Source organism: Populus alba, chromosome 2 (genome assembly GCF_005239225.2).
Source record: "Populus alba chromosome 2, ASM523922v2, whole genome shotgun sequence".
Lineage (NCBI taxonomy): Eukaryota > Viridiplantae > Streptophyta > Magnoliopsida > Malpighiales > Salicaceae > Populus > Populus alba.
Genome location: NC_133285.1, coordinates 15,218,182 through 15,285,453, shown reverse-complemented (window position 1 = coordinate 15,285,453; position 67,272 = coordinate 15,218,182). Strand labels below are relative to the sequence as shown.

Below are 67,272 nucleotides of genomic sequence, written 5' to 3'. Positions count from 1 at the left end.
AAATATAATAAAGTGGTCTTAGGTTAAGTATTTTAAAGGCGTATCAAGGCAAAACAATTTTTTTTCGCAAGAGTTAAATTGGTTTTAAAAAAGATTTGGTTCCCAATAATAAATGAACCTATAATACACAATCGCAGGAATATAATAATTTATAATTTCAATCATCATAACATAGAGCAACGAGTAACTTTAGACTATCAAAAGGTAAGATAGTCCCCAAAGTCAAAGATTTAAAGTGTGTTTGACGTTGCATAGCTTTTGCGAGTCGTGATTTAAAATAAATAGGTTAAACAAATATTTTTTTTATTATGATTTAAAAAATATACATAGGGTTAGAACTATTATTTGATGAGTTTATACATATAAATTAAAAAGATTAGGTTTTTGTGAATTGAAAAATATATTATTTTAGTTTCAATCAAATCAAGTTTGAAATCAATTATATGCTCGGTCTAATACTAAAAAGTAAAGACTATTTAACTAATAAATAATATTTTTTTTGTGATTGGTCACTTTAATCATTTTTAATAAATAAAACTAGAGACTATTTGATGAGTTTTTAAACTCAATTATATGCTCAATTTTTTTCAGCATAAATAAAAATATTTTTATTATTTTTAATAAATCTCGAATTTAATCATATTTTTAATTATTTCTCTTTTTATAGCGGGTCTAGAAAATAACTATCGACTCCGTGAATGCCATAAATTTTTTTATAATCCAAGAGGCAAGCTATGGGTTTTTGCAGCCTAGCAAATTCAATTGAAATGCATATATAACCCTAGCAAAAGAGAGAATAGTAATGTTGTTTTCTTTATAAAAGCTAGGAGTCCTTTCCGGTTAAATTATGCTAATTAAATAGGATGGGCTTGGTTAATAATTATTGCACATTTCCAACATCAAATTTACATTCTCATCATGCTTTGTGCCCTAAAACCTGATTTTCAGGCTTTCTGTAAGATCTTCAGGTGGTCGGCAATTCCTTAGTTAAGCTAGGTGGTCTTGCTATTTTTAAAACCATGGCTACGTTTGGAAGTGGAGACTCGAGGGTATTTAAAGAGTAATATCGATTGTTTTTTTAAAATGTTTTTTATTTGAAATACATTAAATTAATATTTTTTATTTTTTAAAAATTATTTTTGAATATTAAAATATTAAAATAAAAACAATATTAATTTTTTTAAAAAATATTTTTTAAATACAAAAATAAATAAGCACTCACCGATATCCCAAGAAATGTTAATTTAGAACAATGTTGGTTTAGATTTTTATTTTGAAAAAATAATTATAAGTTAAGTTGATTCGAATCATTCCCAGCCGTGACTCATATCTTAAACCGAGTCGATTCGAATCAATTCTTATAACTATAATGCTGTGGGATTTTATTTTTTTTTTATTTCTAAGCAATTCCAAATCCGAGCTTTAAAAAGTAGAACGAAAATCGCTAATTGTATTACTTTTCTTATGAAAAAGAAAGAATAACCATCTCAACTACTGATTCTCTTGTTGATTGATTCCACGAAAACACTTGCGATAGCTGCATGATCCTGCCACCAGACTTGACAGAACTGCTACCAAAGTATATGATATAAATTCTTACAACATCAGATCAAATCAGCCTCATAGCAACAGTTAAACTAGGAGAATTTACATGTGCTCAAAGTGGGATCCTAAATGTCATCCATGAAAAGCATAGTTATAAAACTCGAATTATAACTCGGATCGACTCGATTGATTAACCGGGTCTTATAATTATAGATTCGAGTGTCCTTTTTCTCTGTTTTGAATCGACCCGGCTGGTTAGGCCTTTCACCCTTTTTCACCTTTCCTTTGCTTGCCTTTTTCAAGAGCAAAAGAGATGAGATGCAGAGGCAGTCCATTTGAGCCATGTCCAGCAGCAGCAGCATCACTTTACCTCAAAATATATCCATTTTTATAGCTGACAGTAACTTCTTCAAGTATTAATCAATCGCTAATTATAAAAAAAGAGAGTTTTTTTTTTTTTTAGTTTAACGTGGGTGTCCGGGCCAGCTTACATGCACCTCAACTAATCCAAACGGGCTCTGAAGTTAACGACCATGTAACCCTTCAGTGGCCATCATATGAGCAACCTATGGCTTGAACCTGAGATCACAGAGAGGAGCAAATCTCTTGGTCCCAAGTTTTTTTTACACTGGCCACCATCTAGATGGTCAAAAAGAAAGTTAATCACCCTTAATGGAGCCTTGAGCAGACATGGAAATGATTTTTCATTTTCATTGCTTTCTGTTGCAAAATCTCATCAGAATTTAAGATCATGGTCGCCATTCAATACCAAGATCGACGGCGACGGCTCAACCGCCTGAAAGCTACTCCTCCTCCTATTCCAGTAGCTTGCATCTTCACTCGTGTGAGGAAGATTCTGCAATCAATACAGGCAGGTTACCAGTAACTTGCGCCTTCCTGGTCAAATCGAATCAATGCCAGCAAGATTTTTCTTTTCGTTGCTAGCTTTAATGGAAGATTCTTGTTGTTTAGGCCTGGGGCTACGTTTTTTGTCTACGTTCCTTGAATGATTAGGGACCAAGATCTTGATGGCCAGATATTGGATGATGAAAAGATACCACAAAATTTATTAGAGTAATATTTGTTGAGTCGTTGCATGGATCGATTGCATCTACTTTTGTTTACTGATGCTACAAATGGTTTGTTGACTCTGTTTTTTGCTTTTTTAATTTTTTTTATTTAAAAGTTATTGGAAATCTTTAGTAGTGATTGTTTTTTAAAATATTTTTTATTAAAAAATATATTAAAATAATTTTTTTTAATTTTAAAAAATTATTTTTGATATCAATGTATTAAAACAATTCAAAAATATATAAATAATAATTTTAAACAAATTAATTTTCAAAATTTTCTCCAATCCAATTTAAAGCATATTTGGAATTGTGATAGCAAGTTGCGGTTTAAAGTGTTTTTCACCTTAAAAATGCATTTTAAAATAAAATTTTTTATTTTAAAAAATTATTTTTAATACCAGTGTATTAAAATGATTGAAAAATATATATAAAAATTAATATTAAATAAAAATAAAATTTTAAATTTTAAAAAACATGATTTGGTTGGGAGGTGCTCTTTCTTGTTATTGAGGATTGAACAATGCTGCGTTTATGATTTTTATACATTATTTCTTATATGAGACTCATAACAGGGCTTGCAAATTCAAAAATCATTCATGACTAATAATTGTATATACATAGCTATTAAATTATTTGCATCAAAATGATATATTGACCCGTGATCCGGTAACTTAAAGACCAATTAAAGTTGTGTTTTATTTTCAATTATTTTGGATATTGATTAATGACTGGTGAATTAATTTTTAATCTCATTAATATAATCAAATCTGGATGAGATTATATCAAGTTAACTTTGAATAGTTTTTTTTTAAATAAAATAATTAATTTAAGTTATCTCGTGATCTAGTAATGCAGATCTCAAGCTGAGTTAAATTTAAATTGAATCCCATGACTAAAAATAAAAATAATTTATTTTTTTAATGTGAGGTATATTTTATTTTTCAGTGTTACATTCGTATATTAAATAGCCTGGAAAACTTACTCTTTTTTTTTTTCATATTTTTCTTTCATTTTATCTTCTTAAATTCCAATTCATGTGAAAATATCTCATAGAAATACTTCAAATCCTAAGAATACCTTTGACCTAAAACGAGTCAAAATCAAATCCATTCACGGATGCGATATTGATACAACTTTTGACCCCTTATTTGAGGATAATATATTGATTCCAATCAGCCAAAGCACGACAAATTCCAACAATTTGAGGGTGAATATGTGAAATAAGTAAAAATAGGAGTGGAAAATCATAGTTATTAATATTATAAAGGTTATATTACAAAGAAAAAGGAAAGATTTAAGGTAACGTTTGGATATTGTTTTAGAAAATAAAACATCAGATAAAACAATATAAATATAATAATAATAATAATAATAATAATAATAATAATAATAATAATAAATTGTGTTTGTTAATGTGTGTAGAAATGCTGGAACAACCTAGGCTGCCTCCTCTTTTTTAAATTAGCGACACAGCAAATAGACACTTAATGAATATAAAAAGTGAATATGAATTTTCAAACAAAAAAAAAATGCTACAAATTGTGTATTAAAAAGTTATAAAGAGCAGTAATAATAATAATAAAAGAGTGTTTGATACTGTGTTAATTTTTTATTTTTACCCAATAATAGAGAAAAAACCGTATGGTTTAGTAAATAGTTTTTTGCAGTGCGCTTCATGTATAATTGTGTTTTCAAATCTTGTTTTGTAAAAAATAAAATAATCTATTTTTTGTAGATGAAAATTTATTTTTTATTTATTTTACATGTAAAAAAAAATTTCACAATAATTTTAACCAAAAACAAGTTTTCTTAAATACATATTTTTTAAATAATTAATATAAAAACTACCATAGTACCAAATTCACACTGAATAGATTCCAATTAGTAAAATAAATTCATTTGGCTGAGAAGCTTGAAACAATAGACTATATTTTGTCATATATTCAATTTATAGAATTTTGTGTTTAAGAATTATACTTTTAACATTAATTTAATTTTTAATAAAATATGATTTATTATTAACCTTGAAATTCTATTTTTTTAATGACACTTGCATAATTAAAAAAATGAAAATCTCTAAAAACTCTAAAAAAAATGAGTCTTCAAAGTTTATCGAATTAAACAAAATGAATATATACAAAAGAACAAAAATATGTTTAGTTAGAATAATGAAAACAAAAACATAATATAAATATATCTCTAGAATTAAAGTAAATTACTGTGTTTTTAAATAGAAAATACTCCTTTTTGTTTTTATTGTTTCTGTTAATTTTGTCTCGGAACAAGTGAAAAAAAAAAGAGGAAATTGCATGATGATGAAAGTTTACTTACAAATCCATTAATAAAAGAAAAAAAATGAAGTTAAAAAGGGGACAAAAAGACTGTTAAACATCAAAGAAGAGTGAGGACAGAAAGAAAAGAGTTAAAAGAAAAAGGGAGAATCTAAATTGTACACAGATGACAGCCCTTTTGTTCCCGCCTTTTATTCTCTCTTTATCACGCAAGAAAGTAACAAAGCTCCTTTTCTTAGCTAATTAGGTACAGAAAATCAGCATTAACCCTAGCTAATTTAACTTCAAAAGAGCTTGTTAGTAATTGTTGTCAAAGCAAAGGAAAAGGCAGAGAGTAAAAATGAAAAGGAAAGAGATGATGATGACCCACAAGTTGTGGGAGTGAAGGGAGGTCCCAGTGGGTTTGGACAGTAGCCATGTTTTGACAAAAATGGCCAAAGAAGAGGTTCGGCAACAGCAATATTTCCAACTGTTTTGTCTCTGTCTCTTCCTCTTTCCTTGCTCCTTTCCTTTAACCCCACCGTCAATATTTTCATTTCTTTTCTTTCCTGACACTTGATTTTCTCTCTTTACTTTGGTTTCTCTTCCTTTCTGTCTCGTTCCATGGACAAACATCAGCAGCAACAACTGTCTTTGGCCAAGTGTTCCAGGCAGAAATACAGTGAATGGTTTGTTCTCGACAAGAGCTTATTCTCCCATGTTCGGATTCACTTCAACTTATTTAGTTTTTTGTTTGTGTGCACTGTCTATGGTGTCCTTCTCTTGTTGTTCTGATCATTTTTTTTACCAGCACAATGAATGTTGAGCTTGTATGTGCTCTGTTATTTTATCTCAATCGATCCTTGTTCGTGTGACTCTTTACTACTACTTGTTTGAACAGTAAAGGTTCATCCTTTATGTTTTGTGTCATCTGCTTGCTGGGTGGTGTCTGCACTCTGCATATAAAATAAGGATTCAATTTGGAACCTCTCTTGTTATATTTCAGAATAGTTGTTGTTGTTGTTCCTTTTGTAAGCAATTGGCTGTTATCTTTTCTTTGGTAGGATTTTTCGGGATGTTCCTAGCGATATCACCATAGAAGTGAGCGGAGGGACATTCGCATTACACAAGGTAAGTTCTTGTAGATTTATACTAGAGTTGTTACCCTTTCATCTTGAAGAGGAATTGAATCGTACGTGTATGCACGTCTTTTCTCTGCACATTTATGAGATTAGCATTATGGTTTTGACAGATTCTTTATGATCTTTTTTGAAAAATGCAGTTCCCTTTAGTTTCTCGAAGTGGACGAATCAGAAAGTTGGTTGCAGAACATAGAGATGCTGATATCTCAAGGGTGGAGCTGCTTAATCTACCAGGAGGAGCAGAGGCGTTTGAGTTGGCTGCAAAATTCTGTTATGGCATTAACTTTGAAATTACATCTTCAAATGTTGCTCAGTTGTGCTGTGTCTCTGAATACCTTGAAATGACTGAAGACTTCTCCAAAGACAATCTTGGTTCTCGGGCAGAGGAGTATCTTGAGAGCATTGTTTATAAGAATCTTGAAATGTGTGTTGAAGTTTTGCAACAATGCGAGAACCTAATCCCTCTTGCTGATGAGCTTAGAATAGTTAGCCGATGCATAGATGCCATTGCCTCAAAGGCCTGTGCTGAACAAATTGCCTCAAGTTTCTCACGCTTGGAGTATAGCAGCTCAGGGAGGCTTCACATGAACAAGCAAGCAAAAAGAGAAGGGGACTGGTGGATAGAAGATCTGTCTGTTCTTCGCATAGACTTATATCAAAGGGTCATGACGGCCATGAAGTGCCGTGGTGTCCGTCCTGAGAGTATTGGTGCATCACTGGTGAACTATGCTCAGAAGGAGTTGACAAAGAAATCCAGTTTATGGAATCCATCTAGCCAGACAAAAGTTGATCTGATATCAACTGGGCATGAAAGACTTGTGGTTGAGACAATTGTTAACCTTCTGCCTGTTGAGAAACTTGCTGTTCCTATAACTTTTCTTTTTGGTCTCTTGCGAAGTGCTGTGATGCTTGATTGCACAATTGCTTGTAGGCTCGACCTAGAGAGGCGGATTGGTTCCCAGTTGGATGTTGCCACTCTTGATGATCTTTTGATCCCGTCGTTCAGGCATGCAGGTGATACCTTATTTGATGTCGACACGGTCCAGAGAATCTTGGTTAATTTCTCACAGCAAGATGACAGTGAAGATGATATGGAAGATGCTTCGGTTTTTGAATCTGATAGTCCTCACTCACCATCTCAAACTGCTTTATTTAAAGTGGCAAAACTGGTTGACAATTATCTTGCTGAGATCGCTCCTGATGCAAATCTCAAGCTTTCCAAGTTCATGGTCATTGCAGAGACTTTACCAACACATGCACGAACAGTTCATGATGGACTATACCGGGCAATTGATATTTACCTAAAAGTATGTTCTACTAATATTTTCCCTTTGCATTTTTCGATATCCAGGAGAAAAGCTTTGTTTTCTAAAGTTTCTTTGATTATTTTGCAATGACATCCAGGCTCATCAGGGTTTATCAGACTCAGACAGGAAGAAGCTCTGCAAACTGATTGATTTCCAAAAGCTCTCGCAAGAAGCTGGAGCACACGCTGCACAAAATGAACGGCTGCCCCTTCAAGCTATAGTTCAAGTGCTCTATTTTGAGCAAATAAGGCTCAGAAATACACTGTGCTGCTCTTATGCTGATGATGACCACAAGCCAATGCACAATTCATGGCGAATTAGCAGTGGTGCACTCAGTGCAGCAATGTCTCCGCGAGACAACTATGCATCACTGAGGAGAGAAAACCGAGAGCTAAAACTTGAGCTAGCTCGGTTGCGGATGAGATTAAATGATCTAGAGAAAGAACATGTTTGTATGAAGAGAGATATGCAAAAGTCTCATTCTCGTAAATTCATGAGTTCTTTCTCAAAGAAAATTGGTAAGCTTAGTATCTTTGGGCATAGTTCTTCAAGGGGATCAAGTTCTCCATCAAAAAATTCCCACAGAACAGATTCTAGAGTGATTGAGAGAACATGTGCCAGCACTGATTAGGTAATTCAAGCTATTCTTTCTTCTGTACTTGTTAAGTAACCACAAGGCATGATCTTGTTGACCTTTTTACTTATTTTTTATAAATTTTCCCTTTTCGGGCTACCTTGTATAGGGTTTCTGATGCTTTGAGATAGAAAGAATAGTTGTTCTTGTTTGCGAGTTATGGTTTTGGAGAGTACAACTTTGATGTTATTCGATATGTTTTGTATGATGTTATTTGAAATCTCATATATGTATAAAAGTTTTATAAATTTATATGGGATATGAGACATTACTATGAAACTCGGGTTGGCGGATCACCGGGTTGACCGGCCGGGCCAGGTTGGGTTTAACAATACTGCATTGTACTCGGTTGACATGGTAGAATGGCACAAATTTTGCATAGAAACTTCATGCATGTGGATTGACTTGACTTTCAGTGGATATGAAGAACCAACAGGTGGGTAGAAAAACATCTTAAGCATAGATGTCACGTGTTCAGGAAAGGAAAAGGAAAAATCTGGTTATGTTGAAACGAGGTTTGTAAAATGCACAAAAATTTCTGGAGCTGCAGAAACGATTGCTTGAAACTTCTGCTCTGGTTGCATGGACTGCTCTACGCTGCTCCTCATCTTTGACTGGCAAGTTGAAAGAAACCTTGAGTTGAAGCAACTTACGAACACTGTCCTGTTTCCTCAAGCAAGATTTCAGAGTGATTACCTCTTCCATGCAATTATAATCTAACTCACTATCATTCTTTCTAGGAAATCCCGCCGTGGTGTTCGTGTTGATAGAACGACACTCTTTATAATTTGAAGGTCTATTCTCACTTGTTGAATCCTCCTGTGGTTTCTCTTCGAAGTCTAGGTAGGTACTGTTTCTGTACTTGGAGATAAACTTGGGCATTCGAAGTCTAGGCTGGTTTTGTGTTTCTCTTATCACAGTCCTGCTCTTGGAAACTTGTCACAATACACAATGTGATAGGAAGGGATCGGTGCTGGTTGGGTGACATCCCAGCTGATTTTCCTGGTGGGTTTCTGATTCTCTTATCAAAGTCTTGCTCTTGGAAAGCTGCTCCCGTACAGGATGTTATAGGAAGTGATTGCTTAAACCATCGGTGCTTGGTTCGATGCTTGGCTGACATTGTAGCTGGCTTTCTAGTCGAGTTCCGTTTTTGAACCTGTCCACAAGCATAATTCTTTGAAAACTGGCTTTGGCGTGAGAATTCTGGTGGCACTGCTTGTGAGCTTTTAGCAGGTTGTAGATTGTGCTGTTGAGAACAATGAAGAAAACTTTCCCTAAACGCAATACAGAGTTGGGCTTAACTACAATCCATGGATACTCAAACACATCAGGTCGTGTAATGGAATGCCTGGGTTGCTCTCCAGCACTTGAGCTGCAGCTATAGGCTGTCTGTGAATCTCCACATACCTACCTGGATGAACCAATTTGAGCACACCATCCTCCTTTGCTACAATTCCCATTTGCTAGCTTTTCTTAATAGGTATAGATACTGAAAAACATCGAGGAAAAGGGGGTAGGCTTCTTCACCTTGCTGATTCATATACTGTTCCTCGCACCCTGTGACAAAAAAAGGGCATGGATTCTTACGAAAGGATCCATTGGATACATAAATATTCTCGTTTGAAGTTATTGCAATGTTCTTTGGCTTCATCTGGAACGCATGCTGACACAAGGCTGTGGCCTTGTTTAAAACTATACGATTGTCCACAGAAAACACATTGCTGGTTTACAAGGTTTTTGTCTACTTTCAAATATTCTGGCTCTATCCATCTCTTTGTCAAGGGATGGTTCTGGATATGAATGAATTAGGAAAAGAACAAAAGGGTAATGTGACGGTGTCCAAGGTCTTTACTATTGACACAGTGAAACCCTGATAAGCTCCATATACCATTATTGCTGTCACTGATGCACGTAATATGCTCATGAAATGATATCATTCAATCGGGATCTGATTCGAAAAAAAAAACTCGGATTATTGGAATGGAATTGATTTTACTTTAGTAATGACTCCTACAAACAGGAGGGAAGAAATTCACATTTCCATTTAAGTTTTTCTTTTGATGATTGAAGAAATCAAATTTGACCTGAATATACCCACCACTTAACTGGATCTGGCCTTGTTCATCACGATGACAAAGAAATAACCACTTAAAATAACGGTGGCATGCAGTGCACTGTGATCGCCATTTCAGATGCTGACTTTAGCTAGTATTGGAGAAGGTTTCCTAGGCAACTACTGTCTCTAGGCGACGTCGACATCCAGAACAAAGTGATTCCTTGACAAAATCACAAAAAATATCTTTGATACTTTGGTACGATGTTAGATTATTCCTACAGCTTTCCGACATGATTGATTTCTTAGGTAATAAAAAATTAGAATTCCATTGAAATAAACCCAATTCTTCATATCATGGATTCTTTTCTTACTTTTTCTCTCTCGATTCATGATTTGAGTATTCATGTTGGAATTTTTTTCAAAATCGTGGCTAATGACATTTGATGCTTAATTAAAAGTGGGGTTTCCTCACTTTTGAGGTTAAAATTTTATTAAAATTTAAATTATAACATAAGTTTTTTTAACATGAAATATTAATATGATTTAAAAAAATTTTAAGTGAATAAAAAATTAATCTTAAATAATTCTTGATTGACATGTTTTGAGGAAAATCTAAAACCTTCTAAAAGCTCTATTACAAAAAAAAAAAAAAATTCATGATAATTTATTTAGTGAGAATGCATAAAGTTAAAATTGAAACCCAAATGATATCAAGTTCTTATAAAAAAAAATGGTGTAAGCAAAGTTTGTTTTAGCTCATTATAGTTCATGAAAAATTATTTCTTTAAACCTGGATAGAATTTGATCAATTTTATTCTAAAAAAGTTTTTTCTATCATCAATTTTGTTTCATAAAATTCTCTATAAAAAAAGGCGATGAAAAAGAGTGTTTTGTTCTCTATTTTTTTTTTTGCATAGTTTCTTAGTACTCTTTTTCACTTATTTTCCAGCTTTGTTTTCTTTTATTTTAGAGCTTAGATTAAAAGTTTTTTGGTTCATTAGATTTTATTTAAGAGTGTATCTAAACAAAATAGTGGTGTTCAAATCCTATAGAATTTTATTACATAAAGTCATTTTGCATCTAATAATAAACAATAAAACTTTAATACTTGGGATTTCAACAACAACAAATTTCAAATTAGTTATATAAAAGCTTCAAAAATTACTTCAACAAATAAATATTTTTTATTCTCTTTTGCATAATTCTAAATACATTTAGATTACATTTAATATTTCATGTAAGTTTATATATTTACTTGGTAAAATGCTAGTCTTTTTATCAAGATTATAAATTTACCATGATTTTGAGTGTGTTTCCTTCCGTGGTTGCTTCTGCGTTTGAAGCGAACCATAGAAACAAATCGTTTGGTAAAATGACAAACGTTATTTACTGTGCGTAGGACCCACCACAATTAACGTTTCAAACGCCGGTTTGTCGAAAGCAACATTTATCTGTTTTTTTCTTAGCGTTTGTGCAGAGTGAATTAATTCACCTCGCCTGTTCACTTCAAGAAAAGTGATGCAGTAGCTACATTAGTTGCCTTGAAAGTTCAAGCAAATGTGCTAGTGAAGTTAGATGAATTTGGCAGAGATATCAACTTAAGAAATGGATTATGGAGAAAAGGGTAAGGCTCGCCAACACTTGTTTTTGATTTGAAGAGATTGTCATGTATGGAGGTGGGATGGTTTTGACTAGAAAGTTGAGGGAGATTTGGAGCACGGAATGAGAAGTGAGAGTGACAGTGAAAAAAAATGTTGCTTCCCAGTCAATCCATGATTGGTTGCTCTGGACTGCTGAAGAGATCTTTAGTGATGCTTCTTCTAAAGAATATTCCCAATTTTCAATGGTGAAAGAAAGATTTGAAACATAAAAGAAAAAATATTGAAGTTAATAGTGCTGGTGAATTAATTTTTTTTGGGCTGTTTACGTGAAGAATGTATTTATTGTGTATTAGAGCGTCCGACCAGGTAAAAAAAAATTATTTTTTTATATTGTGTTTTACTTAGAAAAAAATATTATTTAATATTATTCAATAACACTACATAAATTTAAAATAGATCACATAATAACATAGCATTTACAGAATTTGATCGCAATTCCAATATTATTTTTAATAATATTTTACCTGATTTTGTTAGACGCTCAAAAAAGTCATGAAAATTGGTAGTTCTTATTGGATGAATTTCATACGTGATGAAATCATACATAAGTTAATGGAATGATAAAAAATATTTAATATAAAATATTATTTATTTAATAATATAATAGTTATACTTAAATCTACAATATTTAAATTAAAAATCATCAATATTAATATATATATATATTTTTAAATTATTTTATAATTTTAATTTTAAAAGCATTCTTAACCAAGCACATTAAACTATTTTTTCTTCAACCTCAATTTCAACCATAGTTTTAACTAAACATCTATTTTTTCAAACCAACTTCAACTGAAAATATTTTTTATAAAATAACTTTTTTAAAATCACTACCATAGCAGTTACCATAATACCTAAGACACTCTTTATAATCGATTTCAGCAATCTCTCTATTAAATCTCTCTATTAAATAGGGGGTTGCAGTGTAGGCCGCAGGCTCATCCTCTCCAAGTGATATTTCAAAAATCACCAAATAACTACTCTGATAAGAATTGAGAAAATGTTTTTACCAGTGGCGTATGGAAGGTAAAAGGATGAAAACATGAATAATAAAATTTTATAAAAAGACACTGGCAAGGAGAAAACAAACATTGATCTCTCAATGCTTGGATGTCAAAGTTCTCGTCCATGACAGTCCCAACTCCAACAAGGGTACAAAGACAACTAAGACAAACTTATTTTGGTCACATTTCCAGTTCTTAACTGTGGCTATGCTGAAGGTGATTTGGTATAGAAGCGGACCCCAACAGCCACAGCCAAGATTATCAGGGGAACAAGGAACTGCAGGACCTTGATGATGAACTCTGGTGTCTTGTCCTGGTTGTAGTGAGGTTGTCTGGGAGGAGTGTACTTGACGGTGGTAGGGATGGTTGCTGTATCAATATCACCGACGTAAAACTCATCCATCATTGCTCTTGCAGTGCTACTGTGACCAACATCCTCAAAATCATCAGTTGCGTCCTTTCCTGTAGACCATGCATCAAACTCGAAGAATTAATGGATATATATGAACACATCATTGCAATTTTGTTTGGTATGTGTCTTCATACCTGTGGCTGACAGCAAAACCTCATCACCACCGGGATGGTCTTCCAAGAATTTTGTCACGTCATACACCTGTTCCAACACATTATAGTTTCAAATTCAGCTTATGTCAAAATCGGAAGACATATTTAGATGCCATTCAAAATTGTGTAGCGTTTCCATAATGAAGAACCTCAAGTTTCTCCAGAAATGATAAATCGATCATTTCTGATCCATGCTTTGCTCTCTGCTCCCGCATTAGGATAATAACTGTGTCTCAAACACCAAGCACATGGATATGGAGGCTGGCCATCTTCCCTAAATTTTTTAAGGTAATGACTAGATTTCAGTGTCATTGGTGGCTGAAGCCACATTTTTCCAACTCTTCCCAGACCAAAAAAGAAGACAGAAAACAAATCATCCAACCAGAATAACAGGGGATCTAAAGAATCCTATTAATACATTCCTTTTGTCTAATTCAACAGTGTACATAAAATGTCGAGAGCAGCTCGGGGCACGCATGAGAGATGAGATTTCAAGTTTCAACACCAAAACTTGCAACCTCACCTCCCCCTCCTTTTCAGGGCAACAATTATTGAACTCTATAAATCTCGAGAACATGTTGGTCTGCTGGCGTTTATGACATAATGATAACAATACAAGTTAATCACCACTTGTGATGCTATGCAATTTAATTCCCTCCTATCATAGATTAAAGCTTACATATTTTCAAGAGTCTAAAATATTGACCAATGAGTTCAGAAAAAAAACTTAAGATCCAAAACAGCCTCTCAATTATCCAAATGCAGCCCATCAGTGTCATCACTGAACATTCACCCTTAAATATCCGTGATTTCCACGGATCTGATGAAATTGTTCATCTGGTCATTTAACATATAATTTAACTCCTACAACAACAAACAACAACCTCAACCCCAAACTAGATGGGATCGGCTGCATGGATCCTTTGATCGATAATTTAACTCCTGATGTAATAAAAAAAATGTCACATGTAATCTTCTAAATTCAATGTAGGGACCGAGGTTGTAATAAGAGATCTATACATTCACAATCACGGTTTTTCCCTAAGAAATCAGAATTCCAAAGCTAGACAAGAAAACAAAAAAAAAAAAAGATGAACTGATTACCACCAATCATTTAATAAAAAAACACTCGGCTGCCGCCGCCGCCGCATCAACAACAATAAAAGTGTAATTAGCAACGCAATAAGACGAGGAAAGAACAAGCAACCAGAGAGAAATCTATGTTCACCTTCATCAAGATCAAATGTAATGCTATAAACCCGTCATTGCAAGAAAAGGGAATGCAAAACAAATTGGAAAGGAAAAGAAAAAGGGTACCCTGCCCTCAACGACGAGCCAACAATCCTTAGGGCTGTTGTGCGCGGAGACCTCTGCCAAAGTGAATACCTTGCCGTTGCCGCCCATTGTGTGTTTTCTTACCCTTTCGTTTGGTTTTAGAAGGAAAATGAAGGATTCTGTGCTTTGTTACTCAATCACAAAAGCATTGAGTGGCTTCGATTCTTGAATGGAACTTACATAGACCAGGAGACAAGTGGAGAGAAGGAAAGGGAGGGAGTGAGTTGGTTCGGTGGTTGGTGAGAGTCAATTGTGGAGGGTTCGGTAAGAGGTGGTAGGCTTTTGTCACCAACCAACTGGCTTGTATAATTATTTTGATCCACCTGTATTTATTTTTTTATTATATATTTTCTTTTATGGCATTTGCATTACTTTAATGGTAACATTTTTTAATTTTTTTTTAACAAATCATTTCTATTTTAGCTAATGCCCCTTCGATACGAGAACAAATGTTGCATGCATTAAATATTTGTACGTCTAAGACATAGTACCAATCATGGTGTATCGTGTTTAATAAGAATTCGCAATGAATGAGATCAACGTGACGGATCAGAGAGTGTTCGGAACCGTTTATTTTATATTTTGATTATTTTTTATAAATTTTAAAAATTAATAATTATATAAATTTTTAGTAGTCATTAATATTAACAATTACAAAAAATTTAAATTTTTTAGTTACAAACTTTTACCATTTGACCATATACTAAATAATTAAATTGAAAAAATATTTATATTCTTTGGTAAATAACTATAAATTATTATTTTAAAAAGTTATTTTAAAAGATAAAAATAGATAGATAGTTAAAAAAAAATCAAATTTAAAACTTATTAAAAATAATAATGATATTCAATTTAATCTTGTGACCCAACTCGAATTGAGTTTTGAATAAAACTAAAAAGAATATTAATCTAACTAATTCGACTAGATTTTTAAGGTTAATTTTAAGGAGTTTTTTTTTAAGATAAAACGGCATCGTGTTATATACTAAAATTAACTAGAAAGTTATGAGATTTGGATTAGAAAAAATATGTTTACTTCATTAGAGCAAGTTGGACGGGGTAAGCTCTTTCCAACGAGTGTCAATAAAAATAAAATAAAAAAGCTGATTACATTTTAAATAAATAATTCAAGCAGAGGGAATGAGTTATTAATTTAACAAATTAATTGTCTAATTATTTGTTATGAGCTTGATGATCAACGTTACAAGACCATTTCTTTCTACCAACATGTTTGGTTTAACTTTGAAGACTTTGCATTAGATATTTTTGAAATTTTTTTTTTAACTTTACAGGCTCATCAAGCTTAGTTTAATAATTTTTATATTTATTTTTTAAAGTTAGAATCATAACATTAATTTTGTCAAAAAAAAACTATATCATACTAATTTTTAACATCACTAAATACTAAATTAAATAAAAAATTAATATTTCTACCTTCACCACTATCATTATTATTATTTTTTTTCTCATTATGAGTAAAGTATAGCGTTAGTTAAAGATAAAATATAACAATTAAAGCATTATTACATCTCTATAAAAGATAAAAATACAAGTTTGATCTTCAAGAAATATAATTGTTGGGAAGGATAGCCACAAATTCTGAATGAGACTAGTCTCGCTTCTTAAAAGGTGTACTTGTTGAGAAAGGTAGCTACGAACCCCAAATAAGACTAATATATATATATATATATATATATATTACAGAACTCTAAAACGCGTGGGGAAAGTACTGTAGCTTTCCCCACGGTTTTCCCTGCTAAAACATATCGTCTCTGTCACGAAATTAAAAAAAAATAAAGACGTCATGATGTGGTGTTTGTTTTCTTCCCCTGTAATTAGGTCTTCTTTTTTTCTTCTGTCAACGACATCATGATGGTGTCTGAAAAATTAGGCTGCCGAATTCTAAATTGTCTGACATCTTATCTTATCACCTTTAAAATAATAGAAATGCCAGTCTTTTCAATCTTTGGCATCATTTCCGTTTTCATTGTGCATTTCTGATATTTGAAAACATTGTCAGCTCTCCTTTTTCCTGGCCAGAACCCACACTAGCAATCAACATCTACTACACTAGCAATCAACATCCACCGTTGTTTTTCTGCCTTCACCAGTGGCTGAAGTGGATCACCAGCACCTCCACCGTCGACCACCAGCAGCTCCACTGTGGACCACCATCCTCACGACAGACCAGCAAACAGCAGCAAGTACCTCCCGCAGGCCAGGTTGCTTCTTCTCTTCTTGCTTTTCCACGCAAACCATGCATAAATACTGTAAAAAAAAACAACAAACCCTGTAGAATACATGAGTAATTAATTATCTGTTGCTTGCAATCTGCTTTACCAAAGGAAATAGCCATTTGGTTAATTATTAATTTGTAATAATGATTAACAATTGGTTACATATATTTGGTGCTCCATTTCTCTCTTTTGCAATCCGGCTCAATCTAAGATCATGTTCTCCAAAAGAGGGGCTTTCTCTGTTTTCTCTTTTCTTTCTGGTTCCGGCAGATGGTGTCAACTCCAGAGGAAGCAGACTGCAAAGTCTTCTACAGCAATCAACTTTTAAAAATCCGTTCTCAAACTCGGTTCCTTCTCCTCCGCAGATCGTCGCCTTCGTCAGAACGCAGCCCACTGGATCGAAGCCGCACGGTCCCTTCTTTGCTTCTGCGTCGGCGGTGCTGCCTTAAAGTTCGGCCTTCACTTTCCTGCAAATCTTCTCCACCGGTGGAGATCTATCTTCACCTGAAACAAAAGAAAAAGGCAAACCCAAACAGCAGTTGGTTTTAATTAATTTGTTTACAAGTCTGTTCTTGGTTCTTTCTTAGAGCTGGCGTCGGTGAGAAATGAAGAACGGGCGGCTACGGTTGAAGAAGGAAGCCGTGGGTCTGTCGCCGGCTAAGAGCTGTTGCTGGAGGCGGCTGTGCAGGGGAGCCGGTCTGTTTGGTTGAGAGTGAGAGGGGTAATGGAAGCTGGTAGTCGTGAGGCAGATCAGAGGAAGAGAGGTAGTTGTGGTCTGATTTTGGAAGCGAGGGAACTGGCTGCACCAACTTCGCCGCCGGTTACCCTCACGTAAACGTCGACCACCTGAGATGGGTCAAACTTCGGCGGCATCTTTGCTTCTCTGTTGCTGCTTGCTGCCTGATGGAAAGAGAGGGTGATAAAAGCGAAAATAAAAAAGGGGGGCCTGCAGAGAAGATGGAAAATGTTTTTAATTAAAAAGTAATAAAACAATAATTATAGGAAAAAAAAGAGAATGAAGATAAAAAGCTAACATATTTTTATTAGATGGGAATAAAAATAAGAAATGAGAATGAAATTTTTTTTTAAATGAAAAATAATATATTATTAAAATAAATATATGAAACTATTTCGATTGTATCAACTCTACTATCATTATCAATGTTTTTTTTTGTCGAAAATTTATTTAATTAACATATGTAGACATATTGTAATCAGTTGAAGTATTTATTTTTTTATGTGCATGAGTTGTTCATTCAGTTATTTGTTGATCGAAATTGCCTGCTTATTTCATTTTTCTTTGATTTTCTTTTCATTTGGTGTTTTTAAAGTTAGTATTTTTTCTTCTTCTTCCTGGTTTTATTGGATTCTTCATATATTTTGTAAGGTTGTCTTTTTTTTCATCGCGTCTTAAATTATTTTAATATAGTAATATTAAAAAATATTATTTGTAATACATTTTCCATCAAAATATATTTTATACAGAATCTCAACCATGCTATACATTTTCCATCAATTATTTTATTAACGAACTAATTTTTGATTAAATTAATAAGATTTCAGAATGTTTTGTTACATTGACTTGATCAATTATTATATACAACATAGTTTTCAATCATATAAATCAGATTATGAGTTGTTTTATTAGATTGACTTGATCAATTATTGTATAATTTAAATTAAGATTTAACCCAAATTAAATTCTGAATTGAAATTGGCGGACTGGATACAATTAGAGGAAGAGACTGGCAGAGCCAATCACTTCAAAATGATCCACTGTGAGTGGTAAGATGAAATGGGACCCATTGCCACAGGTAGGTTAGGAGTCATTAATTACAACTATAGAATTAAATAATGAGCCTTGAGATATGCAACCATGGGGAAAAAATTAATGTTACCATTTCACCAGTAGCTTACCCGCCAAACTTGCTCGGGGCGTGCTTAAGTTTCTTAGTGGAAGCAACTTTATCAAATAAGAAATTAGGAAATCAATTGTATACTGAGATCTCTCTCTTAGTCTTAGTAGAAGCAACTTTATCAAATAAGAAATTAGAAAATCAATGGTATACTAAGACCTCTCTCTCTTAGTGGAAGCAACTTTATTAAAGTGCAATGTGCAAGCAACTGTTTTGAAATTAAAGCCATGTTCTTTTCTTTGGAGAAGTCAAAAGAATTTAGAAAGGGAAGCGAGTTGTCTTCCATCTTTTTCCTTTGTTTTGTTTTTTTTTGTTTTAAACTAAAAGAAGGGTAGGGTGGTAGCCTAATTACAGCCGTTATGAAAAATGCAATCGGCTGCCTACAAGCAATGTTTATATATTTTAGAATTGTTTTGATGTTATAATATTTTCATGTTAAAATTAAAAAATATTAGTTTAATATATTTTCATGTAAAAAAACATGAAAAAAATATCTTTTATTATCTTAGACATTGTAACAATACCATAATCGTAATAAATAATAGAGATCGAAATAATACAATGAAGATAGCAAATATAGAAAATATAAAATTTTTGTTTAAAATCATCTCATAACAATACCATAATCGTAATAAAATCATCTCATGAAAAAGTATTATTTTTTTTTAATATCTTAAAAGAGTATTATTTTTTCATAATTTTTTATCAAGTGATTAACACATGAGAGGTTGATCTCAAACCAATTTCAATCATTTTAATTTTTTAGACATGTTTGGTATTATGGTTATTATTTTTCAAAATACTTTTTATATTGAAATACATTAAAAGAATATATTTTTTATTTTTGAAAAAAATATTTTGAAGATTAGCGCATCAAAATAATTTAAAATATAAAATAATTTTTTTCATAAAAAATAAAATTAATATTTTAAAAAACACAGGTTGATTCAAATCGACTCTAAATCAAAAATTCATATAATTGTGGATTCGTTCAACTCATTTTTGTTCTGGAACCAAACTAATTCTAGATTTAGTTTATCAATTCACGAGTTAATCAGGTTTACGAAACATCTTTTTATTATATTAGTTGTCAGGATTGCCAAGATCAAAGTTATTATCGATTCCGGCTCATAACCCGGTTAATAAATTTATTTTAAAACATATTTTAAAAAATCAAGTCAAATCTAAATATTATGAGTTTAGAACGAAATCAAGTTAACCTGACAATTATATTAGTTTAGTTTGTTAAAGTTAATTTTCTTTATATTTAATTATCAGACTTTCATACTTTCATGATACGTATCCTGAGCTTTGACAGGTTAACTTGGTTTGATGGGTTAACCCAATTAATTCTGGGTAAACCCGTCATTGTTTTTCTATTTAGTTATCAAACTTTCATTACGCGAATCTCAGGTTTTACGGGATAACCTGGTTTAAAAGGTTAACCCACTTAATTTATTTTTTTTTCTTTTTCTTCATTAGTTTTTTTCCTTTCTGTTGTTTTTTTTTTCTTTCTTTCTTTTAAATTAGTTTATTTAATTATCACACTTTTATAACACGATCTTATAGCCAGACCCACATCCAAAATTCTTGAGTCCGGTGTTGCAATTAGGCTCACTTAAACTTGGGTCATGTAAGTTTAATTTTATTATTAATATTATAAAATATTATTTTTAGGTCAGGCGTTGCAGCCAAACCCAAGATTCTTGGGTATGGCCTTGCAAAAAAACCCAAGATTTTTTAAATTTTTGTTGTTTTTTTTTATATTTTTATACAAAAAAATGACCCGCGGCATAGCGCGGGTACCAAAGCATTGTAGCTTCCCCACGCCTCCTATACATCATTTTTTTTTTCACGCCTCACTATACTTATTATTAATATATTATTATTATATTATATTATATTATATTATTCCTAAGCATGAGAGTGTTTTTTTTCCACGCCTCACTTTACTCATTATTAATATATTATTATTATATTATATTATATATTATTTAACTGTCTTATTTTTTTTCGTTTTAATTTTTTTTGTTTTTTTTAATGAATTTTTTTTTGTTTGATTTAGTTTGTTGGTATTAAATTTTTTCTATTTAATTATCAGATTTTCATAACATGTATCCTGGCTTGACGGGTTAACTTGGTTTGATGGGTTGACCCAGTTAACTTTAGGTAAATCCGTTAATTTTTTCATTTATTTAGTTATCAAACTTTCATGATGCAAATTCCAGATTTGACGGGTTAATCCAGTTAATTCATTTTTTTTCTTTTTCTTCATTAGTTTTTTTTTTCTGTTAGTTTTTTTTTTGTTTTTTTCTTTTTAATCAATCTATTTAATTATCACACTTTTATGACACGACCTTGCAGCCAGACCCACATCCAAGACTATTGGATCTGGTATTGCAGCCACCCCCACTTAAACTTGGGTCATGCAAGTTTAATTTTATTATTAATATTATTAATATTATAAATCTGATAACTAAAAAAAATATATAACATTAACAAACTAAATCAAACAAAAAAATTCATTAAAAAAAATTAAATTCTATTTAGTTATCAAACTTTCATGAAAGGGTTAACCCAATTAATTTAATTTCTTTTTCTTTTTTTTCATTAGTTTTTCTCTTTCTGTTCATTTTTTTTCTTTGTTTTTTTTAATTAGTTTATTTAATTATCACACTTTTATAACACGACCTTATAGCCAGACCCACATCCAAAATTCTTGAGTCCGGTGTTGCAATTAGGCTCACTTAAACTTGGGTCATGCAAGTTTAATTTTATTATTAATATTATAAATATTACTTTTAGGTCAGGCGTTGCAGCCAAACCCAAGATTCTTGAGATGACCTTGAAAAAAAACCCAAGATTTTTAAATTTTTGTTCTTTTTAAATATTTTTATACAAAAAAATGACCCGCGGCATAGCGCGGGTACCAAGGATTAGTTAAAGTTAATTTTCTTTCTATTTAGTTATCAGACTTCCATACTTTCATGGTACGTATCCTGAGCTTGACAGATTAACTTGGTTTGATGGGTTAACCCAATTAATTCTAGGTAAACCCGTCATTTTTTTTCTATTTAGTTATCAAAATTTCATTACGTAAATCTCAGGTTTTACGGGATAACCTGGTTTAAAGGGTTAACCCAATTAATTTATTTTTTTTCTTTTTCTTCATTAGTTTTTTCCTTTCTGTTGATTTTTTTTCTTTGTTTTTTTTTATTAGTTTATTTAATTATTACATTTTTTATAACACGACCTTATAGCCAGACCCACATCCAAAATTCTTGAGTCCGGTGTTGCAATTAGGCTCACTTAAACTTCGGTCATGCAAGTTTAATTTTATTATTAATATTATAAATATTATTTTTAGATCAGGTGTTGCAGCCAAACCCAAGATTTTGAAATTTTTGTTTTTTTATATATTTTTATACAAAAAAAAGACCCGCGGCATAGCGCGGGTACCAAGGCTAGTATATATATATAGAGTGTTTGGTCTATAATGTAATTGTCTAAGAAAAAAAGAGGTGGGAAATGTCAAGGTCAGGCCTTCATCATACCTGTGAGGAAAATGCATCACGCTTGCCTTGAATTCTGGTCTGCCCATCAACTCATCGGCCTCTGAGGTGCTAATTTGTCAGCTCTCAACTAACCATTACCATTGTTCTAAAGCGCGCACAGAGCACTTCCTTGTTATTTTTGTTTTATTTTTTTAGCATAATCTTCTTATCATTAGATTAATAAATAATGATAAATACTTAGATATTTTACTCGTGTTTTGTTATTGATTAGATATTTTTTAAAAATAAAAGGTTTTTATATATATTTAAAAATATATTTTTAAAAATTATATGTTAGTAAATAAATAAAAACATAAATAATAACTAAAATTAAAAGATAGATACGGATTAAAATATTTAATCTTACAATCTATAATATTTACTCAATTATGTTTACTAAATTTATTAATTAAAGTATTTTTTTTTATTCAAGCAAATGATAATAGAAATAAGCACAAGGTTGCACCTATTATAAATATTTTTTAAAAATATTTTTATTTATTTTCAAAAATAAATTTTATCTATACAAAAGATAAAAATATTTATAGATAAATTATAGAAACTCTTCAAAATTTAAACGCATAACAAAAAATTATTGTCATTTAAAAGAGAGACTCTTTAAACAAAAAAAAAAAGAAGGTATTAATCTAGATATAAATAAAAACAAGTTAGAGAAAAACCATATATATATATATATATATAAGCATTAATTTAAAATAACAATTTAGATAAAAAAAATAATAAAAAAAGAAAAAAGCAAATGCCTAAGTGTCAAGCCAGCCCACTTGGCCCGTTTTATTAGGGTCTGCACGACTGAGCTTTTGTTTTTTGCAATTGGAACGGACATGTTGTACATTCCAATTTTTATTTTTTTTAAATAGATTGTACGTCATCTGATTTGTCTAGATTTCAGGCACCACAGTGATTGAAAACCAAGGCTTAAGTCTTTTTGACCCAAAACCCCTTTTTTCTACCTAAAACACCTCAGGTGTTGTGATAACTATATTCATGACCTAAAAAAATCAAAAACATTGTCTCAAACCGAAATCAACTCGAAACAAACAATCAAACCGAGCTCAAATCTATTTTTCATAAACTTTAAAGATAAAAAAAAAACATTTAATATGAACTTCTCTTATCAAACAAAACTGTTTTGTATAAGCATCGACTATTTTAGTGGTTTAAATCGATGTCGACGATATTTTTTCTCTCTCTATCACCATAATCCAACAACCCCTCTCTCTCTCTCTCATTTCTCGATCAGGGACTAAAAAATAATAAAAATAAACTTTTTATATCATAATTGAATTTGAAAAAAAATTAAGGCATCGAAATCGTATATTTTTTTGTTATTTTTAAAGTTAGATGACTAGAATGTATCTTTTCCAAAACTTATGGCACGCTATCAATGTTTGAAACTTTTTTTCATTTTATTTCCTGTTCTTTCAATTTCACCATAGGCTAAGAAATCAGAAATAATTGGCTTTAAATTATAACCAAATCAGCTAAAATAAAACTTTCAAGACCAAAAGAAATTGTCAAGAAATGAACAAGTCCGTCCGCAATGATTTGTTTGTGCATAGGCACTGCTGATGTCTACTGTTAATATCCCATGCGTTTTAATATTTACTATAATTCATTAATTTGTGAGATTTTATGATGTTAAAACTATAATTATCATTATTTATTATATTAAGAGAGATAAATATAAGAAGGAAATAAATATAAAAGATAACATTTTATTATTTTTTTATAAGATTGGATGTGATTTTTTTTTGGTTTCTCTCTTTTCTTTGTTTCTCTTATTTTTAAATAGCGTTTTAGTTATTGTCCGTAATAAAGATAAATAGTAGGAATAAGAATATATATATATATTCTAATTTTATATTTTGAAAATATAAAAGTTGACTTCAAAACCGTTCAGAAAATTGTATATTTTTGTGTTCATTTTTATTTTTTAGAACGAACACATTTCTATCCTCTTTTTTTTTTATTATTCTTTATATTTATTTTAAAAAATCAGTTGCGTCGAAGATTGATAATCACAGATGCAGCATCATGAAAATTTTCAAGATTGGTTGCGTCGTGGAGTTCAACTTCCTCATCTCTCCAAAAAAAAAAAAAAAAGGAGAGAGAGAGAGAGAAATCGTATTGATTCAAAGTCTCCAGAACGCAATTTGAGATATTCATGTTTAGCGACATGTTTGGCGTGATATATACAATACAAGCACGCCATTGTTGAACACTTGGTCTGCTAACACAACAACCACATATTCCATTGCACAATTTTAGGTTTTCTAGGTATAAGTTCAAGACAAGATTAATTAAAATTAAATTGTAACTATCTAGTAGGTAGTTTAGTGGTAAAAAAATTTAAAGCTTAAAGGGTTTGTTCTCCTGTAATCTCAAGCTCAAGTCTTGTGGTTGTTAATATGATAACCACTGGATTTTTAATATTTTTTTTAAATTATTTTTTATATAAGCACATCAAAATGATCTGAAATAAAAAAAATTGAAGCAAAGAAAAAAAACAATTTTTTTTTTAAAATAGTGCTTTTGAAACGCAAAAACAAATAAAGTTTTATGAAATTAAGTTAAGAAAACATGTAAAAACTGTGTTTCAAACTCAATTTTTTTTGTTGGACTTCATAATATAAAACATAGTTTTATGCATTACCAAATACCTAACTATGTTTTTTACATCACAAACACAAAAACTAAACCTAAATAAACGGACCTTTGCCAATTTTATCAATAAGCAAATACTATAATAATTAAGGACCGTTTGGTACTGCGTTTCAACCTGCGTTTCGTCAAATTTTGAATTTTTTTTTTTTTACTAAAATTGAGTTTGGTTTGTACCTTTTGGATCGTTTTGATGTGCTGATGTCAAAAATAATTTTTAAAAAATAAAAAAAATCATTGGCATGTATTTTGGCACGAAAAGTTATTTGAAAAGCAACCGTTACCACACTACCAAACATGCTCTAAATAAGGATAACGAGGATGGTGCAATGTAACATCGTCAATAATTTAAAGGCTCTATTTTGAAAATAAATAAATAGAGATACGTACATTGAGATAAAAGGAAGAAGAAGAAGAAGAAGAAGAAGAAGAAGAAACATTTGGCTATAAAATTAATAGTAAGTACACATGGTTGTTAAGTCCCTTTTCAAAAACGTAAAATCTAAAGAGTTCATAATCCTAATCTCCTTAAAAATCGTTTTAGACTTAAAATCGTTGCAAAATTAGGCTTTTGCAGAGTCAAGGTGTGTTTGGATTTAACTTTTTTTTTTTTAGAGTGTTTTTAATTTAAAAATATTAATTTAATTTTTTATGTGTTTTTTTAATGATTTTAATATACTAATACATAAAATAAAAAAATAAATATACAAAAAATATTATTATAATATATATTTAGATTAAAACATACTTTTAAAAAATAACTTTTAAAATATTACCTAATAAACACTGAGCTAATAGCGGAATAACTTTGTTCATTCAAGCAAACAAGTGGATTGTCCTTTCTCTCCACCAAATAGATATTTTTGAAATTATAACAAGATGATGATTTAAAATATTTTTTATTTAAAAATATATTAAAATATTTTTTTTTATTTTTAAAAATATTAATTTTAATATCAGCATATTAAAACAATCTGAAAACAATAAATATTTTTTTTTCATTTTAAATAATTATTTTTTTCAAAAATTTTTAGGAAATATGATTTGTATTGCGTTCTCAAACAAGGCCAAAGAATAAAATCGAATCATCTCTAAAGCCTAGGGCGTAATAATTTGACCGACTTGAGGATCCACTTGAAAAAATAATTGGGTTGCTAGGTTGACCCGCGAGTTATTAAATCAATCCAAGTTTATAATTTTCATATGAAATAATATTAATTTAGTTATTTTTAAAATTAATTTTTATTGAATCAATTCAAATTTATATTTTTTTATTTGAAATAACATTATTTTTAGTTATTTTTAAAACTAAATTTTATCAAAACCGGTTTAACTTATAATCTAATTCAAGTTTGACTTTGAGTTATAATTTTTTTCTGGGTTAATTCAAGCTATCATAATGTGTTTACTAATTATATTCTAAGCTCAAATCATTTGAGCATGACAGCAACAAAGTATTTTTAAATTGGATCCATGTTCTTCTGTTTTTTTTTTAATTATTCTCTTGACTTCACATACGGGAAACGATAGAATCCCTTGATAATTAAAACCCTCTAGTTCAGAGGTGATGATTCAGCCTGAAGCAACCAATTGACCAAATTGATACTTGTAAAATAAATCATAAAGCATTTTATATTAAAATACGAAAGCAAAGGGGTTTCTAGCCAATGTATTCTAGCCGAGCCCCGAAAAAAAAAAAAATCTATCATATCATCTATATATATATATATTATTTATTCATTTATTTGTAGTTTGTATCATTTTAGGATTTTTCAATCCAATTTTAGATATAGTTATTAAACATAGTTAAACAAGTTAACAAAAACTTAACATGAACCAAGTTTTTATTGATTTGAATGACTTAATTAAATTGATTAAAACCTTAATGAGTTAATATCTTGTAAAAAAATAAAATATTAATGTTTTAATAAAAATGATTAACTAGATAAATACACGAGTTGGTCAAATAACCAATAATACATATTTTTTTTAAGGGCATATTTGAAAGTGTAATAATAATTATATTTCAAAATATTTTTAGCTTAGAAATATATTAAAATAATATATATATATATATATATATAAATTAATTTTAACATTAACATATTAAAAAAATATAAAAAAATTAAATTTAAACAATTTTTTAATTTGTTTTTAAAAACACAGTTTGAATAACGTTACTAAACATTGCCCAGTTCAGTTCTCACAGCTATGCCTCTAGGATTCTGTTTTTTACCATCCAATAATCTAGTTTTTTTTTTTTTTTTTTTTTAAAAAAAAAAAAAATAAAAAAAAACCGATTTTAGTAGCTCGTGAGTTTACCTCCTCCTCCAACGAGCAAAGCTCTGGGCTCGTTGAACCCAATTATTCTCACATTTGATACGGCCCAGCTCAATTAAACGAGCTCATGCTTTCCCACTTCGGGCCCATGTTTACTACTAACGACTGCTCACCGTACACGACTCACTTGACACTCACTCGATAACCCTAACTTCAAAAACCCTAGTCACCCTCGCTTATATACTCCTTCACCACCGAAATCAACTCCCTTCGAGAGAGAGGAGGACGCGGCAAAAATGGTGTCAGGATCAGGAGTCTGCGCGAAGGTGGTAGTGGTGGACGCGAGGCACCACATGCTTGGGCGTTTGGCATCTATCATTGCCAAGGAGCTCTTGAACGGCCAGAAAGTTGTGGTTGTTAGGTGCGAGGAGATATGTATGTCTGGTGGGCTTGTGAGACAGAAGATGAAGTACTTGAGGTTTCTCCGTAAGCGCATGAACACCAAGCCTTCTCATGGTCCCATCCACTTCCGCGCTCCTGCTAAGATCTTCTGGCGCACCGTTCGTGGGTCCGTTTCTTTTCATGTTTTTCTCTCCCCATTTGACTCTGTTTTCATATATATATTTATGTTTGTTTTTTTGGAAATGGCTTGTCTAGCTGACATTTTAATGAGTATTCTGGTGTTTAAGAATGTGGGCTTAGGTTGTTTTAGCTGTTTTTGAGTGTTTCGATGTTAAAGTATTTTTTCTTTCTTTTGGTATTTTGACAGAATGATACCACACAAGACTAAGAAAGGGGAGGCAGCCCTTGCAAGATTGAAGGCTTATGAGGGAATCCCACCTCCATATGACAAGAAGAAGAGGATGGTTATCCCTGATGCTCTTAAGTGAGTTTTTTTTTCTTAGCTTAGAATGACTCTTTGGATGTATTGAGACTTAAGTGTTTTATATATAATTATTTGATATGATTGCTCTATGTTTTGTTTTGAAAATTAGGGTGTTGAGGCTTCAGAAGGGTCACAAGTACTGCTTGTTGGGCAAACTGTCATCTGAGGTTGGATGGAACCACTATGACACCATCAGAGTAAGTTTTAGTTTCCTTAGATTGTCTAACCATGATCTTATTGTTGAATGAATTAGGATTATACTTATTTTCCCTATTCAAAACACTGAATTTGCTTCATGGCTTATTGTATTTAATTATACCAGTTTATTTAATTCAAAGCACACATGCTACTTCTGCTCTAGTTGATGTTTTAATATTTATTTTATTTTTGTAGATTGTACAAGCTTGGTGCCTCATTTTTTCGGGAATATAATTTACCCATAACATGTTTCCTTTTGGAATGGTTATTATTAATGTTTCTCTGTTATATGCAAAGAACTCTTGCTTAAGAATGATGTGATATGCATTGAAGTTTTTCTTGTGAAGTTGCTAGTTGTGGTATCAAGTAACTTGGGATCAAATCTAGCCCTCATCAGGTATTGTAGTATCCACGGGAAGGGGATGGTTATCTACAATTTTATAGCTATGGATTGTTGCCCCCCCCCAAATTGAATAAAAAGAACAAACTGGAAAATCTCTTAAATTCTCAGCTCTGGTTCACGAGAGATTATTTAAAGTGGACTGGGCTTTGTTATTAATGAATATTTACTAGTGTGTTCTAATTTGTGTCATGGGTGTGTAATGAGTGTCTGAATTCGATAAGTTAACAGTTGCTGTACTGTTTCGTTAGGAAATAGCAATCTGGTGTTTGCTAGTTGTTACCTTGCCATGTTGCAAGCTATGCATTTTCTTTAGTTAATTGAATGTCTTCATGTATTTTCTTGTTGAAGTTTCTTGCGAAACTCTTGAATAGCGTATGAAATTTGATGAGTAATTCTCTTTATCTGATCACTCAACAGGAGCTGGAGGAGAAGAGGAAGGAGAGGTCCCAGGTTAGATACGAAAGGAAGAAACAGCTCAACAAACTCAGGGCAAAGGCAGAGGTAACTGCAGAAGAAAAACTTGGTCCCCAAGTAGATATCCTTGCACCTGTTAAGTACTGAATTCCAAGGCTCTAGCTAGTTCACAATTTTGTTGGGGATTCTGTTTTTATGGATCCCAGAGTGTTATTTTTTGTTTAAAAAGCCTGAATCTGTTTAAACTCGAGTGGTTATTTAGTTTCTACTCGTTAAGATGTTGAATGATTTAGATAATTTCAAATTCCTTTGTTTGCCATTGGATCTCGATGTCCCAGGCCTTTTAATTTACAAGCACATTTCTTGTTGTCAAATCATAGCTTAAGATGTCAGAATGAAGGCATCATGTTGGACACAAGTAATTAGACCCTTTGTTGTGGCACACGGTCTGAGTTATTGTGCAGCGTGAATGGGTTTGGGTTCCAAGCACTAGTTCCTTTCTTCAATGGTGTGAATGACAGTGCAGCTTGCCCTTTTCTTACAATGTAATGACAGTGCAGCTTGCCCTTTTCTTACAATGTAATGACAGTGCAGCTTGCCTTTTTCCTACAATTTGGCAGATGATTTTCAGCTGCTGTTTTACTAGTTGGTTTTGAAACCTTATGCTTGCATATGTAGGTTGGTTTTTGTGCTGGAAGTGTTAATTCTCACTGGAAATGTTTGCGGTTTTTAGTTTTATTGGTTCAAAGACAAACAAATAGCATTTGATTCCAATGAAATTGTATGTTCTTGATGGAAAAGAAATTTGATGCTTTGAAGTTTTTGGTGCTTTTATGGTGCTGCAACACCGCCACAATTGTCTGCATGGTTCGAGTCGAGTTTGTTTACAGCTGTAGCTAAATATCTGGGAATTGCATACAAATTTTCACGATCAAGGAAAACATGGCATTCTTTCAAACGCGCTTCTCCAGGAGATGTTCTTCATGACACAGGTGGGATTCAGATTATGGAAATGAAGTCTCTCGATATTCATTTTCACCCCCAAGCAGTTCAAAGGTCTAGGCCCTCAAGGGTTAGCATAACGTGTACTTACGCTAAAGTTTTTGTGCTGCGTGGGGATGACTGAAGCAGTATCAGTTTTAAAGGTTAGCCCGTATTGATATAGGTTTAAAATCTAGTGTTTTTTTTTTATAAATAAAATTCATTATAATTTAAATTAATTTACCTGATTTGCAATCAATCTGAACTTTGAAATAGATCAATTTCCGAGAGCAGTTTGAAAATCTGAACTATATAACTACAGCTACAACCTGCCAAGTTTCAAGGTGCTGAAGCTGTAGAGTTCCGAGAGCAGTTTGAAATTCTTTCCTCCCATTTCTCCATGAATACTTTAATTGCCAGCAGTTTCCACTTCCTGGCACCTTTCGTCTCTTGCAACTTGCCCACGTTTGTTTATCACCAACACCAGCTTCCATTCTCTTAACAATCAACTTAACCATCAGACCAGTGTTATAAGAGTTAGCCCGGCCCGGCAAGTCTAATCGGTGACCCGTACACCGGTCAATAGGAAACCATTATCTTTCTTTTTACCAAAACATTTTGTTTTCTTCACGAGATAATAACCAAATACTATCAAATCAAACATCGAATTGAAGTCTACTAATCAAATCTTATTCTAAACAGGGTTAGAACTCGTAATCTACACTTAAAGTTGGGTGAAAAAGCAAAAAAGAGAACAGATATTGGTTAAATAAAGGGATAAATGTGTCCAGCGAGTCAAGTTCATACGAAGTAGCATCATTCTTATCCCAGAAAACTTCCTTGTCGAGAGAATAAGATTGGCTGGTCTTCAACTTTCTCGAGCTAGCAAAATTATTGATTTCGGGTTTTGGGTTTAGTGGAATTGGGAGGTATCTTTCCTTGTAGAGAAAGACACGAGCATGATTTAGAGTGAGAGTACAAGTTAAGAAAGAGATCATTGCAGATTGTAGTGGGCATTCTGCATGATGCGGGCACAAGAAGCATCCTAGGCATCATCGATTCACTACTATGAAAATCCTAATAATCTAGCAGATTACTATAATACTCCTTTTTCATCAAATAAGTTTGAATTTATTTATTTATGAAAAAAATTCTTTTTGGGATCAACTTATGTGTTAATTAAAAACTAACACACCTTTTATTAGATTAGCGAGATTTATTTTACAGTTACACTTTGTTAATTAAAATCTCATTAAAAATATCAAAAAAATGTTTTTTAGAATACAACTACAGGTTATATTCTAGAAATGGTGCATGAATCATCTTTTTTAAATAATCTTAAAGATGTATTTAGACAAATTTGGTACATTTTCTTAGATTCTAGACCTAAAGTTTGAATTAAAAGAGTTATAGAAAATAATATATATTCTTAATCATCAAATCAACCTCTTTGATTAACACTTATTTTTATATCATGATAATGTGTAAGTACGAATATACTGTATAGTCTCTATCTTTTTTTTCCTTCACTTTTTTAAACAATGTTTTCACCTAAAACCTTGCAGAATTCTCTCTTTTCACTACTATATTTAACAATTTTATCGATAAAATATTCTATCGGTATTTACCTTACCATTCCATCAGTGTGTATTTTATTGACGGATTCACGAATGAAATATGATCATTGAAAAAAAAAAAACCAAACCAAAATTTTATTTTTTTTAAAAAAACCAAAACCGGTTTCGATTTAGTTTGGTTATTTTAGAACAAAAACCGAGACCCAACCGATTGGTTTTGGTTCGATTATTTTATAATAAAAACAAAAAAATTATATTGTTTTTTGGGGTTTTTTTTTGTAATTTATAATGGGTTTGGTTTTGGTTTGGCTCAGTTATTAATTTCAGTTTAGTTCAATTTGGTTTTTCAGTTTCAAACTTATAAAACCAAAACCAAACTTATAAAACCCGAACCAAACCAGTCTGTTTTTTTAAATATTCTAATCGATTTAATCGGTTTTTTTCACGATTCAATTTTTTCAGTTATTTGTTTTTCTAGTTTTCTTGGTTTAATCAACTTTTCAGTTTTTTTGCTGATCTCTAAGTGTACTTACTGAATAAAAGGTCTCGATCCATCATAGTTAAATAGTACATAATTATATGCTTATTTCATTTTATTTTAGATAATTATCTTTCTTTGACAACATTTTTTGTTACGAGTCGCCCAGGACTGGAGAATATTGATAAGTTTCCACTCGAAGGCACTTTACCACTATCGGCATGCCATGAAACGCAATTGATTCTTGTTCTCAATTAAGGCTCGAAATAATATGAGATAAATATTGAGATATCTTCAACAATATAAGCCTTACATAATGAAGCCTAAATACAAGCTTTGTTTTTAACTTTTTTTTTTTAAAGGTTAAACAAGTACTTGTATTAAATTAAATGAATATTTTCAATTAACAAAAACAATGAAAATACATTTTTAATTACATTGAATGTACTCTAACCTCTCAAATGGATACATCCATCTATATTAGACCGGGTCTTTAACTTTTGCCTTATACGGTTAATATATAGGTAGATAGTCCATCGGTCAAAAAATGATGGAGAGAATATCATCTTAAGTTTGCATGTTGTCTAGATGATATTCATTTCAAGCATCTCAATATACTATGTCTGCAACTTATTAGAGCATATATCTTTAAAGAAATGACTGATCTCTGTAAGTGCATCCTAATTCTCCTTTGACAATAAATCCCGATAAACTAATGGAATGAGTGTTTGCATAAACACGTGACAATCATGACTCTTCATTTCATATAATCTATAACCCTCTTAATTGACCAACCTTGATATGTTCAAGGTATGTCCGTCATGAAAACGCAGACTCTTAAGTTATTGGTAGACTAGTAGTTGTGCATTCTTATCTAAGGTAAAAGCTTGCTTTGGGCTTTGTGACCCATGACCCAACATAAACTAAATTCATATTTTTACGGTGATAAAATAATGCTATATCCATTATAGCCTTGATGTTGTCCTTTATCTTCCCCTTTACATCCATAATCATGTTGAAAATATTCTCAAACACGTTTTTTTTTCTATGCATGATGTCGAGGTTATGGCGGAGAAGATTGGTCTTTCAATAAAGAAGCTCCCAGAAAATACTTTGCTTTATCCAATTGTGGGTCAAACTAAAACCAATAAACTTCTGTTTATCAGATTGAAAACCAAACACAATGTCACCGTACTCTGATACCATGTCATACAATTCTTCACCCAAAAGATGCGGGGTGTAACATCCTTTTCAACTCAGCTCATAAAAAAGTCCTTTCTATACCTGTGATCAGTTAGTAAGAAATGTTGGTGGCAGTCAAAAAAAGACATTTTTTACGCGTTTGTTAGCGTGAATGTCTTTATTATTTTCCATACAATATGAATATGCTAATTTTCCGTGTGTGCTCCAACAAAAAACCATTTTATAAGCTGAAAAATCATAGATAGTTCACATCAAAGTTGTCTTCATAAGAAAATTATGTTTCGTTGATACATCATAAGTTAAAGTTCTGGAGAACCACAATTGTGTCAACTCATCAATCAACCATTAAAGACAAACATCTATATTTCGCCCCGGACTATTAGGATCAGATATGACCGTAGATAAACACATGAACTTTGGCCTTATACACATTCCTGGTGACAAGTTATAAATCGTAAATGTAACCGACTAACAAAAATAAGGAGCAGCAAATGATCTAAATGGATTGAATTCGTCTGTACATATTTCAAGGCGCACGTTCCTTGATTCGGTTGTAAAGTGAGGATGTACACTGTTAAAGTGTTTCCATACATCATTGTTAGAAGGGTGCACCATTATTCTATCCACCACATCATGTGATTGGTGCCATGACATGTGCTCAATAATTTTTGATGACATGAATAACTTTTGCAGTTTAGGTGTGATTAGGAAATATTTAAGTTTTTCATGTGTGACAAGAGTCCTTCCCCTGTCAATTTTGATTTTATAACGAGAACGTCACACGTTTTGCATTTGGTCATCATGCAGAAGTTTGGACACAGTTAATTTTTTGGTATCCTAGACCGAAGGGTTACATTATGGACTTAGCAACATAGAAACTCTCTTTCAGCTTGTTCCTTTCAAGTAAAATACTTGTTATCCATTTGATAATTTTATCATAACTGACATCACTCAACCTATAATAGTTTGTCAAAATCTTTCAAAAGATAAAAACTTGGTTGCATCCGCATTAGCTTCTTCATCTATGATTGGAAATTGATCGACATGACTCTGATTCATTCTCATTGAATCCTTAACTATAGTTTTATAAGGATTACTATTGTCATCTACAACTCTATACACGTTGCAGGCACTAGAAATTGACCCAACCATTCTTTTTACCATGGTCCCGTGAAGAACAAATGGTTTTCTATGCGTATACCAACACATATATTCCTCCATTAACCCTTTTTGTAGAAGATACATCGTTATAACATCTAGATCGAGAAACTTTTTTTATTTTTACACCTCTTGTATGAACAACTAATACTGCCTCCATTAATATTTCTCGAATTAGATGTTGTGTATTGATAAAATTCTGAACCCCATTACAATAATCCATACTCCGCAATCATTGAGGTGAATCTTGATACATCCATTAACGATCATCCATCACTTCTACCGAACTTATATCAAATATGATGACAACATGTATTAATTAACTATGTTAACTAGATAAATTTGCAAAAATATTGGTTTAGCTCAAGATTATTCAACCCACTTTAGTACTTCTCTTAATTCATTATCGATTATCAACGTAAATATAAATTTGTACATGTTTACGGAAATTACAACTCTGCAATAAAATTGACAAAATATAAAAAGGACCCGTTAAATAAGCCATTATTTATTTCATCATAACACACCTAAGTTGGCAATTCAACATAATTTTCAACAATTTACAAAATCTAAAACAAACCATAACATGTTCAAAATCATAAATCCATACAACAAGTTTGTTTGAGAAAAAACAATAAAACAAGTAAACACCAAAATAAAATACATATACTATAGAAACATGCAATAAAAAAAAAATTTTAAATTGTGTTTAAATTAAAAAAAATGGTAGATTTGTTTACTTAAGACGGAAAATTCACAATAAAATTTCAATCAGAACACGAATATTGTCAAACAAAGTGTTATTGTGATTGAAAAAGTTGTAAAATGATGAGTTGTGTTGAGACGAGGGGGGAGGGGGATTGTTTTGTCGCCAAGGTTTTTTAAGGAAGAATTAGAAATAGGGGGGGTGAGGAGGGTCAAGCGTCTGATCATATATTAAATATTACCAATAAATTTACTGATGGAATTATTCTGACGATGACTTATTTGGTAATTTTATCGGTATAAGTGAAACGTCAATGTATGGTTTGCTTGTTTGAATCCCACTGTAATTCCATCGGTAATGATGCCTATAAAAACTTACACGTTGTCAAATTGTTTGAATTTTTTTATTCCTTCTATTTTGGCTGGGATTCGCTTGGTATATACCGATGATATATTGTGTTTACCGACGGAATTAGCGATGAAAAAAATTTTGTTCATAAAAATCACCACAAAATACCGATAAAAAAAATCCATCAATATTTTTATTTGTATTCATCAATTTTTTAGTAGTGTTTGGGGTGTTAGATATGTGAAGACAAAATACACAAAATTTTTTTAGGCAAAAGTTTAATGTGCAACACAATGAAAAATATAATGTAATGTAATAGGCAGATGAATTTTCATATTAATTCTTATAATATCTGAAAATCATTCCAGTCCATATATTTTATTTTTATTTACAAATTGCTTTTTTATGTGAAACTTTTTTTGGTCCTTGTATGTGTTTTTAAAAATAATATAGCTTCTATGATGAAAAACTCTTTGCAATTAGATCCAGCCAAACATAGATCCATCCCCAAACAAGAAGCATAAAGCAAATTTCTGACTGATCATCATCCTTAACAAGCAATAATCATGAGTCCTTAATCCATCAATTTGCCACCCCACTAATGAAACACAATCCCCCACTTCAACCAACCCCTTTATACTATCCTTTCATACGTGTATATATATACAGATGCTCCCTTTTCTTTTTCTTGCTTGTCTTTTGATTATGATAAAAAAGGGTAACCAAGAAAAGACTTGAAATCCATGTATTGTCCTGGTTCTACTGAGTGGTCCAGGTCTGGCTCTGGCTCTATGGCCTTCAAGTGCTTCTTGCTTGGCTTCGTTCTGTTGTGTAGCCTGTGGACTGTTGGTTTCTGTAACCAAGATGGTATTGTGGCCAGTCTTATTGCCATCTAGTTACGAATGTTTTATATATAGTATGATGATTCTACGTAAATTGAATCTGCTTGTGTAATATCTATATTTGCAGACATTTCGAACTGAACTGAACTGAACTGATATGTAATGATAATGTTGCTTAAACTGACACAGGTTTCGGTTTCTTGAGCTTATCTTGTGGTGGAACTACGGGTTACGTTGATGCATCCAACATCTCTTGGGTCTCAGATGGTGCATACATTAGCTCAGGCAAAACAACAAGCATTGATTACATCGAGGGCACATCCTCCTCCAATTCCCCCCTGAGGTTTTTCCCAGATGACAAAAGTCCGAAGTGTTATAAACTACCAGTGAAGAAGAATGTGTCATCCAACATGGTTCTAGTTAGAGCTCGATTTGTGTACAAGAATTATGACAGACTTAGAAAACCTCCCGTCTTTTCTGTTTCTCTTGGCACTGCCATCACCAGTACTGTAAACCTCACTGGTAATGATCCATGGATAGAAGAGTTTGTCTGGCCAGTTAATTATAAGGATACACTTTCCTTTTGTTTACATTCTGTCCCCCATGGTGGATCTCCTGTTATTTCATCACTTGAAGTTCGACCACTTCCTCGAGGAGCTTACCATACTGGCATGAAGGATTTCCCAAATAAGTCTCTCAGGAAGGCTTACCGCATCAACAGTGGTTATAATGAGTCCTTGCGGTAACAACCTTTCAATACCATCTTCTTCTCCTCGTTCCTTGATAAATATGTTCAGTGCTTTGTACCACAAGGTCTGTGATTCTTTGTTCTTGACTCTAAAACAGGTACCCTTTGGATCCTTATGATCGTATCTGGGATGCTGATCAAAGCTACACACCCTTTCATGTGTCATCTGGATTCAATTTTTTACTTGGCTTCAATTTGTCGAGTGTCCTTGAGAGTCCTCCTCCTGCTGTTCTTCAGACTGCAAGAGTTCTTGCGCGAACAGATGTCTTAACTTATAACCTTCCTCTTGATGCACTCGGGGACTACTACATTATACTCTACTTTGCCGGAATTGTTCCTGCCTCTCCATCTTTTGATGTCTTGGTTAATGGAGATGTAGTGCGGTCAAATTATCATGTCAAAATGTCAGAAGCCAGTGCTCTACACTTGACTCAAAAAGGAATCGAGAACTTGAATATCACACTGAAAAGCATCAGCTTCTATCCACAAATCAATGCTATTGAGGTGTATGAGATTGTTGATATTCCATTGGAAGCTTCCTCAACTACAGGTCTCATTCCTTGTAAATGCGTCCTTGATGATCCCAGTTGCTTGGATAGAATTGACTCTTCTTTCTCTCTTGGTTATTGAATTCTGCTGCAGTGTCAGCACTTCAGGTCATTCAGCAGTCTACTGGCTTGGATCTCGGGTGGGAGGATGATCCGTGCTCGCCGACAATGTGGGAACATATTGGATGCGAAGGAAGCATAGTTACATCACTGTGGGTTCATATTTAAAGTAATTTATTTTCGATTTCAATTTCCCCTTGAGATCTATTAACACATGCCATCTCCATTTCCCATCTCTCTGTGATTTTCTTAGGGAGATTGCAGACATAAATCTGAGGTCAATTAGTCCTACTTTTGGTGACTTGTTGGATCTTAAAACACTGTAAACCCTGACTCTTCCTGTTGTTTTCATTTGATTTTACTTCTTTTTACTCCATTTCTCATTCCTTGGTAATTTGCTTCAGGGATTTGCACAACACGTCACTTACTGGAGAGATACAGAACTTAGGAAGCCTCCAGCATCTTGAGAAGCTGTATGCATGCTTACGTATTAAGAAAAGCCCATGTTTTGTTTCTTTATAAAGCCTGACATGTGTCTCTATACCGAAATTTCCAGGAACCTGAGCTTCAATCAGCTAACATCTTTTGGAACTGAATTGAAGAACTTGGTTAGCCTTCAAATTCTGTGAGTTCCAAATTTCTCTCTGTGTAGCATTGAATTAAAACTTAAAATTCCATGTCAGTTTGTCACCCAGTTTCATTCTTAATCGATAACACTGTAACTTCTGAACATGGAGGGACCTGCAAAACAACAGCTTAGATGGAATAGTTCCTGATGACATGGGAGAGTTGGAGGACCTTCACCTATTGTAAGCAACGAATTCATCTCCAATGAACTAAGCATCAGTTTCTAGATTTGAAACAGCCATGTGAATCATTAGTTAGAAAAACTCCTTTCTTGCACTGTTCAGGAACCTGGAAAACAATAAACTACAAGGTACCCTCCCACAATCTTTGAACAGAGAAAGTTTGGAAGTCAGGTATGACATTGATGTTCTTGTTTTTCCTGCTTGCTGTGGTATTTAACATGCTGATGCATCAACTTTTTTTGCAGGACATCCGGGAATCTGTGCCTTTCCTTCTCCACCTTGTCATGCAATGATGTTTCCTCCGATCCATCTATTGAGACTCCACAAGTTACTGTCTTCACCAAGAAGAAGCCTGACAAAAATACTCACATGGCAATCATGCTTGGTGCCATTGGAGGAACCTTACTTTCCCTTATTGTGATTTCTATTTCAGTATTATTGTACATGAGGAAAGAAAGAACTGAAATCACATATTCAGAAAGTAAGTAAAACTTCACTTCTCTATCATATGGAAGTTCATTAAATATCATTCTTATATTGAAATTTACTTCCAATGCTCAGGGGCATTGGATATGCGAAATTGGAATGCTGCAAGAATCTTTTCCTACAAAGAAATAAAAGCAGCTACAAATAACTTCAAGGAGGTTATCGGCCGTGGCAGCTTCGGATCTGTTTATCTAGGAAAGCTCTCAGATGGAAAACTGGTAGCAGTGAAAGTGCGATTCGATAAAAGTCAACTTGGAGCTGATTCTTTTATTAATGAGGTTTACTGCTTGAACCCCTCTGCTCTAGCATCTTATTGTGTGCCTGAGCACCTCTATGTTTTTTATGGTAACTATCTCTTTCTCATTGATGAATTGTTTTGAAGCAAGGAGATGAAATATACTACTGTGGTTTTGTGTTTCTCAGTAATAGACATTAAATCATATCACACTTGAGAGGGAGTCCCTTGTGTTTCATAGCCAGAAACACTTCAGCAATTTCCCCTCACTCTTTCCTTTATCTGTTGGAAGATGCATGCATGGAAATTTATATTAACAAGGAGTCTACAGTCACCTTGTTTCTCGTTTCTTGGCTTGTTAGGTGTATCTTTTGTCACAAGTTCGTCATCAGAATCTTGTCTGTTTGGAAGGATTTTGCCATGAATCAAAGCAGCAGATACTAGTGTATGAGTATCTGCCTGGTGGCTCGTTGGCTGATCACCTTTACGGTATGCCATAAAGAGATGGGATTTTCTATTTAATTGCTGTTAAATGTTATTGCATTATTTATTCTTATCAGTGCCTATAATTCCCCCATTTCCTTTCCTTCTAGGACCAAACAGCCGAAAAGTTTCTTTAAGCTGGGTTCGAAGATTGAAAATTGCTGTTGATGCTGCAAAAGGTATGTTTATTCAATGTCTATGCTTCTCCTTCAAGCAAGAGTCACAGGGAAAACATGACGTTTGAGTTTCCTCATAGTTATGTGAAAGATTAAGTAATACTAAAGGTGAAGCTTTCGACCCTTGAATGTACTGAAAATACAGTGAAATTTGCAGTTTGAATGTCTTTAGGCATCTTATATAGTAATTACTACAGAAAGATCAAATTTCATCAGAGTTTCATTGCTATTAATGTTGAAGGATTGGACTATTTGCACAATGCAAGTGATCCACGAATCATACACCGGGATGTGAAGTGTAGCAATATTTTGTTGGACAAGGAGATGAATGCCAAGGTCTGTGACTTTGGCCTTTCTAAGCAAGTTATGCAGGCAGATGCTACTCATGTGACCACTGTTGTCAAGGGCACTGCAGGCTATCTTGATCCCGAGTAAGTTCTTGGTTATTGTAAACTGCTGATTCTTGATAGATAAAAACTCACTAATTCTAATTGTTCATGTCATGTGCAGATATTATTCTACCCAACAGCTTACAGAGAAAAGCGACGTCTACAGCTTTGGTGTTGTTCTTCTAGAACTCATCTGCGGGCGAGAACCATTGCGTCGCTCTGGAACTCCAGATTCCTTCAATTTGGTGTTATGGGTAACCAAAACTCCTCCTCTTTCATTGTGTATATAGCAAATACCACAATGGAAACGTTTATTAACATCTTGTCTAGGAATTTTGAACGCTGACATTTACCTTCAATCATCCTTTGTACCCTTGAAGTCTGATTACCGTGAGCAGTTTCTCATTGCAATATGAACTGCAGGCGAAGCCCTACTTGCAGGCAGGAGCATTTGAAATAGTGGATGAAAACGTAAAGGGAACTTTTGATGTGGAAAGCATGAGAAAGGCAGCTATAGTAGCTGTAAGGTCTGTAGAGAGAGATGCCTCGCAGAGGCCAACCATTGCAGAGGTTTTGGCAGAGCTGAAAGAAGCCTACAGCATTCAGCTCTCCTTCCTTGCGTCTTTTGACATTTAAATTGGTTTCTAGTTGAGGCAATACAATATATTTATCAACTCTATCAATGCTTGTGATACGAAGATGGTAAATAGGTGCTTTTTGCAGAATTTAGGTCCATATATTATTAAAAAGAGTTGCTGTGGATGATATTTGATTAAGTTGTTCAACAGAAAGTTTTTCTGGGAGAATTCTTGTATTAATAAATTTACCTGTATCTATGCAATGTATAATAGCAAGAAATAGATTCTCTACTATATGTAACACCTGCCAAGCTGATTGCTCAACAGTGGCCACATATTTCCACTTTCCATGTTGTGTTCTTGTTAGAAAATAATATAAATTATATCTTGAAATTTCACCTAAAAGCTTAAGCTTTTGGGTTAAGATGGTTCTTTGACATGGTATCAGAGCCTTGATGATATAGTGATTACGAGTTTGAATCTCACCATCCCTATTTATTTGATAAAATTAAGCACAAGGTAATGTGGACTTGTGCAAGTTTCAAGCCTAAAGAGCTTTCACTTGAAAGGATGTGTTAGAGAATAATATAAATCATATCCTGAAACCTTATGTAAAAGCTTAAACTTTTGGGTTGAAATGGTTCTTTGACAGTTCTCCTTACTAATTGCCCAAACATCACCTCTACATATTTTCCCTTCATTTTTCCTTTCTCATCATTCAGCCATGGTGATGCAAAGAATAATTGGCTACCGATGATGGATACACAACTCTTCTGGTCATTCCAATCAATTGGTTCTCTGCAAACAATCTGCAGCATCTACTCTAGAGTAATTGGAAAAGAAACCATAGCTGATACCTGGAACATCATTGCCTTATTTAAAGCTACATGACTGAATGCTCTGGAGTATGCTGTGTTGATGCAGATGACGAGATGATTGTAAAGCAAAGAACATTGGGATGTCTTAAACCTAAACTATCCAGTGAAGGCCACAATCCAATCATGAAACACTCACAGAAAGTAATATAATGCCTCCGAAGGAGACAGACAAACTAGAATATTGTAAGAAACAGCCATGCTAATGAAAGCCACGAGATTGTCCTGGAAAAATCATGAGAAATTCTAAAGGAAATAGCCAGACACTGAATTCAATTTTCGCTTTTTTGGGAGTGTTGGAGGAAGTAAATCGGGTTCTCCCCTCTAAATTCTATGAGCAACAAAAGTGAGCAAGAGCACTCATCTCTAGGCAGCTGATAAATTTACACCTTTCTGACAGAATCGATGTCATCCTTGGTATCCTGTTATAATGCGCAGTGAATTCTTGTTGATAGAAGTATTTGACATCAATTACATAAACAATAAAGTTGATTAAATTGACATCAAGACAAGCTGCAGCAAGAGGTTTAGAGGAATATCCAAACCAACTACGCTCAGCCCAGTTGATTAAATTGCGTTTAAGAAGCAATGACATACTCATCTGCCAGAGTCCTGTAGATTCAATATACTTTAATGCGTGCAACTTAAGGCCAACAATTAATATTATTTCTTTTGAATTGACCAGTGTTTACAATGATCTGTGAGAGTCCAAATTGTGACAGAAGCAGTGAAGAATCCCTTACAAGAGGAAATTGAAATCGGCCATCAACTATTTTGTACATCAAATAATCTTGTTTACATCTAAACTTCACCTGGAAACAGTTCTATATAATATAAATATAGCAGAAGCATAACAAGGAAAACTTAAGGATGGTTTTCAACGGAAAATTGCAAACCATCCAGGTAGGATTAGCAGTGCTGGTGAACATACGGATATGATAGCTTTATCATTTCGTAACTTTGGAACCATGTTGCAGACAGATTTGAGCATAACTATGTAGAATAGCGACGTTTAAGGTAAAAGAATAATGCTGTTGAAGCAGCCATAACATATGGAAACACAGTCCAGACTCCCTGCATGATGTTGCAGGTCAGATACAGGTGTGTACAAAATCAGAACTCAAAACGAAGGTATTTTGTTTACCACAACTGTTGCAACCGTGGCAAGGGCAAACATGGGGCGCTCCCTCAATAGAAATCCAATCCCGAGCTAAGCTCAGAAAACAAAGATAACAGATGGAGTTAGCAATCCAACTAACCAGATGTTACTAGCTTACTAACTATCGACATCATAATTTATAACTGAGAAGGAAATAAACACCCAAAGCGGAGAATATTGATGGAAAAATGCATCAGAGGTTTTGATAACTAGGTGAGAAATTCCAACTGTTGAAACTCAAGAAACCTATAGTACAGTAATCAAGTGCCAGAAAACAAGCAAGACAAAACAGCTAATCAGCAAGTCAATCTGCCCACCATACTGTCAAGGAACCATCTCAACCCAATAGCTTAAACTGTTAGGTAAAGTCCCAAGATATAATTTATATTATTCTCTAACACATTCCCCCTCAAATAAAAGCTTTTGGGGTTGACTTGCAATATATTATCTTTGTATTTGTTGATCATTAACAGGATATTAACACATTGTTAGAACCATAACTCTCGTACACAGGAAGGGAGTTTTCTGTATTTCAAGGTACACAGTACATGAGATACATCTAGCAGGTGCTGAATAATAATAATAATGTTTGGAAGGTCATTTAGACACAGAACACATTTGAAGGTCATATAATACATCCATGCATGAAAATATGTGGATATGCTAGATTCACCTGAAGTGGAAGTGTGATCAAGCCACCACAACAAACTCCAGTTAAAAAGCACTCTGGAGATACACCCTGTATTTGATAGCGAATCACAATAACAGAGAAACTCAGAACAACAAGAGGCCGAAAAAGATATATGATATATAAACCTCATTTGGATAGTTATAAAGAACAGTTATCTTCACCACATATTCTGTTATATAGGACTAAATTGTTTTTCACACTCAAGTTCTTTTGTTAATTTATAATATTAGTTTCTAAACTTCAGTTGATTTTCTTTATTCGATTGTTCGTTTCCAAAACCCAAAGAACAAAACTGAATTAAATCCTACACTCAAGCTCCAGCTCTAAGGAAGAGAATACTACGCACTTCATTAGTTTTTACTACGGAGCATTTTGACAGATTTTTTTCACTGAACGCAATATCAAGTTATGCAGTTAACATGCAAGTGACTATGACTCACCATTGTCCCCGCCAAGAAAGCTGTGGGATTTCGCGCTCCAAGAGAAAACCGCTCAACTGCAGATCATAACGCCAGAAGCATCAGAAAAGGTGATTCAATTTAAAGCATGCACAGCAACTCATGCAAACATGATAAAATTGAACAAATCAAGTAAACATGCTTACCATTACCAAGATGAGCCAGCAATTGCATCTATCTTTAGCAAATTACATAAGATTAAAGAGTACAACCAGTGAGCCTTTAGAGCTTGTATATTGAAAGCATGTCAGGTGGCATAGGGTATTGAAGTTCAGAGGAAAAAGAGGTCTCCATACTTAGGAACATGAGGAAATGTGTGGAGGAAACAACAAACAGGTAAGAAACGTGTTGCTGTCGACTGAGATGAAGTACATGACGCCATAAAAGAATTTCTGGGGGTAGAATGCAGGATGATCTCATCACACAGTCACAAGCTCTTATCTTCTGAAAAAGCGCCAACATCAAATTTTCTGTACATTGTATTTTGTAGTTCTCTGTTTTTTTATTTTCTATTTTTTAAAAATGGTTTTCAGATTTTCATAGAACATACTAAGTTCTAACATCTCTTTTGGATGTCCCTAGTTGTTAGTTTTCCTACCTCTATTCTTCAATTCTCTTATCCTATTCCAAAATTCTGAAAACAGAAAACAACCAAACAGGTTCTTAACATAGATTACACAAATCTTGCCATCCATATGCATGCATTGCAGTCCAACACAGTGTAACACCCAATTGGCAGCAATAAGCTAAAGTGTTTGAAAATTATTTAACATCCAACTAAATTATGTCATAAAAATGAAGAGCAGAGTGAATAAAAGAACGCATATCTGTTGACATTGAGAGCATTTGCACAAGTTAACATGCATTATTAACCGTCAACTGATAAGACCATTCATTTATATGAAAAATATAAGATTCAGAATACATGCAGATGAAAAACAGTAACCAAATTCATATAACTTACCAACACCTGCGAGATTGCCATATTTTTGCACAACACTTGTAATGCTCAACACCTTCTCTTCACTGATGCCCAACTATAGCCATCATCGATGTAAAATATATGCACAGATCATATATTGCAGTTATAGAAGACTGTGTAGCTGTAAATGTATTAGACAGGCCTAGTGCTGATTAACTTGAGTATCTAAGCATTTTTGTTTTTTTGCATGCATGTCCATTAACAAACAAATAGCAATCAACAACAGCATACCTTTGAACAAACATCATCGGATGCACCACTTTGCTTGAAAAGCTTCCCCAGGTAGAACGGTATCATATCACTGATGCATACCCCCCTGAAGATCAGGTTCCGGCGAGAGATTTACCAAGAAGTTATTGAGATGAATATTAGGAATTCAAAGCAGTGAAGGCTCAAAAGGAAACAAGGAATGACTTATCAACAACCATAAAAACCTTATTAACTTGTGTGTTTTAGGCTCCTACTTCAAATTACTAATATCATTCATAGACATTGAGGAAACTGACAGCCAAAGCTCACTTGGAAATTTAGCCTTACGTTATTTAAGTCTCAAGGCACTCTAATTATGTCATCATGCCTTAAGTGAGCATTAAAGTGTAAGCTTTCATTAGAATCCAGAAAATATCAGTTCAAGATAAAAGAAATGTCTACAGGGAAATTCACTTTCCAAAACGGTAGTCTCTGATATACAACTGGTTGTATAACAATGACATATGAAGTGCCAAAGAACAAAGTGGTTTGCCACTAACCAGTATACCCATAGAACTGTTGATATAATGTATGGAGCATTTCTGGAGAAAGAACCAGCAAATGATTGCCATGTGCCATCCAAAGACAGCATCCGCGACAAAGTTATGCCTACCTAAATCATAAGCAAGAAACTGATTGGAAAAACTATAAATAAAAAAAATAGGACTATAAAAGACTACCAGTACTGAACTGAAATCCTAAAAATACAAAAGATCTAGGTAAGCAACGAGTCGCCGAAACAGAAGTACCAGTAGATGGGACAGACCCATATATTTAAAGCCTCTTCACTGATGAAAAGTCCACAACCAGCAGCCATGAGCAGCCAAAAGTAAACGCATCTGCAATTTGCCATTCTAGGATATTCTTATGAAGAATGCCAGATGAAACATACACATAGGGATGCAATGCTGTCTAGTTTTCTCTTTTTGCATGAATATGAGAAGATCTAAGCACTTGCATGCTGTGAAGATATGTGTACAGACCACGGAAAAAAGTTAGGAAGAAGATTGAATTCAATGTGAGTGCAGTTTATTATGACAAACTGCAGTCAAAATAGCAGTGACAGAATGATGGCATACCCTGGAGCATATTCAGGAAGTATGATTCTGTATCCAAAAGCTTTGAAAGTAAAACCAATAGGGGATGCAGCCATGACTGGTGAGGGTGAACCTTCAGCCAGAAATTGAACTCCAAAGAAAGATCCTGTACTAGACTGCTTAAGGCCAACTGACATGATTGTAAAAATTGCGGCGACACCCAACGCGATTGCTAATATCAAGAGAAATGAACTTCCAGTAGAAGTTGGTTCATTTTTTTGATTTACAACTGCCTCATCAGAAGGTATATCGAGGTCACCTTGAGTATCTTTTGCAGCCTCATAATTTCTCGAATCTTTACTCTGAAATCTTCTAATCCTATGACAAGAGATGCATGGCACATTATAATTAAGCACCAAGTTGTAATTGAACAACGATGACCAAGTGCTGGAGCAGGAAATGAACCAAAAGGGACAGCATTTTAATGAGTAAGGTTTTCTCTTTTCATTCTTTTTTCACCATTGTTAAGAGTTGGATTTGTCAGGCAGGGATAGTTACTGCCTCCAGTCAGCGTCAGAGACAACAATGTTTGCGATTTTTGACATCAAAGTACCACATTTCTGGATTAATAAATGTTTTCAAATTTGTTGACATCACATATTGGTGAGGTGTATTTCATTTTGCTATCAAAATTAACAACCTTTAGGGACGGATGACAGCCAACCCATCAAAATCGAAATCATTGAAAATCACAAAGAAATGGAAGGATAGGAGACAATCATCCCAAATTGGAAGGATTGGACTTTGGAGGAGGGATCCCTCCTTTCCTTATTTGGATGCTTATCCTTCTCACCAAACGAAGAATACTCAATCCCTCCCCTCTCATCCACCCTTCCCTCAATCCCTCCTAACAAACAGAGTGTCAGGACATCTTAGTGCCTGATAAAGAACAATCCATGCACAACACAATGCAGTTAACTATACATGTCTGATTTTATTGTTATCCAGTACATTAATCACTCTTTTTTCTTTTCAAAAAACAAACCCTTTATCATTAGACAAAAAGTAATCTGAACCAGAAATCAAAACTTTTGGAAATGATCAAATTACTCATAGTCCACGTGGTTGAACCAGAGAAGAAAAACCAGTTAGCTTGGAAACTTAGTGATGAACATTACATTGAGAAGCAACTTAATCATTAAAGGATGCTAAAGAAAGCAGCCATTGAAACCAAAGCTTTCCCATTTTCTTTGTTGAGAAAAAACCAAGAACAAGTAGCGAGAAAGAAGCAGATGGAAGTTACCTGAAAGTTGAGGTTCCCCTGTTACAAAAGAAAACTTTGTGACCAGACCTTGAGTGGTTCAGTACTAGAGCTCGTGCTCGTCGACTTGGACTGAAGCATCTGGGAGCAGGTTTTGGGAGGTTTAAGGATGACCCGTGTGTTAAAACTGACATCAATGCCATCTTTCCGTAGAGCCAAGACAAATGGCAGCTGCTGCTGCCTCTTCCTAGCCGAGTTGGAGATCAGTTTGGACGGGGCTTTGGGGGGATATGAGGAAGTTTTTGGGTCCAATGAGGCCATGTATGAATGGCTGAGGTCAAAGAGCGAATATAAAATATGGATATTCTATGCTTGGAAAGTTCTTTCCAAGTTCTTGTCAAAAACATAAAATTATTCAAGTCCTCGAGTAAAAGTCTTCTTGGCCAACAAAATGTTTGGATATATTTTAAAACTTTAACAGAATGCAGAATTAAGAAAAGGAAAGAAATAATTTGATAAAATGCCAAAGTATCTCATCACTCAAACCTGCTAGCTAATTTATTTTTCATAATTAATATAAGGTGATTTGAAGACTTTTTTACTAAAAAAGAGAAAAATCCTTATGATATCATATTTTCCCATGTCATTTTTCATTTAACTAGAATAATTATAAATCACATAAAATTTAAATATCTTCCATAATCATAATTCTTTATTTCTGTGAAAAAATATTCCTCGCAAACCAATACATATATTGAATAAAAATTTGGATATGATATATATAAATAAAAGATCCTGAGACATAAGACAAGATAATACGATGAATAATGCTGGAAGGGAACCCAAAATCAGACAAGGTTTCACGCAATATACTCCAATCCACCCTATCATATGCCTTAGCCAAATTAATTCTGATAGCTAAGTTGCCATGTCTCTTCTTTGAGTTGCGAATGGAGTGCGTAAGCTCTTGTGCCATGGCAATATTATCAAGAGCAGAACGGCCAGCAAAAAAAGCACCTTGAAAAGGATTTATAATGGAGAGCATTTTGAAGGATATTAGTTGGACACTGCTATATTGCGGTTAGACGCATGAAAAAGCCTAGTATACATATTCATGAAGAACAAGGATAAATTCAAGTCCAAGAAAAGGCATAGTGAGAGTTTAGATAGGTTCCTCTTGTCAAAGAATTATCTTAACCTAATAGCTTAAGTTATTAGGTGAGATCTCAAGATATAATTTATATTATTCTCTAACACACCCTTTCAAGTGAAAGCTCTTTGAACTTGGAACTTGCTCAGATCCACATTAACTTGTGCATAATTTCTATCAAATAAATAGGAATTATGAGATTCGAACTCGTGACCGCTTGATCATTAAAACTCTGATATCATATCAAATAACCATCTCAACCCAATAGCTTAAGCTATTAGATGAGGTCTCAAAATATGATTTATATTATTCTCTAACACCTCCAGCACTATAGTGAGAATTTTGTAGCTGACGTTACAAAGACTTAAACTGTTTTTTACATGCAGGGACATCCTCCTTCGGAATAAGGAAAAAGGAATGTCTCAGTTAGGTTTGAAGGGCAGGAACCAGCTCGAAAGAATATTGTCAAGGATCCATCTGGCCAGGGAGTTTTATAAGGTTTCATAGACTTTACTGCAGCTAGAACTTCAGAAGCGGTGACTGGTTACAATAATAACTTAGCCCCTTGATCCGAGAAATAGAGAGGATGATTTGGAAACTGAGGAAAAGGCATAGTAATTTTATTGTTATAACAAAGCAGGAGCAGGATCATCAGTCCAAGAGCCGTCTTCAGGTTTCGATTTCTCAATCCTGTTATGTTGAAAAAGTTGAGCAAAAATTTCTCCAAGTTGAAGCCATTGAACCCTGAATTTCTGAAACCTCCTGTGTCAAAATATTCTGATATTCTGTGGTAAGTTCTTCCTCTAGGTGAGAAAGGGAATCAGAGTCCCTTACTTCTGAATTCCTTGTACACGAGCAAGAATTCGTCGTACAACTTCATAAAATATTACCAAAGACATCTCTGTTAAGAATTTGAGCTTGTCTAGCCATATTAGAGAGAGCATCCGTGAGGGAAGAATCAAAGTTAATTTCTCCATTAATTGGCCGCCACAGCTTCAAACTCTTCATGCAACGTTCTTGGAGCTTGAAAATGGAATGGCCTGGACCCCTAGGGGAGACATATATAACCTGTAAGGCAAAGGAGAATGAAGTTATGACCCGATTGGGTTCTAGGAAGATGATGGATATATAGCAGATACATTAAACGCCATTCTTCATTGGCCAATGCACGATCTAAACGGACTTGAGTAGAAATTATAGCCCCATGAACTCTTCTCTGAAAGTGTGGAGATCCTTTAAAACCCAAATCAAGCAGCTCGCATCTGTCAATGTTGCCTATAAACTTCTGAGCCCTCCTCATCTGAAACCACCCACCCCTTTTCTCTGGCATTATCGAATAGCCATTGCAGTCCCCAATCACAACCCAAGGAAGATAAACACAACAATGTCTCCCTCCCAGATGCCTGGGGACTAGCATATCCTGCAGTAAAGTACCATAATCTATTACCATTCTTGTTAATCGATTCAGATTGTTTTTAACCCAAATGTTATCATCCATGTACTGAATATTCACCGATTCAAAAGCTAGATGCCGAAGATATGATGTTTAATCACCATTCAAAAACAACAGAAAAAGAGTTCATGATACTTACTTGTTTCTTCAAACCCTTCTTAGAATTCAAAAGATTAAGTTTAGATACAGATGAATTCTTTGATATATTTGAGAGAAAAGTTATGGCGGGGGAGGGAAAAGAAAAGAAGAGAAAATCAATTATCTAGTAAAATTCTCTTTAAATACAATACAGAGGTTAGGTTGGGTTTTTGGATTTAAGCTATACTTTTTTTTTTTTTTTTTTTTTTTTTTTGATAACGTGGGTGTCCGGGCCAGCTTACGCGCACCACGACTAATCCCACGGCCCACTGAACATCCTGCAAGCCCTAGTGAGCAGGTAAGGCACCGCGGGGGTGACAGAGATACCGCACAGGGAGGACCCAAGAGAAATAGAAAGAGAGCAAACTCTCCAGCCCCACTCCCACTGGGATTCGAACCTGGGTTCAAAGGAAGGAGAGCTGCCCCCTTAACCACTTGAGCCACGCCCTGTTGGTGATTTAAGCTATACTTGTGTTTGGGTCTGATGAGCCGAAAACATAGGTCTAATCTAATGTGTGAAATTTTTTTATTTTTTAAGTTTTTTTTATTTGTTCTTTTTTTATTTTTTCTATTTGAATGTGCAATTTTTTTATTTAATAAATAAAAAAATTGTTAATTTTTATCCATTATACATGTTGGCGTGACCAATTGATTTACATATTAGCATGCTAATGTACAAAATAATTATGCATGAATGTTTCACTTTATTTTTAATTAAGTATTTACATTTTTATTTTTGTATTTAAGAGTAAGTGTTTTTATTTTTATAATTAAGTGTTCTTACTTTTAAAAACTTATCAATTAAGTGTTTCTAATTTTAAAAGCTAGCAAGTGTCCATTTAGCATTTTTATGTATTCAATATTTGTACAAATTTAAATAAAATTAAAACTAAGATAACAGGATAATAATAAAAAATTTATTCAAATAAAAAAATTAAAAATAAAAGACCACTTGTCTATAAAAAAAACCTCAGATTGACTTAATCTTCTCTGCTTTTTCACAGCCCTAACAAATAGAAAAAATAAAAAAATTTGCATACTAAAGTAAATAATAATCTCGAATAAATATAATTGATTGCTTGATGCAAAACCTTAATATACAAAAATTTGCATCGCTCCTTCGTCTCATTAATATAAATTTCTTTAATTTTTCCAAGTTACTTACACTCATCATTATTTTTGTCTTGGACCGGCGGTCACTGAATTTGACTAATGTTGAGTTTGTTTTTGTTAGTTTTTATGTTTGTGGTCACACAAATATAATAAAATATTTGGTAATAAATAAAATTGCATTTTATGTTATTAAACTATTAAAAAATTAAATTTAAAATGTAGTTTTTGTATAACAGTTATTATATATATTTTTAACTGAATTTCATAAAATCTTATTTATTTTTGAAAAAAATTTAAAAAATTTTATTTTTTCTTTGCTTTAAATTAATATTTTTTTGATGTTTTCAGATCATTTTGATATGATAATATCAAAAATAATTTTTTAAAAATAAAAAAATATCATTTTAATGTATTTCCAAGTACTTTGAAAAGCATTTACAACTATATTTCTAACCATATTTTAAAAAGCAATGTTTACATGTTTTTTACTACACATAAACTTTAACCATAATTTTTACCAAACATGTATCTAAATCCGACTAACCACATCTAACTGTATTTTTTTAAAACTTACTTTTTTCAAATCACAACCATAAAAGTTACCTAAAACATAAACACACTCTTGGGATTGAAAGATAATTGATTGGGTTTGTTAATTACATGTTAAAATTTTTAAAGACAAAAAAACTATAAATATAAAGAGATATTTAAAATATTTAATTTTTATCTATCTAAATCTCACTTGTCAAAAGATTGTTATAACTCTTTATATAGAAAAAATTAGAAAACTTTATTGATATTAAATAGAAAAATAAAACATAAAAATTATTTTTTCCAAATAGTCAAACTCAAAAAAAAATCTAATAATGCTGAATAGAAAAATAATTTTAGAGTAAATGAAAAGTTGTATTTTAATAGTTGTATTTGTTTAAGAGTTTATTTAAAATTAAGTTGTATCATTTTAAATAGGGGTGATCATTTTCGGTTCGGTTTTTGTCAAAAAAAACCAACCAAACCGAATTATATTTTTTTCAAAAAAAATCAACCGAAACCGAACCGAAACCGAGTCAAACCGACCGGTTTCGGTTCGGTTTGGTTCGGTTTTTTAATGTTAAAAAACCGAAAAAACCTATAATATATTTTGGGCTGTTTGTAATGGCTTTTTAATGGGCTGTCAATTAAATTTTTGATGGGCTTGTAATTAATAATAATATTGTCTACTTTTCTTATAAGATTCTTAACCAAATCAATTCTTTTTTTGGGTTGTTTTTTTGCAACTGAATATTCATTTGTTGCCTTCCTAATAATTTTTCATTTGTTTTGTTTGAGTGGGCAGGACTCCTGCTGCAAATAAGTTTAAATAAAACATACCAACAAGTTAAAATACAAATTACAAAGCATTGCCTTCAAAGAGCTTAACAAAAATAACAAATAATATTATCATAAAAACACTCTAATAGTCCAATTGTCACCATCGAAACCTGAAATTAAAAATATAAAATTATAACTTGATAAATTAAATTAAAAGATATAAAAATAAAAGTATTCCACATCAGATTTGGGCAATTTTCAAGAGAAATTCCAAGCAATAGAATGAAAATAGAAAGTTGAACAGGGAAACAAAAATCTAAATAGAAACAGAAATAATTTTTCATATAAAGAATAAAATCAATATGATTTTCCACCAACAAGTACATTGAAGATCAAAATACATATAAGGAATCTCTCATTTCCTTAATTATCAACGAAAATAAAGCACAAACATGGGTTTTCAATTCTGCCTACTTGGTTTGGAAAACAGTTTTACATATTCTGCACTTCCTTATATTGTTGTTGTCAAATTTGACTAATTTGAAGAAACAGAAAATAATTAATTTACAATTCTGACTTATTAATTTGCAATGCCGCAAGCACTAGATCAAGATATATACATTCCTTTTAGTGCTTAAACATGGGTTTTCAATTATCAACGAAAATAAGCACAAACATGGGTTTTCAATTCTACAAACATTCCTTTCATTGCTCAAGAATAAAAACCCAATTAAAGCAATCACAAACATTTACGCAAGCAATACAGTAAAATAAAAACCCAATAAAAAACTACAAATGGTTACCTTAGATATGGATTTTTGAGCATTCAAAACAACAACTGTGTCTCTGACCTCTGCATTGAAAAGCAAATACAATAAATATAATGGAGGATAGACTAATTAATTAATTAAAAAGGAAAAAACATCATTAAAACTTATTGCTATAAAATCAAACTTTCTTCTTGAATCTACAACAGTATAGTCCGTTTTAGACCCAACATCTTATCTGCAACCATAAAAATAAAAAAATTGCCAGAAGAAATTCAGCAAGGTCATTAATAAATTATGATCTTGTTGTAGAAGGGGCTGAAAAAGATGACAATGAGAGAATGTTGACAGGATGCATATGTGAAATGTTATAAAGATTCAGAGAAGTACCATGTGTCTGTGATCTTGTATAGATGAAAAGGAAAGGTCAACTAGATAGGTTCTGCTGTTCTGGAACACGTTGATCTATTGTTGAGACTTGAGAGGCTTGATTGGTTTCGACTTTCAAATTTCAGCTGATGCTTGACATTTCTCTGGTTGTCTGTGTTTGAGAGTCTAAGACTCTAAGGAGAGGGGGGAGCGGCCGCGGGTGCTAGTGTTAGGATTTCAGCTGATGCTTAGCGTGTCTCTGGGGTTTGAGAGTCTAGGGAGAGGCGGCGATTGCGGGTGCTAGGGTTAGGATTTCAGCTGAGCGTGTCTCTGGTGTTTGAGAGAAAGAGAAGGGGCGGCCGCACTGCTAGGGTTAGGTTACTGAGCATTAGGCAAAGATTTTTTTCTATTTATAGTATTGTTTTTATTAGAACCGGTTCAGTTCGGTTTGGGTTTACCGGTTTCAACAATACAAAACCGAAAACCGAACCGAACCGGAAGTTTTTCTAAAAATTCTAATCGGTTTAATCGGTTTTTTTTCTCGGTTCGGTTTTTTCGGTTAATTTTTTGTCGGTTTTCTCGGTTAAATCGGTTTATCGGTTTTTTTGCTCACCCCTAATTTTAAATAGAGTTATATTCGTTTAAAGAGTTATGCATTTTGATTTTAAATAAAACTAACGTTAAAATTATCTCTATTTATATAGGGACAATTCTAACATTGGATAATGGAGAAAACTTAGATTTTTCAAAAACTCTTTCCTTCGAGCAAAACATTCTTGGATAATCAATGATCATTTTATGTGTAGCTATCTCATGGTGGATCCATGAAATATTTACGCGAGTTATTCTATCATAGTTTTTATCATTAAATTTTTTTAATAATTAATAATATATAGTAGCTAATCACTAGAATTCATTGGCCTCTAAAACACATCATTTATTATCTTCAACCATAATGATTTGATAACATTTAACAAAAACCATCATAAAATATTAAACTTTGATATCAATTAATATTGCGGGAAAAAAATAGATAATATGGTTTATTATAAGTTGAAACCCTCAAGGAAAACCATAACTAGAAAAAGATACCCTAGATATTCAATTTTTATCAAAAACAAACTATTCAACTCTTTATATAAAAAACAAAAAAAAACTTTATTAATAGTAAATAAGCAAATAAAAATAAAATATTCCCTTTAAATAAAAAATCTCAAAAAGTCCAATAACAGTGAATGATAAAGGAAAAATAAAATAAAAATAAAAAATATATTTATTTTCCTAAGAACTCCCGTTTTAAAATTTGAAACTACTAGAACTTTTTTCTAAGAAAAAGATGAACAATATATTCTATTTCTAGATTAACTCATTATTTAATATCTATATTTTATTAAAAATACTTATTTAAATATAAAAGATATATTTTGAGATATCACATTAAAAAAATGAATTAATAAAACCGACATTAATAGATATTTCCATGGTAATCGACAGAGGGTGCATTTCAAACAAAAGTATGCGACTGTCTTACATAACTTTTCAACCTAGAGTGAAACCGACGATAGGTTGTTGGGTAGTTTTGTTAGGGCTATATTTTAATGTGTATTTTATTTAAAAATATGTTAAAATAATATTTTTTTATTTTTAAAAATTATTTTTAATATTTACATACAAAAAAATTTTAAAAAATCAAAAAAATATTAATTTAAAAAAAATTAAATTTTTTAAAAAATAATTTTTTGAAAACACATAAACAGTGTCCCTCACACTTGGGAAATCTGTCTTAAAAACTACCGCTACTTTACTGTACTCCTTTTATGTTTTGTTTTTTTCCCGGAAAATTACCATGCCGTGATTCTTGTCTTGTCAGATCCTTAGTGGTCGGATCAACTTCAAAGTCTTCAACTGATCTTCATATCTAACATTTACGTAAGTTCTGTACTCCTTTTATGTTTTGTTTTTTTCCCGGAAAATTACCATGCCGTGATTCTTGTCTTGTCAGATCCTTAGTGGTCGGATCAACTTCAAAGTCTTCAACTGATATTCATATCTAACATGTACGTAAGTTCTAGCTCCTTCTTCCCTTTTCAGCTTACTTAAGTATTAAGCTTTCTTCATTTATTTTCTCTCTTTGAGATGGATTTCTTGATTGGTTGTAGTTTCATCCACATGGTTGACTATGGCTAGATATTATTTGCAACTATATTGGCTAAAAAAAAGATTGAATTTTCTAGTTGGGGTTTTGATTTTTAGTTCTTGAATTGCTTGTAATTCTCAGTTGCTTCATTCAAAGGAGGATGGCTTCCAGGGCAGTTCATTCGTGGACCTTGGCTGATCTTATCTTTGCCTTTCGTGACCTTGCCATTGCTTATGTCCTGCTTTGTGGATCCGCTTATGCATTTCTTTTATCAAAATTCTTGAGTGTTTTTGGGTTTTATCTGCCATGTCCATGTACAGGCCTTTTTGGGTATCAAAACAACGATTTGTGTTTGCATAAACTGTTAATTGATTGGCCAAAAAGCAAAATCTATTATGTCCAAGCGCTGGTGAAGAGTAGGTTCCCGTTTGATTTGATTTGGTTTGCGGATCAATCAAGTGATTTGCATGTGGAGGGTGTTAGAGATAAGAAACGGGAAAATGGGGTGATTGAATTGAAGGGAGAAGGGTGCTCCACGTCCCTCTCAGGTCCAAGATGTGTTGGTGGCGAAAGTGGATATGATGCTAAGGAGAAGAAAGTTATGAACCAAAAGCACAAGTCTGGGATCCGGAGGCGCAGGAAAGCTACTATTGGATATGGTAGATTCCTTTCCGCTTTGTCTGTAAATAGCACACGCTCAATTGGTCTAGCTGCTCCTCACTCTGGTCATGATAGCGGCGGTGAAATGGGAAGTCAAATCAGTGGAAACTTGGGTCCTGCAAGTGGAACTGAAGATGGTCTTCTGGGTGAGTGAAATGTGCATCTTAAGTGAGCTGTTTTTCCTCCCTAAATATTATTCTTTAGTTGTTGGTGATTCTGCTATACCTTTTAGATTCTTAATTACCTGATTTCGGTATTAAAAGTTAAAACAATAACTTCTGTTGAAGTCTCAATGTGTCATAAAAAATAGCGATGAAGTGTGACTTAAAAATGGTTTCTTTTAAATTTTTTGTTGATTTTCTTAGTTATCACCGAAATGCAAACTGACCTTTCTGGTAATGCCTAATGCCATTTTAGGTGATGGACATGGTCCAATTGTTATTGATCATGGTAAAAGAGTTCACAGTAGTTTTGAGTTGAATGGGTTGTATGACAAGGGTAAAGGCATCAGAAACGACCCATCATTTGTTAAAAACATGGCATGTAATGCTGAGGATGTATCGGACAGTGTTGGAAATGATGCGATCAAAATGTTGGAACGATCACTTGAAGAAGAGAAAACTGCGCTAGCTGCTCTTTACCAAGAGTTGGAGAAAGAGAGGGCTGCTGCTGCTAGTGCAGCTGATGAGGCGATGGCCATGATCATGAGGTTGCAAGAGGATAAGGCATCGATAGAAATGGAAACGAGGCAGTATCAGAGGATGATAGAAGAAAAGTTTGCTTATGATGACGAGGAGATGGATATTCTGAAAGAGATCCTTGTTCGGAAGGAGCTGGAGAATCATTATCTAGAGAAGAAACTCAAAGCTTATCAGTTAATGAACATTTCAGGAAAAGAGCAGCTGGAAGAAGACTCAAGCAATCAGATGAACAGTACTGGAAAAGGGCCTTCACTTTCATTTGATTCCGATGAGAATCTATCCCTGCTGCCGGAGCAGATGGTGAAGAGTAAAACCAGTTTTCAGAAGGAAGTGAAAACAATCGCAACTTGTTCATCAAATGATGAAGAAAGTCATACTCTTGCTTTTGGGAAGGAAATGATGCCAGAGTGTAAGGAGTCAGCTTCCGATTCATCTACTTCAGAAGGGGTGCTGCAGAAAACTGTTTGCGTAGCAGGGAAAGAAAAAACACAAGGATATGTTAGCGAGGTATCCCAAACTTGCGGAGGCATGGAAGAGGAGATGGGAAAAGACAGAAATCATTTGAATCAAGTAGGAAGCTGTATGCATAGTCCCATGCTTGACACTGAATTGACTGTTTATGATGTTCATGTCGTTGATGATGAAACAACAGTTTGGAAGAAGGGTGGTGGAAAAGAAAGTGGACCGTTAAGTAGTGCTCCTTCAGATTTTGAGGTTTGGACCACTAGTGAACTGAGTGATTGTCCAAGAACAAGCATGACAGAAATTGAGCCTAATGGTCGTGGAAGCCATTTGGATACCACTAGCAGTTCACCAGAGTTGGGCGATTCACAGTGCAAAACCTTGGATATTGACTCACAGCGGAGTTCTTCATCAGCAGTCAATAGTGAAAGGTTTAAAATTGACTCTGAAGTTGAATGGCTTAGAGAAAGGCTACGAACAGTGCAAGAGAAAAAGGATAAATTGACTTTCCCTGCAGAGCACAATGAGAGGGTCAATACACAATTGAAACTTGTGGAGGAGATAATAAGCCAGCTTCGAGAAACTTATCAGCTGAGAGAGCCAGTGCGGCAGGCTTCTTTACCCCCTTTATCTTCTAAGGTGTGCTGAACAATTTTATCGCGTCACTGTTTAGATTTCCTCTGCATATGTCGAGTTTCGATTTGTGCCCATGGCGTAGTCCTATAGTCATTTATACCTGTTTCTTGTGTCATAAATTTTCCTTTTCTGATTTCCTTTTTTTTTGTCATGTATGACAATTACACGAACCTAGTTCTTGATGTTAGACACTGCTGAGGAAACAAACTGTAATATCACTTGGAGTTTAGGATAAAATCATACAACTAGATCATCATCCTCGCTGGAAGTGTTATGAGGTGAAAAACTGATAGGGAGAACTGCAAATTAGGAGGATTGAGTTCACATATTTTAGATCTTGGTTTTTAGAATGGCTGTTTTATTGGTACTGCATGGCATTTCTTTGTAAATAGATGGCGTATAACAACTTGAAATGACTGGCTGCTACAGGCCATTGTGTTAGCTTTGACAAGCAGTGTTCTTATTTGCTTTCGATGTATCGTGCTTGGAATTTATACATTAACTTAAGAAGTATATGAGTGGACCTTTTCTTCTGTTGGCATTTGAAAGTCTAATCTTCATGCTTCTTTTAAAACCAGACTAAACAACATTTCAAAAAACAAGAAGTTTCATTTTACATTTCATTTCCTTCTTCTTCTCCTTTTCATTTTGCGTGGTAAGATGAATGAATGTCAAGCACGCAATCAAATGGCTTGGTTGTGAGAAATCAGAGGTGGCCCTATTTGAGGCTAGGGTTGGGACTACTACTAGCAGCCCACTTGTTTTTAATGGCACTTTGCTTTTGTAGAGAAAGAAAGAAAGCTGGCAAGACATTTTTATAGGAATGATAAAATTCAAATTCGTGATCGTTTGGTTATTTTTATATCGTGTCAAAGAACTTTTTCAACCTAAAAATTTAAGTTTTTCGATGATGTCCCTGTTTTATATTAGTCTCTAATACCTGTTACATACAGCAGTTGAATAGGAGCACATAGGTTATTTTGTCTGCTTGAGCTAGGAAGTGTTTTCGATTTGATCTCAGTTTCTGGAGGTTGACACTTGAGGTATTAACCCTGTCAATTTTAATGATATATTAGTTCAGACATGTTTTACTTTCAGACAGCTTAGATCTTCTCTACCGAGTCGGAGCACATAACTTTTTTGTTCCTTTTCTTTTTGTCAACTTCATGTTTGAAACTCCACCTTGCATTTTCAGGTGAGCTTGAAAAAAAGGAGTTGCAGAAGCATGTCGTCGGAGGCCTTTGAAAGTGCCTGAATCATGTATCATATATACCAGAACTGGGAATCTGCACACGTGATTTAGGGTTTTCTCCTGTACCATGTTGACAGTGTTCTGAAAACTGTAAATTTAATTAGCTGTCAAAATTATCAGTACATAGAGTTTGCTGTTGTAAAGTATAAATGTTGACCTGGTTGACGAATTTTGAAGTGAATCAAAATTTCTCCAGGTTGTATTTTTTTCAACGGATTTCTCCTAACATATATTTGAATTTAAAAGTGGTTTTAATAGTTAAGTCTTTCCTTCTTCTAGTTAAAGATTCTCGTGCAATATTATTAAGGAGACCATCCTGAAGAGTGTGTGCTTGAATAATAGCATTCTTGCCAGCTCTCGAGTGAAATTGGTCTCCTCATTTCCCTTTAAAGAAAATAAGAAAAGGGAGAAAATGTAGCCATTATGTTGCTGAAAATAACCAAAATATTCTCCAATTGACATGATATTGCAGAATATTTTCTTATGCTCTCCGATAGATAGCTTTAAGGTACTCTTTTAGCATAGAATAGACAAGGATATTAGAGACAAAAAGATGTGTTTTCCTGTATTTACTATTTTAAAAATATAAAAATTTATTTTCTATAAACATTTATTTTATATAGTTATTTTTGTTTTTTAATTAAAAACATGTTTATTTTTTTTGCATTTATTCTTTTATGTTTTAATAGGGGTGGTAAATAATAATATAAATCATATCTTGGGACCTCATCAAACATTTTAAGTTATTGGGTTGAGATGGTTCTTTCACCATCCCTATTTATTTGATAAAAATAAGATATAATGTAATGTGGATCTATGCAAATATCAAGCTCAAATGGTTTTCACTTGAGGGGATTTGTTAGAAAATAATATAAATCATATCTTGAAACCTCACCTAACAATTTAAATTATTGGGTTGAGATAGTTCTTTGACAAGAGATGAATATTTTTTAATTAATTTGGTTTTGGGTAAAAAAAAAAAAAAAAAAGAGGGGTGTGAGAGGGGAATAGTCAATAATTTATTTTTTATTTTGATCAAAACCCTTGTGATTTTTTAATTCGTTTAGTGATTTTTGTGATCTCATAATTAAATCTTATTGTTTTTTTCATGTAGTATGTCATTATAACTGAAATGAATACAATGAGACGAGACAGGCATTGAATTCATCTCACATGGTCATTGGCTGTAAAAAGTTTTTTTATTATTATTATTAACAAAGTCTCTGGACAAGTTTGCGTGTATTTTGACTAATTCTATAAGCTTTTAAATTAATAACTATGTAAACTTCCAATAGCCCTGAGATTTATGAGACTCGAACTTATGATCTCTAAAAAGCAAACTTAAAGTCTGACCAGTTAAATTATACCCTTCACAATTAATTATTTTCAATTGTACCTATGTTTGGTTGGACCGAAGTATTTTATGGATCTAAATTTCTTTCTTTTTATATTTCAATAATTTCAAGGAATTTTTCTTATAAAAAAAAGTGGTAATTCCGTAATGAATTCATAACTTTCTATTTAATAAAAGGTATTAGAAGTATAGTTACGTTGTTTTTTAAAGTATTTTTAATTTAGAATTGTATTAAAATAATATTTTTATTTTAAAAAAAATTATTTTTGCATTAGGTATATTAAAATGATTTTAAAATAAAAAAATGTTTTTAAATAAAAAAATAAAATTTAATGAAATACGCAATTCAAAACAATGCTTAAATTGACAAGCTATCCGTCTGTGGTTTTTTTTTTTTTTTTTTTTTCTAGGTAATAACTCGTTGATAATAAAGAATTGATTTTGAGCCATCATAAATTAATGAAAACGAATCGTATTGTCTATCAAATCCCGTTGATGAAAGATTAAAACTATGAATCAAATATAAACATTCTCCGTCAACCCAAAAAATAAATAACCACACCTTTGTTTAAAAAGAAGAAGAAAACCGTAACAAATTGATGAGTTAATTTTTTATCAATATTTTTTTATATAAAAAATCTTTTTAAATAAAATAAATCTGTTAAACATGTCAAATTCAAAAAACTTAGACTTGACAATCAACCAAGTCCATGATAAATATAAGTTTGACAAACATATCAGATCTAAAAAACTTGTACATTACCAAGCACAAAGATTATATACTTGATCATAAATGATTCTCTACAATACAAGTATAAAAGACATGATAAATTATTATGTCTTTTCATTTATAATAATCATTTTTATTAGGGTAATAATTTTCCTATATGTAGATGTTTATAATGTTTCAAGCACTAAATAAATTTTTAGTTACATATCTTTAATTTGATATATCATACCAAATAAAAATAACAAATATACTATAAGAGACTACAAAAATCAAAAGAAACTAAATTAAAATGATTGATTGAATGATCGAATGATGAAAACAGGTTAAATGTGTGTTTGATATTGTAATTATAGTATGAACAAAAAGAGAAAAGGTGAAAAAAAGGTATTTATGGTTGAAAAATATTATTTAAAAAATATTCGAGAAATGATTCAGTGGTAAATATATTAAAATGATTATTATATTTTAAAATTTCCAAATACTTTTTAATCATTACTTTTCTATTATTAAAAAGATATGGTTCTGCACTATTTTTTATATACTACAAAAAAACAAATTATTTTATTAGTTAAATAGTCTTTGCTTTCTGCACTAGAACTCATATATAATTGTGTTTCGGATATTGGTTTTGTAAAATCTAATTTTTTTTTTTTTTTTATCTATGAAAACTTGTTTTTTATTTTTTTTGCACACAAAAAATTCATTTCACCACAATTTTAACTAAATATATATTAAAAAAAACTATAACTACAAACAATTTTTTAAAAATTATAATTATAAAAATTATAACAATACCAGTTATTCATATAAATAAATAAATAAATATTTTATAAGTGCCATTGAAAAAAACAAACAGAACTCTTTAAAAGTGTGTTTGTTTTTCAAAGTGCTTTTTAATTTAGAAATGTATTAAACTAATTTTTTTTATTTTTTAATAATTATTTTTTATATTAGTGCATTAAAATAATTTAAAAATATAAAATAATATTAATTTTAAAAATATAAAAATAATTTTTTAAAAATATATTTTTAAAACATAAAAATAAACTGGAATGAGTTTAATGATTGGATTTCACTGGAGTTGGATGCCTGAGATTAAATAACTCAATAAGGACAGCAATGTAAGCTGATGTTTGTTGGTGGTGGTTGGTTAAGAATATAATTATGAGCTTATTGACCATATAGGGACCGACATAAAGCCTATTACTTACCTCAACAGTTACACAATGCACCTAAAAGTATTAATTTTTATTTAAAAATATATTAAAATAATATTTTTTATTTTTTAAAATTATTTTTATATTAATAAAATAAAATAAATAAATTTAAATAAAATAAATGTTTGAAAAAAAACACTGTTTGAAATGCAAATCTAAACTGCCTCTGACATATCACTCTTCAGCTTATGTTTTTAACCTTTTTTTTTTTTTCATCAATGAAAATTCATCTATATAAATACTAAAAAATATCTTATAATTAATTAAAACTAGAAAATAAAGTTTAGATAATAAATGGCGTGACCTATTTTTTCTATCAAAAAACAGTTTGAGATACTCAAATAAAAAAAAATCAAAAGCTAAATAAAGTTTAGACCGAATTTCAAAGGCATTTTTGGGTTGTTTAGTCAAAAAAATTAATAAACTATTTGATTAAATAATAAAAGAATGTTGATGCATTCAAAATAAAAAGGATTAATGTTAAGCCCTGTTTGTTTTTGTATTTTAAAAGCGTTTTTAAAATTTTTGAAATTTTTTTATTTTTTTTACTTTAAATTAATATTTTTTTGGTATTTTTATATTATTTTGATGCGCTAATATTAAAAATAATTTTTAAAAATAAAAAATATATATTATTTTGATATATTTTTAAATAAAAAACACCTTAAAAAAAATCACAATCACAATCTTAAATATGCTCTACCTACTTGGTATAAAATAAAAGTTATAATACTAATAATTATATAAGAAAAAATGACACGTCAAGGAAAAAAATAACAGAGATTTGACAAGTGTATTTAATTTATGTTTTTTAAAAAAATAATATATTTTAAAAAAATAAAAATTAAAATAAATGTGTTTTTAAAACACAAAAATAAACTGGGGTGGGGTTAATGATTGGATTTCACCGGAGTTGGATGCCTTAGATTAAAAATAAATAAGTACAGCTATATACGCTGATGTTTGTTGGTGGTGGTTGGTTAAGAATATAATTATGAGTTTATTGACCATATAGGGACCGACATAAAGCCTATTGCTTACCTCAACAGTTACACAATGTAATTAAAAGTGTCTAAATATTTTTTATTTAAAAATATATTAAAATAATATTTTTTTATTTTTTAAAATTATTTTTATATTAATATATTAAAAAAATAATTTTAAATAAATTAAATATTAAAAAAAAAAAAACATTGTTTGAAATGCAATTCTAAACTGCCTCTAACATATCACTCTTCGATGGATAAAAATGGTTTTGATTTTTTTAAAATAATTGTATTATTAGTGTGCTAATTTTAAATTTTTTTTATTTGGGAGCACTAATTTTTTTCAAAAAACTTTATCTGAGTATTTTTGTCCAACTTCCATCAGTTTATTATTATTTGATGACTTGTCTTTTGCTTTTACATTGATATTAGTACTCCGACTTTTATTCTATAATCATTATTAGTACATGTTTTTAACTCTCTTTTTTTCATCAATGACAATTCATCTATATAAATACTAAAAAATATCTTATAATTAATTAAAACTAGCCAATTAAAACTGCCCTTCCGTCCAAATTTGCATCATTGTGTTAGATAATAAATGGCGTGATCTATTTTTTCTATCAAAAAACAATTTGAGATACTCAAATTAAAAAAAAAAATCAAAAGTTAAATTCAGTTTAATCCAAATTTCAAAGGCATTTTTAGTCGAATAAATTAATAAATTATTTTATTAAAATAATAAAAGAATGTCGATGTATTCAATATAAAAAGGATTAATGCTTAAGTACTTGATTGGTATAAAATAAAAGTTATAATACTAAAAATTATATAAGAATAAATGACATGTCATGAAAAAAAGTACAGAGGTTTGACAAGTATACTTAATTTAATTTTTTTTAAAATGTTATATTCAAAAGAACAAAAAATAAAATGTATATACTCGATTAAAAATATATATAAAATTAATGTACCGATAATAAAATTTTGTTTTTCCTTTTATTACAAAATATAGGATTCAGATCCTTCGAAAGAGTATGATTTTTATGATCTTAAATACGACTTAACAGGTATGTTAATGATAATCATAATTAGCATCATAATGACGACATAATAATCATAATTAGTTAATTACTAGATATGTTGTTATTGCCAAACATATATTTTTTACATAGGTTTAACAAATTAAAGCCTCAAGTCATTGGTTAAATTGAAAATTTTAATATTTACAATAAAAAATCAACAATAATAAATATATCGATAAAAAAAAAAACCACACCCAAGCATATTCGGATTATCAAACAACTCAATGTTAACTTAACCGAAGGAAAATCAGGAAAAAAAGTCAAACTTCAAAAAAAAATAGAATCATATGCCTAGTCCAATCTAAAAAATGACAACTTGTTAAATCATATGCCTGAGTTCAAAGAAGAAACTTAAATGTTATACAATTTAATTTTGAAGGATAAAGTCATTGAAAAAATTATCAATAAAAAAAACTTGTAAGAAAAAATAACAAAAACACAGGGTTAAAACATGACAGGAAAAAACTCAATAAGAATGGAATCCCAAAAACAATTATCACGAACAAAAAGAATATAATTAAAAAAATTAGGACTAAACTTGAAAAATTAGAAAATCATAGGAGGTGAAATTGGAAATCATTTGTAATATGATAGGTTATTTATAGATTAAAAAATGATGGGGTGAAATAGAAAAAAAATTATCTAGGGATAACCCAATTTAATTTTGAATTATGAGATCGGTAGAAAAGTATTAATAAAAAGCATGTAAAAACAACAAAAAAATGGGGATACAATTTGATAGGAAAAACTAAAAAAGAATGCAATTTAATGAAAAAAAATCCCAAAAAAAAATAAATACCAACTAAAAGGGACCAAATTTTTATGATTAAAAAAACCATAAAGGGTGAAATCGAAAACATGTGTAAAACAAAATAAATTAAAACAAACATCTTAAACATGACTAAATCTTAAAAAGTTCAAAACCTATGAAACCCTAGATCTGGGTGCTATTAAGAAGTTTATTATAAGTCAGATTAAATTTTTGAAAGAAAAAACTTGTCAACGCAAAAACAAGAAAAAAGCAAGCAAAAAGTCTCGAGAGAACTTGACAACCAACTTGGATTAGTAAATCAAACATATAACTTAAGACATGAAATTAGGATGTCCCTGTAAATAGGAAAATGAAAAAAACACTTGCAAATATAATATTAAAAAAATACTTTAAAAAAGACAGAAGTCGACTCGAGCTCATCCTTCATATCTATTATCCAGGTCATGAGACTAGGGTGACTCCACTAAAGCAAACCCGGAAAAAAAAATAAGATTCTTAACCGACCATTGAGGGATGAAATTGAGAAAAAAAAATCAACAAAAAAAAACAATGCAAAACTAAAAAAAATAGCAATTAAAATTGAGGGATGAAATTGAGAAAAAAAATCAACAAAAAAAACAATGCAAAACGAAAAAAAAAAAAAAAGCAATTAAAAGAATTATGACTAAATTCGACATATAAATTAAATGTTCAAGAATGGAATTGTACAAAACAAACCCATTAAGAAAATGATTAAAAAAGCAACAATTAAAAGAATTGTGACCAAATTTATCCTAAAAATAAATGAAAATAAATGCTTAGGGGTGAAATTGAAAAAACATTCAATCAAGAAAACGATCCAAAACAAAAAATAAATAAAAATAAAAGAATGGAGACCAAAATCAAAAACAAATTAAAACAAATCAAATGATCAAGGATGAAATAAAAAATAAAATCCAATCAGATACAATTAATATACATAAAACAATTACAAATAAAATAAGAGAGACTGAATCAAAAAAAATTTGAAGGGCTAGTATGAATTTTGTATGGCCAGCACACGATTCGAGGAAGAAAGGGAGGGGAAAAAAAAAGCAATTTCATGTCAAACCACGTTGAACCATCATACACGGCAGTGCCACCCATAGAGAAATAAGATGCTGAGACAAATTAAATGATGTAGCAGAATCATGGTTACAATCGCTGAAGTCAACTACACACATCACCATAAAGCAATGTAGCAGTCGACATGTGCGAGCAACTTTTTTGTTTTTTTTTTTTTTTGCGAAAAATGAAAATGCCCTCATTACTAAACAATA

General features: G+C 32.1%; 6 protein-coding genes and 1 long non-coding RNA gene across 15 annotated transcripts; 4 read left to right on the top strand and 3 right to left on the bottom strand.

Annotated features, from left to right (window-relative positions):
* Positions 1 to 5,150: 5,150 nt before the first annotated feature.
* Positions 5,151 to 8,131, top strand: LOC118049889 (BTB/POZ domain-containing protein At5g48800). Its single transcript, XM_035060049.2, has 4 exons — positions 5,151 to 5,577; positions 5,953 to 6,019; positions 6,171 to 7,337; positions 7,435 to 8,131. The coding sequence occupies exons 1-4, from the start codon at positions 5,513 to 5,515 to the stop codon at positions 7,966 to 7,968; spliced, it is 1,833 nt and encodes a 610-aa protein (XP_034915940.1). The 5' UTR covers positions 5,151 to 5,512; the 3' UTR covers positions 7,969 to 8,131.
* Positions 8,132 to 12,723: 4,592 nt separating this feature from the next.
* Positions 12,724 to 14,847, bottom strand: LOC118049891 (cytochrome b5). Its single transcript, XM_035060050.2, has 3 exons — positions 14,574 to 14,847; positions 13,239 to 13,305; positions 12,724 to 13,154 (listed from the first exon to the last, which is right to left on the bottom strand). The coding sequence occupies exons 1-3, from the start codon at positions 14,658 to 14,660 to the stop codon at positions 12,898 to 12,900; spliced, it is 411 nt and encodes a 136-aa protein (XP_034915941.1). The 5' UTR covers positions 14,661 to 14,847; the 3' UTR covers positions 12,724 to 12,897.
* Positions 14,848 to 27,446: 12,599 nt separating this feature from the next.
* Positions 27,447 to 29,488, top strand: LOC118049892 (large ribosomal subunit protein uL13w). Its single transcript, XM_035060051.2, has 4 exons — positions 27,447 to 27,831; positions 28,033 to 28,149; positions 28,259 to 28,346; positions 29,168 to 29,488. The coding sequence occupies exons 1-4, from the start codon at positions 27,560 to 27,562 to the stop codon at positions 29,309 to 29,311; spliced, it is 621 nt and encodes a 206-aa protein (XP_034915942.1). The 5' UTR covers positions 27,447 to 27,559; the 3' UTR covers positions 29,312 to 29,488.
* Positions 29,489 to 36,297: 6,809 nt separating this feature from the next.
* Positions 36,298 to 41,258, top strand: LOC118049893 (probable LRR receptor-like serine/threonine-protein kinase At5g48740). The gene is made up of 16 exons (XM_035060052.2): positions 36,298 to 36,482; positions 36,647 to 37,199; positions 37,304 to 37,755; positions 37,848 to 37,965; positions 38,067 to 38,135; positions 38,218 to 38,286; positions 38,370 to 38,438; positions 38,551 to 38,622; positions 38,725 to 38,793; positions 38,868 to 39,103; positions 39,184 to 39,386; positions 39,706 to 39,832; positions 39,937 to 40,005; positions 40,244 to 40,433; positions 40,513 to 40,645; positions 40,815 to 41,258. The coding sequence occupies exons 1-16, from the start codon at positions 36,359 to 36,361 to the stop codon at positions 41,025 to 41,027; spliced, it is 2,766 nt and encodes a 921-aa protein (XP_034915943.1). The 5' UTR covers positions 36,298 to 36,358; the 3' UTR covers positions 41,028 to 41,258.
* Positions 41,259 to 42,482: 1,224 nt separating this feature from the next.
* LOC118049894 (uncharacterized) lies at positions 42,483 to 48,008 on the bottom strand. Of its 3 annotated transcripts, none has more exons than XM_073407396.1 (10): positions 47,724 to 48,008; positions 46,463 to 46,798; positions 46,150 to 46,237; positions 45,884 to 45,996; positions 45,366 to 45,450; positions 45,117 to 45,189; positions 44,135 to 44,190; positions 43,677 to 43,742; positions 42,989 to 43,054; positions 42,483 to 42,918 (listed from the first exon to the last, which is right to left on the bottom strand). In XM_073407396.1, the coding sequence occupies exons 1-10, from the start codon at positions 47,882 to 47,884 to the stop codon at positions 42,838 to 42,840; spliced, it is 1,125 nt and encodes a 374-aa protein (XP_073263497.1). In that variant the 5' UTR covers positions 47,885 to 48,008; the 3' UTR covers positions 42,483 to 42,837. The 3 variants fall into 3 exon arrangements, with proteins under 3 accessions (XP_073263497.1, XP_034915945.1, XP_073263498.1); XM_035060054.2 differs by having other exon boundaries at positions 46,150 to 46,222; positions 47,724 to 48,007; XM_073407397.1 differs by lacking the exon at positions 46,463 to 46,798 and having other exon boundaries at positions 46,150 to 46,222; positions 47,724 to 48,007.
* Positions 48,009 to 52,888: 4,880 nt separating this feature from the next.
* On the bottom strand, positions 52,889 to 54,600 carry LOC118049895 (uncharacterized). The gene is made up of 3 exons (XR_004687770.2): positions 54,004 to 54,600; positions 53,650 to 53,851; positions 52,889 to 53,016 (listed from the first exon to the last, which is right to left on the bottom strand). It is a non-coding gene; the product is annotated as an uncharacterized lncRNA (long non-coding RNA).
* Positions 54,601 to 55,884: 1,284 nt separating this feature from the next.
* Positions 55,885 to 60,042, top strand: LOC118049896 (uncharacterized). 7 transcript variants are annotated; one of them, XM_035060056.2, is made up of 4 exons: positions 55,885 to 56,039; positions 56,261 to 56,925; positions 57,197 to 58,581; positions 59,774 to 60,042. In XM_035060056.2, the coding sequence occupies exons 2-4, from the start codon at positions 56,280 to 56,282 to the stop codon at positions 59,831 to 59,833; spliced, it is 2,091 nt and encodes a 696-aa protein (XP_034915947.1). In that variant the 5' UTR covers positions 55,885 to 56,039; positions 56,261 to 56,279; the 3' UTR covers positions 59,834 to 60,042. The 7 variants fall into 7 exon arrangements, 5 of the variants coding, with proteins under 5 accessions (XP_034915947.1, XP_034915948.1, XP_034915946.1 ...); XM_035060057.2 differs by having other exon boundaries at positions 55,904 to 56,043; XR_004687773.2 differs by lacking the exon at positions 55,885 to 56,039 and adding an exon at positions 59,535 to 59,621 and having other exon boundaries at positions 56,050 to 56,925.
* The last annotated feature ends 7,230 nt before the right edge of the window (positions 60,043 to 67,272 follow it).

What these genes read in the sequence shown, in the direction of transcription:
- LOC118049889 (XM_035060049.2), top strand. Translation starts at nt 5,513, where the DNA reads ATGGACAAACATCAGCAGCAACAACTGTCTTTGGCCAAGTGTTCCAGG. An exon ending in AGGCAGAAATACAGTGAATG is followed by an intron (nt 5,578 to 5,952) that starts GTTTGTTCTCGA and finishes TTTCTTTGGTAG; the next exon opens with GATTTTTCGGGATGTTCCTA. An exon ending in GGACATTCGCATTACACAAG is followed by an intron (nt 6,020 to 6,170) that starts GTAAGTTCTTGT and finishes TGAAAAATGCAG; the next exon opens with TTCCCTTTAGTTTCTCGAAG.
- LOC118049891 (XM_035060050.2), bottom strand. Translation starts at nt 14,660, where the DNA reads ATGGGCGGCAACGGCAAGGTATTCACTTTGGCAGAGGTCTCCGCGCAC. An exon ending in GGCTCGTCGTTGAGGGCAGG is followed by an intron (nt 13,306 to 14,573) that starts GTACCCTTTTTC and finishes GTGTTGGAACAG; the next exon opens with GTGTATGACGTGACAAAATT. An exon ending in GGTTTTGCTGTCAGCCACAG is followed by an intron (nt 13,155 to 13,238) that starts GTATGAAGACAC and finishes CATGGTCTACAG; the next exon opens with GAAAGGACGCAACTGATGAT.
- LOC118049892 (XM_035060051.2), top strand. Translation starts at nt 27,560, where the DNA reads ATGGTGTCAGGATCAGGAGTCTGCGCGAAGGTGGTAGTGGTGGACGCG. An exon ending in TTCTGGCGCACCGTTCGTGG is followed by an intron (nt 27,832 to 28,032) that starts GTCCGTTTCTTT and finishes GTATTTTGACAG; the next exon opens with AATGATACCACACAAGACTA. An exon ending in GTTATCCCTGATGCTCTTAA is followed by an intron (nt 28,150 to 28,258) that starts GTGAGTTTTTTT and finishes TTTGAAAATTAG; the next exon opens with GGTGTTGAGGCTTCAGAAGG.
- LOC118049893 (XM_035060052.2), top strand. Translation starts at nt 36,359, where the DNA reads ATGTATTGTCCTGGTTCTACTGAGTGGTCCAGGTCTGGCTCTGGCTCT. An exon ending in TTGTTGGATCTTAAAACACT is followed by an intron (nt 38,136 to 38,217) that starts GTAAACCCTGAC and finishes AATTTGCTTCAG; the next exon opens with GGATTTGCACAACACGTCAC. An exon ending in TTGGTTAGCCTTCAAATTCT is followed by an intron (nt 38,439 to 38,550) that starts GTGAGTTCCAAA and finishes CTGAACATGGAG; the next exon opens with GGACCTGCAAAACAACAGCT.
- LOC118049894 (XM_073407396.1), bottom strand. Translation starts at nt 47,884, where the DNA reads ATGGCATTGATGTCAGTTTTAACACACGGGTCATCCTTAAACCTCCCA. An exon ending in TGGCAATCTCGCAGGTGTTG is followed by an intron (nt 44,191 to 45,116) that starts GTAAGTTATATG and finishes TATGATCTGCAG; the next exon opens with TTGAGCGGTTTTCTCTTGGA. An exon ending in TGATCACACTTCCACTTCAG is followed by an intron (nt 43,055 to 43,676) that starts GTGAATCTAGCA and finishes TTCTGAGCTTAG; the next exon opens with CTCGGGATTGGATTTCTATT.
- LOC118049896 (XM_035060056.2), top strand. Translation starts at nt 56,280, where the DNA reads ATGGCTTCCAGGGCAGTTCATTCGTGGACCTTGGCTGATCTTATCTTT. An exon ending in AACTGAAGATGGTCTTCTGG is followed by an intron (nt 56,926 to 57,196) that starts GTGAGTGAAATG and finishes ATGCCATTTTAG; the next exon opens with GTGATGGACATGGTCCAATT. An exon ending in TACCCCCTTTATCTTCTAAG is followed by an intron (nt 58,582 to 59,773) that starts GTGTGCTGAACA and finishes TTGCATTTTCAG; the next exon opens with GTGAGCTTGAAAAAAAGGAG.